This window comes from Hyla sarda, chromosome 7, assembly GCF_029499605.1.
Source record: "Hyla sarda isolate aHylSar1 chromosome 7, aHylSar1.hap1, whole genome shotgun sequence".
NCBI lineage: Eukaryota > Metazoa > Chordata > Amphibia > Anura > Hylidae > Hyla > Hyla sarda.
In genome coordinates, this window is record NC_079195.1 from 141,008,886 (window position 1) to 141,080,974 (window position 72,089).

The window sequence follows — 72,089 nt, forward strand, 5'->3', positions numbered from 1 at the left end:
CTCTCTTGGGTTGCTGACACTTGACGAGGTGGGAGCTCCACAACTTTCAAGTACGTTTACTAGGCGAAAACCTTGCGGCCTCGGCCTATACCAAAGTGGTTATAGATCTACAATTCCCCGCTACTCTCCGCAAGATCACTGGACCTAAACGCACCCCTAAATCCAGCGGATCTATGTTACAGAATCTTCTAAAAGCTAAACTGAGCTTATCTGATCCCAACCAACTGTAAATCACTGCTCAACTACAAAATGACTTTGATATCTGGACTGTTATTGATATTGCCTGCTACAGAAAATCTTCAGTAAATGTTCTTGCAAGTTTTCAGTTAAACAGTGGTTGTGGACAATCCATTTATTACGCACTCACTTATCCCTCTTGGGAAGGGTGGCGATAGGCCCAGCACCATTACATTGACAAGGGTTAACAGCGCCCTTTATTATCCAGAACAGCAACACCCCCACTACCCTACATACCCCCAAGGCGTACCACAAAGCCTTTTTGGCGTCTCACGAACAGGATTCAGGTGTGTGCCTGCTGCTGTTGCCACTAGTGAAAGTGTACTCCCCTTCAATATAACAGACTTTATTCATGTGCTGCAAACGGCATTACAGTGTACAAGAGCGGTGCGTGTGGTGTGCATTACAAGGGGGCCACGCGAAAAGTAAGGGGGGAGGCGAAGATTTATTTGCTGCAAGTATGTGTAAACTGCAAAATGAATACATGCTACGATCCTCTGGTCCGGTCAGCACAGGAAGAGTTAACCTGCTGCCGGAGATGCGGGCAAAAAAAGTCCCACGCTGCGCCACGTCCCGCCCTTGGGCGTGGCTGCCAAGTTGCTGTATCGCAGCCTAATGGGAACTTTGAGAAAGAGGAGTTGTTTCTGGGAGGACCGGAAGTCGGGGCTGCACCGATGACGTTCTTCCTGACGGCAGCCATTTTGGGGAAGCCCGTTATAAAGTACACCCTGCACAGCGACCTCTTCAGTCTGCACAGAGAGCCGGAGAGTACAGACATGGAGCAGAGCAACGTTCCACGTGGTGAGAGCACCAAGATGGCGCCGGCACAATGGAAAGTTGTGGCAATCGCAGCCCAACTGTTCCACGAACTTGCCGACCGTCTGCAGTGGTTGTCGTTGGATGAAGAGGGGGCCTGCAATCTTCCCCCACTGCCCGACGATGATGATGACTGGCCGGATACACCTCCAGGAGACTGCGCTGGGACACCTGGAGTAGCATCGCCAGTGAGATTGTCCCCTCACCACAGGACTTGGGGCTCATGGGCCGAGATCCCGTCGGAGGAGTCATCAGTGAGTACCCCGCCAGAGGCGGCCTTCTCTTCCTCCTCCAGCCCTGAGCCTGAAATACCCCTGTCCAGCTTGCCGAGTGCACAACCGCGCTCACCAGATTTTCCCAGTGGATTTTTGGGGACGAGCCGGGATTTATTGAATATATGTGTTTTTAGCGTTAGGGGGTAAAGCCTTGTGGGGTGTAGGGTAGTTAGGGTGTTGCTGTTCAGAATAGTAAAGAGCGCTGTTAACCCTTGTCACTCATGACGCCAGGGTGAGGGTTAAATTCTGTAATCTCGATTGGCCTATTGCCACCCTTCCCAAGAGCAATAGGTGATGCAGAAATAAAGGATTGTCCACAACCACTGTTAACTGAAAACTTGCATGAACTTTTACTGAAGAATTTCTGTACATGCAGCAATAGTAACAGTCCAAATAACAGAGTCTCTATAGATATAGCTGAGCAGCGATTGACAGTTGGTTGGGATCAGATAAGCTCAATTTAGCTTCTTAGGGATTTTGTAGCATAGATGCGCTGGATTTAAGGGTGCGTTTAGGTCCAGTGATCTTGCGGTGAGTAGCAGGGAATTGCTTAGTATATCCGCTATGTTAGAGGCCAAGGCCGCAAGGCTTTGGCCTAGTAAATCGTCTTGTAAGCTGCGGAGGTCCTACCTCTTCCAGAATCAGCAACCCAAGAGAGCGATCAAAATGACGCAGCACCCTTATATGGGCAGGGGCTGGCCGTTTTGGATTGGTCCATAACAACTGTCACTCACCGTTACATTGCATTGTGGGTGAACATGTCATGGGAACCTCCAAAAGTTCTGTAGCAAAACCATAGACTTCTAACCTAATCATGTGACCCGCAGGTTCTGCTACACTAAACAGGTAGGCAATTAAATATGAACACATTTATACTTATATTTATAAGAACTTCTATACAGTCATAGACTAACTGAGGGGTGACAAGGGGATAACTATAGGAGAGGGACCCCGACGTTCCTAGGAACTCTGACTATGGGGACCTCTACAAAGGTAACGTATGAAATACGGTAGCGGGACACCACATATGCACACCGTTTTGCAGCCTACACCTGGGAAGCCCCTCCCACCAATCCCAACTGCACAAAGAGAAAGGGCCCGTCAGGAAGCCGAGCTGGCTGAGTTGATGGACAAGGCCTGACACAGAGAACTGTACACCCCTAAGCATGTGCATTTGCCTCCTGAGGAGAGAATTCATTATCAGGAGAACACTTAAGAGATGGAAGCACTGTTCATCCGCAAGTGGGATCATCCCCGAGAAGGGGTGGAGCCTTTAGAACGACGAAGAGCAATTGTGGCCAAGTTCGACTAGGTCAGAGGGTATGGGACACTCCTAGATTGCCACACAGGGCAAACCATCCTCTTAAACTGGCGAGCAGTACAGAGGCCATATCTTCACAAAAAGTTCTACTCCCTAGAGGTGGGTAAAATTGTGGAATACACCCCTGTCCAGGGTCTGCGAGGAGAATGGGCTGCTGCGGTCACCAGACCAACAGCCCCAACACAGCTTCCATTTAAATATTTTCCCTCAACTGATTGGGAGTCCGATCCCTTCAACCTGAGGTCGAAATGGCCTGTTCCTGATGCCTCCACCAACGTACTCAAGGAGGAGGAGCCTCTACAACATCAGTCATTTTCTTCAGAATGCGGCAAAGTGCCAAGGCCTGCTCATGACCAGGAAAGTAGGCCTAATCTTCGGGCACCAACGACTGTACCTAGGCCCTCTCGGAGCAATGAGAGTTTGTCTGCTGCAAGGGTACCAACGAAAGTGATGTGGCCCGCTCATGACATGGAGATGGGGCTAAAACCTTGGGCACCAACCTTGATCCCAGTAACCAGGATGACAAGCAAACCCCTGGTCAGTTTGAATCCCACTGTGACCCACTCAACTCTCACCAATGTGGTGTGGGAGAGTTATATTAACTCCCAGCCAGACCCCGATGTGGGAAGAGCTAGGGGGTCTAGAAGAGGCACAGGAAAAGTTTGGAGAAATGTCTTTTGAAGGACTGTCATGTGATGACTGTTATGTTTCTTCTTGCTAACCACTTTTATTTTTCAGCAACAGAAAAGTTCAAGAAATATGTGCCTAGCAGGACTATGCTAAGATTGTTCCAGTTCCAAGTTCAGCAATGTAACCATTAAGCTTGTGCCTGACCATTAGGTCAAGATACTCCTAGCCAGTAGGAGATTCGTAAGTTTTGTGCCCGGCTGATTGTGGTAAGGCCGTGTTTACCAATGGACTCCTAGTGTAGGTGGACTGCAGATCCTTACACGCCAGCTTTGTGTATATACCCCTATATTCATAAGACATGTAAGGATCCGGACTGGTAGCAGGAAGCAGGTACAGGATTTGGATCCTCTGTGCCAGAGAGGCGATGGCACAGAGGAGGATTGGTTCTAAGGCGTTACTGGTTTTCACCAGAGTCCGCCGCAAAGCGGGATGGACTTGCTGCGGCGGTAACTCGCAGGCCGTATCCTCCGGTAGCGACTCAACCTCTCTGGAAGCTGAGTCTGGCGTGATACAGAAGGGTCAGGCAGAGGCGTAGTCAGATGTAGCAAAAGGTCAGGGCAGGCAGCAAAGGTTCTCAGGCGGTAGTCGTTAGCAAGGGGTACGGCAACTGGCAGGGATTACACAATAAACGCTTTCTTTAGGGCACTAGGGCAACAAAGATCAACAAAGATCCGGCAAGGGCAGGAAGGGGCAGAGTACATTTATAGGAACTGCTAAATAATTGGATTGGGCCAGGCACCAATCAATGGTGCACTGGCCCTTTAAATTTTACACAGCCTGCGCGCGCCTATAGTGCAGGGACGCGCGCGCCGGGGACCACATGTCAGAGGAGAAGTGGAGACAGCCGGAGCAGGCGCAGGTAAGTGAAGATGGGATGCGGGACGCGCACGGGGACATCCCGCAACGCGGACCCCATCCCCGCTGGAGACAGAACCGGAGTGTCCCCGGTCAGTGCATCTGACCGAGGCACTCTGCGGGGGCAAACGCAGTGAGTGCTCCGGTCCAGGAGTAGGAACCGGGGCGCTCAGCGTTACAAGACAGTCTTGCTAATAATTGCACTTATCAGGTTTATAACACGCACTTTTAAAACTTAAATTTAAGGCAAAAAGTCTGCCTGCGTGTTATATGCCGATAAGTCTTCTGGTCACTGATTTAAAGCGGCCGCAGCAGCGTCTGCTTGTTAAGTATTAACAGCACGGCCGCGGCCACTTTAAATCAGTGACCAGCGGCGTCTCCTCCCCGCACTGTCACTTGTTTTCTCCCGCACTATCCACACGTACTGGTGTGGTGGATAGTGATTAAAATGAGCCCTACCTTGCCCGGATCTGCGCTACCTTTTAATCAGCGTCTCCCGCACAATCCACCAGTTCCTGTGGATCGTGCGGAAGAGTGAGTTTTACTTTTCATTTTCCCTCCCTCCCCCCTCCCTCATCATTCCCCCTTTCCCTGCTTTTTATAGTTTTGTTTATTTTCCTTACCTGTTTGCGCTTCGGCAGGTCAGGTCAGGCGGAGGGTCTTACGAGGTCAGTGAAGCAGATGAGTTACGTCCTCTGCCGGCTTCTCTGTGCGGCATCACTTCATTTCCTGTAGTCACCGCCGAAAAGTGACATTCGTGATCAGAGAAGCCGGGAGAGGACGTAACTCATCTGCTTCACTGACCCCGCAAGACAGCTGACGCACAGACAAGTTAGGAAAGGGGAAGAGTGGTCTTCAACCTGCGGACCTCCAGATGTTGCAAAACTACAACTCCCAGCATGCCCGGACAGCAGTTAGCTGTCCGGGCATGCTGGGAGTTGTAGTTTTGCAATATCTGGAGGTCCGCAGGTTGAAGACCACTGGATGCCATAGGAGAAACATGATGGGGGATGATGAGACAGGGGGAAATTATGACGGGGGGGGGAATGATGGGGGGATGAGACAGGGGGAAGTGATGAGGGGGGATAAGACAGGGGGAAATGATGAGACATGGGGGATGATGAGACAGGGGGAAATGATGAGACATGGGGGGTGGCGATGAGAGGGGTAAATGTGGCACAGGGACTGATAAAAGTGAAGGAATAATGTTGCACTGGAGTTGACAGGACCAAACTGAGGTGCAGAAGAAAATGAAGTTGGGGGGATGATGTGCCATTTAGTCCAAGTCATTTATTTTACTTTTTTTTTTTTTACTTAAATTTCCCTGTTAAAATGGGGGTGCGTGTTATACGCCAGTGCGGTACATATTATTTTTATTTTTTTATTATTTATTATTTTTTAATATTTTTATTTTTTTATATCCTCTTAGTTCTCTCAGTTACCATTATTCTATATGTCACATTATGATTTTTTCTATGATCCCCCCCTTTTTTGCCTACTTATAATAATTTCACTATCACCTATGTACTTAGTATTTCTAACCTCCATTGACACATTCACTCATCTATACCACACTCACACTTTCATCACTCATCATTATCACTCACTCAATACTACTATCTCCTTTTCACGTTTGCAGTGGTTTTTCTGTGTGCACACGTCACTAATCTATGTAATTGAATGTTTGTTTGTCTATGTTTGTCTGGGCCGGCTGGGGTTATACATCCTCCATCCACCAGAGGTCAGTCACCTCTGATGCATGGGAGTTATACATCTGCAGCGACGGGATCGGGCTATTCTCTATTGCTTTCCAGTCATGTGACGCGGACTTGCGGTCACATGACGAGCGCATCATTAGTATGCGCTCGTGGCCTTACACTGCAGTCACGTGACTGTGAGGGGCGGATCCCGCCCACCACCCCTGGCTGTACGTTTTATCTCAGCGTACACACACACTATATGTTGGCACGGCCAACAGTTATGACGTCAGACGCCAGGAGCATATGTATTTCATCCTAACACAATACTGGGCGATCATTGGATAGGATAATAGCTACTCTTAATTGGTTAGAGATGGGATACTTACCTTTGAGTGGACGATATAGATGCCACTCATTTGCTAACATTTTCCTATTGCCCAAAGGATCATATATATACCCACCTGTCTTGGGGCTCTAGACACACCCCCTGATGAAGCTTAAGCGAAACGTACGTTGGGGTAGGAGGTGGTAGGTAGGCAGTGCATGGCAGGATGTTACTGATTTGTTTCTTTATGCTGTTTTCTTGTAGTATTCATTATTTCTGATATTTATTTCTCCCATTATTACTCTAGTATTGATTGAGTTTATGCATACTCAAATTTCATGTTTGCTTATTCTTTGTCAAGCCATTACTACTCATTTCCCTGTATTCCATGTATACAGACCTACCATACCCCCTCCACTTTTCTGCGGTTGCTCCTGTTGTGCCCTGTTTTAAACACTTCTCTTGATTTTAAATGTATGTCGAATTGCATATCTGTTTAATAAATTTATACTTTTCATTACTGGTTTCTTTTTTTGGTGTTTATATGCTTCTCGCAAACCAGTGGTGACTTTCTCCTTCTAGGGGCTTGGTCCCCCTATTTTTGTTGGTGAATAGCATTCTGGAAGTTGTAGTAATGCAACAGCTGGAGGCACACGGGTTGGAATCACTGAGTTAGGAAACAGACTCTGTTCAGTGTTTTCCAACCAGTGTGCCTTCTGCTGTTGCAAAACGACAACTCCCAGCATGCACTGACCGCCGAAAGGCATGCTAGGAGTTGTAGTTTTGCAACATCTGGAAGGCTACAGTTTGGAGACCACTGCATAGTCGACCACGGTTTTAGGTCCAGTTGGAAAGGCGCATATAAAATGAGCCGACCGGAGCGAACATTTCACTCCGGTCGGCTAATTGAAATGAATTACCATATGGCTGCGCTCCCGTATTAGTAGAAACGTGGTGTAAACCAGGGACGTGCACAGACATTTTAGAGGGCAGGGGCTCAAGTAAAAAAAGAGGGCACTTCTCATCATTTAAAAAAAGTCTGCCAGACTTAATGGGCTGCAGCCCAGGGACACAGTGGACTCCCGGCCAGGCCCCCTTGACATTCCTAGTCCCCTAAAAGTGGTGCTTTTGTAAAATAAAGTCAAGAACAGTTTCTCTGAGGTCTGCCATGTGTATATACACTTTGGCTGTGCTGTCAGTCCTATTTACAGAAAACATGTGACAGCTGCCCTATAATATACTGTATTATAGAGGAGATTTATCAAAACCTGTGCAGAGAAAGAGCGGTGCAGTCGCCCATAGCAACCAATCAGATCGCTGCTTTCATTTTGCAGAAGGCTTTTCCTCTGCAAAGGTTTTAATAAATCTCCCCCTATATGCCCGATCTGAGCTCTATATGACAGAACGTGCACTGTACCCAGCCTCACCCAGCACCCATCCCCAATCACCCAGCACCCATCACCAATCACCCATCACCAATCACCCAGCACCCACCTTATGCAGGAATCTCCACACAGCTCTGGTTCTTACACTGAAGAGATGGACACCACACTAATATATGCTTACATGCTGCAATATACAAGTTGGCAAAAAAAGAATTATAAATATACAAAGACGGCCAGGCATAGCACACCATACAGGATGGAGGCAGGGAAGCTCCGCCTCCATTGCGCACAAGACTGAATTTGCATATTAGCAATGTGGGGCAATACCTAGAAAATGGCTGGTCCACATTTAGTAAGTATAACATTATCTTTCTCCTGTTCTCCTGCACTGTAACCTAGTGTATTGGGTTTAGTGCGAGTAAACAGCCTGTCAGTTTCCCTTTAATTTTATTGCAGACAGGAGGCTCATATCAGAATGCATTATCCTTCTTTATTTTGCCCATTAGCAGAAAGAATGACAGTATTAAACATGAAAAGAAAAAACACAGGTGTCCAAGCACCTAGTAACCATAGCAACTCCCTCTTCCATCCCACCAATCCAAGCATAGACTGCCCTATATAACCAAGCTGCAGCCCCTCCTCCTCCTCTTTCTTTCTGCTCGTTAGCAGCATCAGTGTCTAACAGATAAGTGCATTAATAATTTCTCATTCCTGTCCCTACTTTCCTGTCACATACATTGTGATTTCTACCTTGACCCTGTACTCCCAGGGTTGGGGGACATCTGCCTTCTGTGGCCAGCTTCTGAGGGAGCGAGGGTCCCTCTCCCTCTCTCTCTATCTTTATCTTTCTCTCCCCCCCCCCCCCATCTCCCCGTGTTTTTCTACCTATATACATCTATATATCTATATCCGTTCCCTCCTTTTTGTCCTCTGGGTCGGTAGTTCAGACCCAGAGACCTGTACCGTTGTTCTGTCTCACTTACTTTTTCCCCCTTTTGGCGCTCTGCCATTTTTTCTGACTCCGTCCCCCTTCTTCTCCGGCTTCAGTCTGAGATCTCCTGAGCGCTTCGCTCGCCGCAGGGGGGCGTGTCCGCACATTCACTTCGCGAGCGTTTTGGCCTGTTACCTCGCCTGCGTGCGGGGCCTTCTGTGTGGTGCCCCGGCGAGTCCCTCGGTTGCGCGTCCCGGCCGTTTCGTCGGTCGCCGACTCAGGGATTCCCCGCGGCCCCTCCGCTCATCATTCGGCGCTGGCACATTAATATCGCCTTACCCAGTTCGCAACTGAGTGGGGTTTTTTCGCTGCGCCTTATTGCGAACATTTTCTCTCTCTCTCTCTTATTGTATACTCTTGTATATTTACATGTTATTTATTTACTGCAGTTAATGCTAGTCCCTCTGTCTGTTCTCTCCTTACAGCTGGGACTGCACGCTTATATTGTACATCCATACATATTTTAACTACATCATGTCTGATGATCAGCTGTCTCCACCTAATGGTGGGCTGACTCATTCATCTCAGGACCATACCCTAGCCCCTTCTGAATTATTGCAACAGATGGTGTCTACATCGGTCCAATCCGCCCTGGCCTCCGCCATGTCATCTGTCAATGACAGCATATCAAAGTCTGTTTCCATGGTGTTGTCACGGCAATACCGGGAAGGGCCGGCCTCTTCAGATACCCCCTTGGTCGCCTCCCACATACAATCCCAGGCTTCCAGCCTACTAAGACCCGGCAAGTCGGACCGGAAGAGACGCTATTGCTCCGACTTAGATACCCACCTTACCAATACACCTACTATTGGAGGTGGTTCTAAACTAACTAAGACCTCAGTGCCTCCTGAGGATACCACTGTGAGTGCTCAGAACCCCACGGATTGGTATGACATGCCCTGTGGAACCTCTCGGTCTTCCAGGCGTAATAAGCCCGACTCTTTTGTTGAAGATTCAGATGGCACCTCAGACTCTGGGGATGATGATTTGTATGAGTTTGAGGACGAGGATCTGGAAGGGAACGCGAGTCGTTCTCCTCCACATAGCTCCGCTGACACAAACGCCCCGGGGCGATCTTGGATTCCATGGGAATTCCATTCTTCAGCCCAGAGAATATCAAACACCCCCATGTGGACGCCCATGTCACAGGTGGCTGATTATGTTTCGGCTTGGCTGCGCAAATCTTTAGATAGTCGCAACCGCAATAAATTGAGGGCGGAGTGTCCGCGACCGCCACTGTCCAGTAATGTCGCCATGACGCCAGAGTTGAACCCCATTCTGGTGCGCTATCTGGTTAAGACCGGTAAAAACCCTAAAAAGGGTATTGACAAATCTTTCAAAGCTGTTCAGGACAAATTGTTGGATGTTCTTGGGCCTATGACTAAGATTTTACAATTGGCCGAACATGCTGTCGCTTCAGGTGAAGTAATTGATGCAGACATTTTACGGGCTGGGCATTACGAGCAGTATGCTTGCTCGGCAATGCAAACTCTGCGGCGTGTACGGAACGCCGGAGGTCCATCCTTATGCGGCTGGACCCCCAACTTACTCACCTGGCTACCGACGAACCTGGTCCATCAGCGGACGGTTTACTGTTCGGGGAGGCCTTTTTAAAAAAAATAAATACGTATGTTGGCCTTTTCTCGGGCCTTGACAAAGCCCAATCCTCTTTAAAAAAGGTGGGCGCTAACAAGGCTTTCCCCAGGGCTGGAAGGGGTAGGGGTCGCCCTTCCGGCCGTGCCACCAACTATAGACCCTATAACAGGGGCCACTACATGCCTGACAGACAATATTACGCACCAGTTCCCCCACCACCACAGCCCTCAACTCCATTCTTTCTGCCTAGAGGACGTCCGTGGAGAGCGAGGGGTGCCAGCCGCGGATACCCAAGATCCAGGGGCACAGGTGAGACTACCTATTCTGTCGTTAGCATGGATTCCTGTGGGGGGCAGGCTAGGGTATTTTTCCCGGACCTGGTCCCGGATCACATCCGATCCGTGGGTCTTGCAAACTGTAACCGGCTATCAAAAAGAATTTCTCTCTCCTCCGATACAGACTTGTTGGCCGCCAGCGATACACTTCGCGGACGCCGACAAGGCCCTGATCCGCTCAGAATTGATGGATCTGCAGTTGAAGCACGCCATCCAGGAGGTGTCTTGGGACGCTCCGGGTTATGTGAGCAATATTTTCTTGGTCAAAAAGAAGGACGGAGGTCACCGCCCGGTCATAAACTTGAAACATTTAAACGAGTACGTTTTGTATCGCCACTTCAAGATGGAGGGGATACATCTTCTCAGAGATCTTTTGCTACCAGGAGACTGGTTGGCAAAGATAGATCTGAAAGACGCGTATCTGACCGTGCCGATACACCTTTCTTCCCGTCCATATCTTCAGTTCTGTTGGGAAGGTGGCAAATGGGAATTTGCGTGCCTCCCGTTCGGCCTCTCTTCAGCACCATGGTGCTTCACCAAACTGCTGAGACCGGTCATGGCTTTGCTCAGAAGCCGGGGGGTACGCCTGATTGTCTATCTCGACGATATTCTGATCATGGCGTCCACGTACGCGTTGGCCATGCAGCATGTCCAATGGACGGCCGCTCTGCTCTTGGAGTTGGGCTTTCTGCTCAACGAAGAGAAGTCGGTACTCACGCCGTCTCGACGGACGGAGTTCCTGGGGTTCGAGGTGGATACCCACTTGGCCACCCTGAGTCTGCCCACGAGGAAACTGACTACAATCCGCAAGGAGATCCTGAAGCTTCTCCGTGCAGAGGTGGTCTCGTTGCGGGCGCTCGCTCGGGTGGTCGGTCTGCTGACAGCCTCCATCCAGGCGATCTTCCCTGCCCCCTTACACTACAGGGCGCTGCAGAGGCTGAAGATCCGGCACTTGAGGGAGGGTTTGCCCTACTCAACCGAAGTGCCGCTATCCGCAGAAGCCAAGGGAGAACTCCTGTGGTGGCTGCGTCATGTTCAGGTTTGGAATGGGAAGACAATTTTCAATTCCAAACCGGACTTGGTGATAGAATCAGACGCCAGCTTGCAGGGTTGGGGTGCCCGCTGTGGGGCATCGACGTCCAGAGGCAAGTGGTCACCATCGGAAATGTGTTTGCACATCAATTGCCTGGAACTTCTCGCGGGCACCTTTGCCCTGAGGAGTTTCGCTTTCCACAGGTCGGATTGTTGTATCCTGCTGCGCATGGACAATGTAGCAGCCGTTCAATACATCAACCGCCTGGGAGGCACGAAATCCAAGATCCTCGCAGATCTCGCGACGGTCCTTTGGCAATTCTGCCTTCAGCGGAATATATTGTTGACCGCGGAGTATCTTCCTGGAATTTACAACGCCATTGCGGACTGGAACTCCAGGTACCTCACGGACTCCAGCGATTGGATGTTGGAGCCAACGGTGTTCCGGGCGATCCGTGCCCTGTGGGGGCCATTGAGTATCGACTTATTCGCATCTCGTCTCAATCGACAGCTGCCACTATTTTTCAGTTGGCGACCGGATCCGGACTCCATGGCGACGGACGCGTTTCTTCAAGTGTGGCCACAGGGCACTCTGTACGCCTTCCCGCCATTTGCCATGATTTCCAGAGTATTATGGCAGACGGTGTCCCAGAAAGCGACGCTGGTGTTGATCACCCCCTGGTGGCCGACTCAGTCGTGGTTTCCCCAGGTCCTGGGGGTGGCCATAGATGTGCCGAGGTTGTGTCCGCCTCTACTCACGTTGCTTCGAGACCCCTCAGGGAATCTTCATCCCTTGATATCGGACGATCAACTGCCGCTGTTGGCATGGTTGATTTCGGGACACCTTCGCTTGGGGGCCGCATTTCGCAATCGGCTTCTGACCTCATCAATGACGCTTGGGCTCCAGGTACCAGATCGGCTTATCGATCAGCCTGGGGACTTTGGCTTCGTTGGTGCTCACGACGGGATTTGGATCCCGTACGTGCCCCTGTAGCGGAGGTCATTAATTACCTCTTGGAGTCTTTTGAGGCGGGGAAAGCTTATCGCACGATTAACGTTTATCGCTCGGCTATTTCCGCCTCCCATGGGTTGGTGGATGGCTTATTGGTTGGACAACAACCTATTGTCTGCCGTCTTATGAGGGGGATGCGGTTTAAGAGACCGCCTTCTTCGCGATATCTCACCACGTGGGATGTTAGCAGTGTATTACACATGTTTGAGACATGGGAAGACAATGACGACTTGTCTCTTAAACTCCTGTCGTTTAAATTGACAATGTTGTTATGCCTGGTCTCCATCAAGCGTGTGTCAGACGTGCGGGCCCTGGATATTTCCAGGAAACAATTTGTTCCCGATGGGGTTCGTTTTTCCATTTGTCGTAGGACCAAAACTGATCTACGTTCGGTTTTCTTCCCATCTTTTCCGACGCGTCCAAAATTGTGTGTCGTACGATGTCTTCGGTCTTATGAGTTGAAGACAGCTAAGCGTCGTCCGACAGGTTCGGCGCAGCTCCTCATCTCCTATTGTCCGCCATATTTACCAGTTTCCTCCCCGACATTGGCTCGGTGGGTGAAGTTGACAATGTCCTTGGCGGGTATTGATGTGTCACTATTCACGGCTCACTCCACTAGGAGTGCGATGTCGACCAAAGTCTTTCAGACGGGTGGCTCGCTTTCGGAACTCTCGAGGGCGGCCGACTGGTTGTCGGAGGATACATTCCGAACGTTCTATTTTAAACCTACTGAACATGTGTCTATGTCTGTATTGTGATGTACTTATGATGCTTCTCTATGTACTGTGCTTTGAACATGCATTCTGATATTAGCCTCCTGTCTGCAATAAAATTGAGGATTTTCCTAGTACAGTGACGGAAAATATTGATTTTATTAAGACAGGAGGCGAATATCATGCCACACGTTTCCCCTACCCGTTATTATTTATAACCTTTGTTGTTTTCAGGATATTGAAGAATGGTTCTGCCTTGCCACGGTTCATTGTTGGGGTCAGCTGCGTGACCTATCCGGTTGATCGTTCCTGTTTGAAGATTGACGTTCTGCGTTATTGGTTCAAGATCCTCCGTGTGGACGCCGTCGCGCGAGTTCTGCGGTTTCGATGCTGGACGAAGTCACGGCATAAAGAAAGAGGAGGATGAGGGGCTGCAGCTTGGTTATATAGGGCAGTCTATGCTTGGATTGGTGGGATGGAAAAGGGAGTTGCTATGGTTACTAGGTGCTTGGACACCTGTGTTTTTTCTTTTCATGTTTAATACTGTCATTCTTTCTGCTAATGGGCAAAATAAAGAAGGATAATGCATTCTGATATTCGCCTCCTGTCTTAATAAAATCAATATTTTCCGTCACTGTACTAGGAAAATCCTCAATTATATACCGTACCCCCCCTTAATGATCTATATACTGTGCCACCATTCATCTATTAATTCATTATATACTGTGCCACCATTAATGAACTATATACTGTGCCACTATTATTTAACTATACTGTGCCACCAGTAACCCTTTAACCTCTTAAGGACCCAGCCATTTTACACCTTAGAACCCGGCCATTTTTTGCACATCTGACCACTGTCACTTTAAACATTAATAACTCTGGAATGCTTTTAGTTATCAATCTGATTCCGAGATTTTTTTTTGTCGTGACATATTCTACTTTAACATAGTGGTAAAAAAAATTGTAACTTGCATCCTTTCTTGGTGAAAAATTTGAAAATGTTATGAAAAATTTGAAAATTTTGCATTTTTCTAACTTTGAAGCTCTCTGTTTGTAAGGAAAATGGATATTCAAAATATTTTAATTTTTTTTTCACATATACAATATGTCCACTTTATGTTTGCATCATAAAATTGACAAGTTTTTACTTTTGGAAGACACCAGAGGGCTTCAAAGTTCAGCAGCAATTTTCCAATTTTTCACAAAATTTCCAAACTCACTATTTTTCAGGGACCAGTTCAGGTTTGAAGTGGATTTGAAGGGTCTTCATCTTAGAAATACCCCATAAATGACCCCATTATAAAAACTGCACCCCCAAAGTATACAAAATGATATTCGGTCAGCCTTTTAACCCTTTAGGTGTTTCACAGGAATAGCAGGAAAGTGAAGGAGAAAATTCACAATCTTCATTTTTTACACTCGCATGTTCTTGTAGACCCAATTTTTGAATTTTTACGAGGGGTAAAAGGAGAAAATGTATACTTATATTTGTAGCCCAATTTCTCTCGAGTAAGCACATACCTCATATGTCTATGTAAAGTGTTTGGCGGGCGCAGTAGAGGGCTCAGAACCGAAGGAGTGACAAGGGGATTTTGGAGAGTACGTTTTTCTGAAATGGTTTTTGGGGGGCATGTTGCATTTAGGAAGCCCCTATGGTGCCAGAACAGCAAAAAAAAAAACACATGCCATACCATTTTGGAAACAAGACCCCTTGAGGAACGTAACAAGGAATAAAGTGAGCCTTAATACCCCACAGGTGTTTCACGACTTTTGCATATGTAAAAAAATAAAATAAAATTTCACTAAAATGTGTGATTCCCCCCAAATTTCACATTTTTGCAAGGGTTAATAGCAGAAAATACCCCCCAAAATTTGTAACCCCATCTCATCTGAGTATGGAGGTACCCCATAAATTGACCTGAAGTGCACTACGAGCGAACTACAATGCTCAGAAGAGAAGGAGTAATATTTGGCTTTTTGAGAGCAAATTTTGCTAGGGGGCATGTCCCATATAGGAAGCCCCTATGGTGCCAGGACAGCAAAAAATACCCACATGGCATATCATTTTTGAAACTAGACCCCTTGAGGAACGTAACAAGGAATAAAGTGAGCCTTAATACCCCACACGGGTTTCACGACTTTTGCATACGTAAAAAAAAAAAAAAAAAAATTCATTAAAATGGGTGTTTCCCCCCAAATTTCACATTTTTGCAAGGGTTAAGAGCAAAAAATACCCCCCAAAATTTGAAACCAAATCTCTTCTGAGTATGGAGGTACCCCATAAGTTGACCTGAAGTGCACTACGAGCGAACTACAATGCTCAGAAGAGAAGGAGTCATATTTGGCATTTTGAGAGCAAATTTTGCTCGGGGGGCACTTCGCATTTAGGAAGCCCCAATGGTGCCAGAACAGCAAAATAACCCCCACATGGCATACCATTTTGGAAACTAGAGCCCTTGAGGAACGTAACAAGGGGTACAGTGAGCATTTACCCCCACTGGTGTCTGTCAGATCTTTGGAACAGTGGTCTGTACAACATTTTTAATTTGCACAGCCCACTGTTCCAAAGATCTGTCAGACACCAGTGGGGTGTAAATTATCACTGCACCCCTCATTACATTCCGTGAGGGGTGTAGTTTCCGAAATGGGGTCACATGTGGGGTTTCGTTTTTTTTGCGTTTGTCAAAACCGCTGTAACAATCAGCCACCCCTGTGCAAATCACCTCAAATGTACATGGCGCACTCTCCCTTCTGGGCCTTGTTGTGCGCCCCCAGAACACTTTGCGCCCACATATGGGGTATCTCCGTAGTCGGGAGAAATTGCACTATAAATTTTGGGGGCTTTTTTCCCTTTTACCTCTTGTCAAAATGAAAAGTATAGGGCAACACCAGCATGTTAGTGTAAAAAATTTATTTTTTTACACTAACATGCTGGTGTAGACCCCAACTTCACATTTTCATAAGGGGTGAAAGGAGAAAAAGCCCCCCAAAATTTGTTAGGCAATTTCTCCCGAGTACGGCGATACCCCATATGTGACCCTATTCTGTTGCCTTGAAATACGACAGGGCTCCAAAGTGAGAGCGCCATGCGCATTTGAGGCCTGAATTAGGGATTTGCATAGGGGTGGACATAGGGGTATTCTACGCCAATGATTCCCAAACAGGGTGCCTCCAGCTGTTGCAAAACTCCCAGCATGCCTGGACAGTCAACGGCTGTCCAGCAATACTGGGAGTTGTTGTTTTGCAACAGCTGGAGGCTCCATTTTGGAAACAGTAGCGTACCAGACGTTTTTCATTTTTATTGGGGAGGGGGGCTGTGTAGGGGAATGTGTATATGTAGTGTTTTTTACTTTTTATTTTATTTTGTGTTAGTGTAGTGTAGTGTTTTTAGGGTACAGTCACATGGGCGGGGGATTACAGCGAGTTTGAGCTGCCGCGCAAAATTTGCTGCATCGCAAACTTGCAGCCTGATACTCACTGTAAGCCCCTGACCATGTGAAAGTACCCTGTATATTCACAGGGGGGACTTTCAGCTGTTGCAAAACTACAACTCCCAGCATGCACAGTCTATCAGTGCATGCTGGTAGTTATAGTTTTGCAACAGCTGGAGGAACAAGGGTTGGGAAACACTGAGTTAGGAAACAGACAATGTTTCCCAACCAGTGTGCCACCAGATGTTGCAAAACCACAACTCTCAGCATTCTCAAACATGCTGGGAGTAGTAGTTCGGCAACATCTTTAGAGCCAGATGTTGCCGAACTACAACTCCCAGCATGCTTGGAGTTGTAGTTTTGCAACATCTGGAGGACTACAGTTTGCAGACCACTGGTTCTCAGTGGTTCTCAATCTGTGCCCTTCCAGATGTTGCAAAACTACAGCTCCCAGTATGCCCTTACTGTCCAGGCATGCTGGGAGTTGTAGTTCTGCAACATCTGAAGGGCCAGATGTTACAGAACTACAACTCCCAGCATGCCTGGACAGTAAGGGCATGCTGAGGATGTGTAGTTTTGCAACATCTGGAAGGGCACAGTGGTCTCCAAACTGTGGACCTCCAGATGTTGCAAAACTGCAGCTCCCAGCATGCCCAGACGCCAAGGGCTGTCTGGGCATGCTGGGAGTTGTAGTTTACAGGGTCCCAATACAGCAATGCATATCGCTTTACGGCGACGTGCATTGCTGTAAAGGGCCCGACCGCGGCTGAAGATCTACTCACCTGTCGCCGCCGCCGTCTTCATCGCAGGGATCCGGGTCTTCAGGTAAGTACCGGGGCCGGTCCCCAGCACTCCCCTGTCCCCCGGTCTTCCTCCCGTCCTCTCCGGACTTCAAGGGGCCGGGCAGGGCAGGAGGAAGTAACCGCCCCCCCTCCTGCGATTGGTCGGTTAACTAACCGACAGATCGCAGGGTATAGGAGGAGGTGGCCGGCTTGCCACCTCACTCCTAGTCTTCAGCATGGTCCTGGCTGTCTGTGACAGCCGGGATCATGCAAAATTACCGGGCGGTCGCGTCCCAGAGACCCGATCAGCCCGGTATCGCCGCAGATCGCAAGGGCGATTTGGTAAGAAGACCTCCTCCAGTGCTACAGCTGTTCGGGATGCCGCGACAATCCCGAACAGCTCCCTGAGCTAACCGGGCACTTTTACTTTCGTTTTTAGCCGTGCGACTCAGCTTTGAGCGCGCGGCTAAAGGGTTAATAGCGCAAGGCACTGCGATCAGTGCCGCGCGCTATTAGCGGCGGGTCCCGGCTTCACTATGATGCCGGGCCCGCCACGATATGATGCAGGGTCACCGTGTGACCCCGCGTTATATCGCAGGACCGGGTCTCAGGACGTAAGTTTACGCCCTGGGTCCTTAACAGGTTAAGGATCGATACACAGTGCCAGAATACATAAAAATATAATGTTCCAATTTAAATAAAATATATTCTGTGCTTCCATAAATTCCCTATATAATGTGCTTACATTCCTCTATTAATTCCCTAATAATGTGCTTCATACAATACATACAAGCACATAACATTAAGGCACATACAGTACATAAGAAATATACACACATACATAGAGACACTTTGACACATACATACAACATGGAATATATACTAAAAGATATAACCAACAGGCACATCATACATACAGGTACACACATACATTCACTCACAGATATATACACACACATATACATACATTCACTTGCTCACATTATATATATATATATATATATATGTGTGTGTGTGTGTGTGTGTGTGAGCAAGTGAATCTATGTGTGTGTGTGTGTATGTCAGTGTGTCTGTATGATGTGTATATATATATATATATATACACACACACACACACACACACATCATACAGACACACTGACATACAATCACTCATATATACACACTCACACTAAGGCCCCAGCCATCCCTCTCTGCACAGGCACATACATAAAGATATACATACACACACACACACACACACACACATACAATCACTCACTTATATTTTCAGTTACTCTGCTTCTCTCCTCCATGTGGAGAGAAGCAGAGAAATGGCAGATAATGACAGGGTGAGTGGCGCCCCCTTCCTGCAGGGAGGGCACAGCACCCTCCATTAAACCACATACAAATCTCCCCAGCAATGGATCCTTTTTACTTCACCTGTCACCCTGAGTCTGTAGCTCCTTTTGTGAGGGCACTAGAGGGGCAGGTGAGGAAAAGGGCAGGGGCCCCAGCCCCCTTTTACCCCTATGTGTGCACGTCCCTGGTGTGAACCCACCCATAGCGAAGGGGTGGGATACTTTCCTATTGATTGCTGGGTATGTTGCTATACTCCGACAACTGTATTTGAATCATTCTCATTGGCCAACAAGCTAAAAGAAAGGAGGGATCAATATTCACGTGCCAGTCTCCCACAGTAGTATTAGAGCCTTCTTTACACCACTCAAGCTGGAAGCAGAGAGGTATGATCTCTGTGATGTGTATTGTGAAAAAAAAAGCGAATATTCGTAATTGCGAATATATAGTGCTATAGTGCAAATAAAATTTGCATTGCGAACATTCGCGAGCACCACTACACAACACAGGAGCAAGTTCAAACCGCATGTAAGAAGGTGCCCCTCTCTCTTCCACACCTAAAGCAGATATACGACCCCAAGACCCCCATCCTATGTAATCGAACAAGAGTATAATAAAAACGAAGGACAAACCTAGATTGAATGAGCATATCCCGAGCACTAAGATGGGGGGATGTGAACATGTAGACAGTTAACCTCTTAAGGACCCAGCCATTTTACACCTTAGGACCCGGCCATTTTTTGAACATCTGACCACTGTCACTTTAAACATTAATAACTCTGGAATGCTTTTAGTTATCATTCTGATTCCGAGATTGTTTTTTCGTGACATATTCTATTTTAACATAGTGGTAAAAAAAATTGTAACTTGCATCCTTTCTTGGTGAAAAATGTGAAAATGTTATGAAAAATGTGAAAATTTAGCATTTTTCTAACTTTGAAGCTCTCTGCTTGTAAGGAAAATGGATATTCAAATATATATTTTTTTTCACATATACAATATGTCTACTTTATGTTTGCATCATAAAATTGACAAGTTTTTACTTTTGGAAGACACCAGAGGGCTTCAAAGTTCAGCAGCAATTTTCCAATTTTTCACAAAATTTCCAAACTCACTATTTTTCAGGGACCAGTTCAGGTTTGAAGTGGATTTGAAGGGTCTTCATCTTAGAAATACCCCACAAATGACCCCATTATAAAAACTGCACTCCCCAAAGTATTCAAAATGATATTCGGTCAGCCTTTTAACCCTTTTGTTTCACAGGAATAGCAGGAAAGTGAAGGAGAAAATTCACAATCTTCATTTTTTACAATCGCATGTTCTTATAGACCCAATTTTTTTATTTTAACGAGGGGTAAAAGGACAAAATGTATACTTATAGCCCAATTTCTCTCGAGTAAGCAGATACCTCATATGTCTATGTAAAGTGTTCGGCGGGCGCAGTAGAGGGCTCAGAAACGAAGGAGCGACAAGGGGATTTTGGAGAGTACGTTTTTCTGAAATGGTTTTTGGGGGGATATGTTGCATTTAGGAAGCCCCTATGGTGCCAGAACAGCAAAAAAAAAAAAACACATGCCATACCATTTTGGAAACAAGACCCCTTGAGGAACGTAACAAGGAATTAAGTGAGCCTTAATACCCCACATGTGTGTCACGACTTTTGCATATGTAAAAAAATAAAATAAAATTTCACTAAAATGTGTGTTTCCTCCCAAATTTCACATTTTTGCAAGGGTTAATAGTAGAAAATACCCCCCAAAATTTGTAACCCCATCTCTTCTGAGTATGAAGGTACCCCATAAGTTGGCCTGTAGTGCACTACGGGCGAACTACAATGCTCAGAAGAGAAGGAGTCATATTTGGCTTTTTGAGAGCAAATTTTGCTCGGGGGCATGTCGCATTTAGGAAACCCCTATGGGGCCAGAACAGCAAAAAAAAAACCACATGGCATACCATTTTGGAAACTAGACCCCTTGAGGAACGTAACAAGGGGTACAGTGAGCATTTACCCCCACTGGTGTCTTTCAGATCTTTGGAACAGTGGGCTGTACGAAATTTTTAATTTGCACAGCCCACTGTTCCAAAGATCTGTCAGACACCAGTGGGGTGTAAATTCTCACTGCACCCCTCATTACATCCCATGAGGGGTGTAGTTTGCGAAATGGGGTCACATGTGGGGTTTTGTTTTTTTTGCGTTTGACAAAACCGCTGTAACAATCAGCCACCCCTGTGCAAATCACCTCAAATGTACATGGCGCACTCTCCCTTCTGGGCCTTGTTGTGCGCCCCCAGAGCACTTTGCGCCCACATATGGGGTATCTCCGTAGTCAGGAGAAATTGCATTACAAATTTTGGGGGGCTTTTTTCCCTTTTACCTCTTGTCAAAATGAAAAGTATAGGGCAACACCAGCATGTTAGTGTAAACAATTTATTTTTTTACACTAACATGCTGGTGTAGACCCCAACTTCACATTTTCATAAGGGGTGAAAGGAGAAAAAGCCCCCCAAAATTTGTTAGGCAATTTCTCCCGAGTACAGCGATACCCCATATGTGACCCTAAACTGTTGCCTTGAAATACGACAGGGCTCCAAAGTGAGAGCGCCATGCGCATTTGAAGCCTGAATTAGGGATTTGCTTAGCGGTGGACATAGGGGTATTCTACGCCAGTGACTCCCAAACAGGGTGCCTCCAGCTGTTGCAAAACTCCCAGCATGCTTGGACAGTCAACGGCTGTCCAGCAATACTGGGAGTTGTTGTTTTGCAACAGCTGGAGGCTCCATTTTGGAAACAGTGGCGTACCAGACGTTTTTCATTTTTATTGGGGAGGGGGGCTGTGTAGGGGTATGTGTATATGTAGTGTTTTTTACTTTTTATTTTATTTTGTGTTAGTGTAGTGTAGTGTTTTTAGGGTACAGTCACACAGGCGGGGGTAACAGCGAGTTTCCCGCTGCGAGTTTGAGCTGCCGCGCAAAATTTGCTGCATCGCAAACTTGCAGCCTGATACTCACTGTAAGCCCCTGCCAATGTTAATGTACCCTGTATGTTCACAGGGGGGGGGGGGTGACCTCCAGCTGTTGCAAAACTACAACTCCCAGCATGCACAGTCTATCAGTGCATGCTGGTAGTTATAGTTTTGCAACAGCTGGAGGCACACGGGTTGGGAAACACTGAGTTAGGAAACAGACAATGTTTCCCAACCAGTGTGCCTCCAGTTGTTGCAAAACCACTACTCCCAAACATTCTCAGGCATGCTGGAAGTAGTAGTTCAGCAACATCTTTAGAGCCAGATGTTGCCGAACTACAACTCCCAGCATGCTTGGAGTTGTAGTTTTGCAACACCTGGAGTACTACAGTTTGCAGACCACTAATACAGTGGTTCCCAATCTGTGCCCTTCCAGATGTTGCAAAACTACAACTCCCAGTATGCCCTTACTGTCCAGGCATGCTGGGAGTTGTAGTTCTCTAACATCTGAAGGGCCAGATGTTACAGAACTACAACTTCCAGCATGCCTGGACAGTAAGGGCATGCTGAGGATGTGTAGTTTTGCAACATCTGGAAGGGCACAGTGGTCCCAAAACTGTGGACCTCCAGATGTTGCAAAACTGCAACTCCCAGCATGCCCAGACGCCAAGGGCTGTCTGGGCATGCTGGAAGTTGTAGTTTACAGGGTCCCATTACAGCAATGCATGTCGCTTTACGGCGACGTGCATTGCTGTAAAGGGCCCGACCGCGGCTGAAGATCCACTCACCTGTCGCCGCCGCCGCCGTCTTCATCGCCAGGATCCGGGTCTTCAGGGACGAGGTAAGTACCGGGGCCGGTCCCCAGCACTCCCCTGTCCCCCCCCCCCCCTGCGATTGGTCGGTTTACTAACCGACAGATAGCAGGGTATAGGAGGAGGTGGCCGGCTTGCCACCTCGCTCCTATACTTTAGCATGGTCCTGGCTGTCTGTGACAGCCAGGATAATGCGAAATTACCGGGCGGTCGGGTCCCAGAGACCCAATCAGCCCGGTATGGCCGCAGATCGCAAGGGTGATTTCCTACATGGCCCCCCTCGGCGTTTGCCCTGGATGCCTGCTGAAGCATTTCAGCATGCATCTGGTTCCGATCTCTGCCCAGCGTGCGGCAGAGACCGGAAAACGCCAGGGCGTATGGATACGCCCTGGGTCCTTAAGGCCCAGGGTGTGAGGGCATATCCATATGCCCTGGGTCCTTAAGAGGTTAAAACCCATAAAAACTGCTAAAAATGAGGTCCCTATGGTCCACGACATGACCACAGGAGCCTCCTGGAAGACACTAGACTAAGTGATCATAAACCCACAGATTGGAAAAGGTGGAATCTAGATAAACAGGGCAAAACTGATGTGGTCATTTAACCCATGGGGATGTAGGGTTTGTAATCGATGTATCCAACGACTTTCTAATTGTGCAAGCTGGATTTTACAGTTTCCCAGCCTCTGCCCAACAAATCTATGGTCAATGTTTCACAAACACACATATGTTTTTAAAATATATTTTGTGTGTGGGGGGCCGGAGGCTCATGATGTCACGGCTACACCACCTCAAAGCAAGTCTAAGGGAGGGTGTGTGACTGCGGTCACGCCCCTTCCCATAGACTTGTATTGAGGGGGCGTGGCTGTGATGTCACAAGCGGCCATGACCGTGACATTACAATCCTCCGCCCTGCATCACCAGTCATCCGGCACGGAGCAAAGTTTGCTCTGTGCACCGGATGTCTAGGGTGCCGCAGCCGAGATCGTGAGGGTCCCCAGTGGCAGGACCCCGCAATCAGACATGTTATCCCCTATCCTTTAGATAGGGTATAAGATATCTAGGGGCGGAGTACCCCTTTAAGTACAAGACAATATTTTCCTTCCTTCTATAAGTGGTGTAAGAACATAAAGTGCAAATTGTAAGCAACTAATAAAGTGTAACATTGGTAAATAGTGATCTACAATGAATGACATAAACAAGCAGAACAATATAACCCAAATTAGTCTGGAGAATAAACATGGTCAGATCCTCAGTAATCCCTGGGCCCACATCTTATTGTTTTGCAGATTTTCATTGTGATTTTACTATAGTCAATGACGTTTTATTGTACTGTACTTGTAAAGGAGCGGCTGCAGCCATCTTGGATGTGATCTCCACCCATCTGTCCAGGGCTCATATTAATAATAGCAGAGTAAAGCTGGATCCTCCATGAGAATATTTTGTAGCCTACACCCAAGTGGGGTGACTCTGTTAAGTGTAGGTTTCCATCATATACTAGATCTGATCGGCATTACACTGCAAGTGCATATATGACATATTTGAAGATCGGGGATGGGAATTATTGGATCAGAATATCTGCTGTGGACTTAAAGTCTATTACTATAGTATATAGAGCAGTAACACAGTTCAAAATAATTCATATATCCAATATTCACATATGTCTTAGAGTTTACAAAGTGCTATCGCATTCTCTATGCATTCTCTATGCTGTCTAGAGGAAAAGTTGCTAAGTTGCCAATAGCAACCAATCAGATTGCTTCTTTCATTATTCGGAGGCCTTTTAAAAAATGAAAGAAGCGATCTGATTGGTTGCTATGGGCAACTCAGCAACTTTTCCTCTGGACAGGTTTTGATAAATCTCCCCCTATATGTTTACACAAAAAAATATAAACCATCCTACAGAAAAAAGTTCCATGGAGTTAAAAATGCAAACAAATGTAATACTTTTATTGTTAAAATAAATTAAAAAAAATAAATACATTTGGTGCCAACCTAATCATACCGACCCAGAGAATAAAGTCATGTTATTTAAATCGCCAGTTGAGACTTCAAAATTTCCTAAATTTTAAGACGGAAAAGAAGAAAATGCAAAATCTTTTTTTATTCCAAAAAATGTATTAAAAGTGAATTAATAAATGATAATTACCTAAAATAACAACTTAATATATGTATAACCTTGTATGGAAAAAGGGGAATATGTTACACTGCCACTTGGTGATGTCTCAGGCAGGTGACAGTGTCTATTATGACATCACTGAGTTCCATACAAGGAATCAGTGGTCAGGAGCTCGTGAGTAAGTATCCTCCTCTATGTGTATAGTAGGAAATAAGATAAATACCTGTTTTAATAACATGATTTTGTGTTTTTTAGGAATCCGGAGATCAATATCTTCACAGATTCAAGACCTAAGCGATCGCTTCCAGTATATCCCACGAAGCGTTATTATCGGCACTCCGTTCTTGATGCTGTTCCTGGCCCTGCTTTGCTGCTATAGGTATGTAATATTTCACATGAAATAAATACAGTTCACTCCCTCTCTCTATATCTAGTATAATAATAACATTGTGTTTTTTACAGCATCTGCCTGGATCCACCAGAGACCTGAGGAACATCCACCTCCTGAATGATCCCCCGGACATGACCTCGGCTAAGTTTTATGGACCATGATTCCCACCCGACCATGATTTGGCTACATTCTGACTGATCTCCCGGTGACGACCCCTGGCTACGATGCTGAATTCTTTTAAAAAAGAATTTTTTAGACCAATCAAATGGTTGTATTGATGTTTCTGCCTATTATGGCCTTCCTCAAAAAGTTCTATAACATATGTAGTAAAAACAAATAGTGATGAGCGGCATAGGCCATATTCGAATTTGCGATATTTCGCGTATATATGCACGAATATTAGTCATATATTCGCTAAATTTGCATATTCGTTATATTCACGACTATTATTTAGTGTATAGGAAAATTCACGTGAAAATATTATTCACATATGTGAACTCATATTATTATTCATATAAACATGAATATATTTTCTTTATAGTCTAAACATATATTCGCGCATGAGAAAAACTTGCAAAACTACAACTCCCAGCATGCCCAGACAGCAAACAGCTGTCTGGGCATGCTGGGAGTTGTAGTTTTGCAACATCTGGAGGGCCACAGTTTGGAGACCACTGTGCAGTGGTCTCTAAACTGTAGCCCTCCAGCTGTTGCAGAACTGCAAATCCCAGCATGCCCAAACAGCAGACAGCTGTCTTGGCATGCTGGGAGTTGTAGTTGCGCACCTCCAGCTGTTGCATAACTACATCTCCCAGTAAATGCTGGGAGTTGTAGTTTTGCAACAGCTGGAGGCACACTGGTTGGAAAATACTGAGTTAGGTAACAGAACCTAACTGAAGGTTCTCCAACCAGTGTGCCTCCAGCTGTTGCAAAACTACAACTCCTAGCATGTATGGTCAATCAGTGCATGCTGGGAGTTTGCATGTGTCAGTGCATGCTGGAGGTTTGCACCCCCCCACCCCCCTATGTAAACGTACAGGGTACATTTACACAGTCGGTTTTACAGTGAGTTTCCTGTTTCAAGTTTGAGCTGCGGCAAATTTCCCGCCACAGCATAAACTTCTAGCGGGAAACTCACCGTAAACCCTCCTGTGCAAATATACCCTAAAAACACTACACTACACTACACATAATAAAGTGTAAAACACTACATATACACTCCTTACACTGCCCCCCCCCCCCCCCCACAATAAAAATGAAAAACATATCATGTTTCCAAAACGGAGCCTTCAGCTTTTGCAAAACATCCACACCCAGCATTTCCGGTCAGCCACTGACTGTCCAGGCATGCTGGGAGTTTAGCAACAGCTGGAGGCACCCTGTTTTTGAATCACTGGCGTAGAATACCTATATGTCCGCTCCTATGCAATCCCTAATTTAGTCCTCAAATGCGCATGGTGCTCTCTCACTTCGGAGCCCTGTCGTATTTCAAGGAAACAGTTAAGGGCCACATATGGGGTATTTCTGTACTCGGGAGAAATTGTGTTACAAATTTTGGGGGGCTTTTTCTCCTTTTACCCCTTATGAAAAGGAAAAGTTGGGGTCTACACCAGCCTGTTAGTGTAAAAAAAAATACAAATTTTTACACTAACATGCAATTTCTCCTGAGTACGGAAATACCCCATATTTCGGAACAGTTGTCCGTAAAAATGAAAAATTTAATTTTTCATTTGCACAGCCCACTGTTCCAAAGATCTGTCAAACGCCAGTGGGATGTAAATGCTCACTGCACCCATTATTAAATTCTGTGAGATGTGTAGTTTCCAATATGGGGTCACATGTGGGGGGGGGGGGTCCACTGTTCTGGCACTACAGGGGCTTTGTAAACGCACAAGGCCCCCGACTTCCATTCCAAACAAATTCTCTCTTCAAAAGCTCAATGGCGCTCCTCCTCTCCTGAGACCTGTAGTGCGCCAGCAGAGCACTTTACATCCACATATGGGGTATTACCATACTCAGAATAAATGGGGTTACAAAGTCTCCTATTACCCCTTGTGAAAATGCTAAGCATGTTAGTGTAATTTTTTTTCGTTTTTGTTTTACACTAACATGCTGGTGTAGACCCCATCTTTTCCTTTTCATAAGGGGTAAAAGCAGAAAAATCCCCCTCAAATTTGGAATGCAATTATTCCTGACTACGGAAATACCCCATATGTGGCCCTAAACTGTTGCCTTGAAATATAACAGGGCTCTGAGAGCGCAATTCACATTTGAGGCCTAAATTTGGAATTTACAATAGGGGCAAACCCTGATACAAGGATGGCGCTTGTCTCCACCAAAACCCTATGCCAGAGTTTCCCAAACAGAGTGCCTCCAGCTGTTTTAAAACTCCCAGCCTGCCAGGACAGTCAATGGCTGTCCGGCAATACTGGGAGTTGTTGTTTAGCAACAGCTGGAGGCTCCGTTTAGGAAACACTGCCGTATGAAATGTTTTTCATTTTTATTGGGGGTGGGGGGATGTATGTAGCGTTTTACTTTTTATTTTGTTTTAGTGTAGTATAGTGTTTTTAGGGTACATTCACACTGGTGAGGGTCCACAGTGAGTTTTCCGCTGGGAGTTTGAGCAGCGGCGGAGAATTTGTCGCAGATCACACTGTTAGAAGGAAACCCACTGAAAACCCGCCCGTGTGAATGTACCCTCTACATGGGGCGGGGGGGGGGGGGAAACCTTAAGTTGTTGCAAAACTACAACTCCAAGAATGCACTGACAGACCACACATGCTGGGAGTTGTAGTTTTGCAACAGCTGTAGGCACACTGGTGGGGAACCATTGAGTTAGGAAACAGACTCTAGCTCAATGATTCCAACCTTTGTGCCTCCAGCTGTTGCAAAACTACAACTCCCAGCATGTACGGTCAGAAAAGCCCTGGAATGGAGAAAATCGGAGTGGAGGGGCACATGACAGGGGAATACGTGCAAGCAAATGGGTCAAGTGTAGGTCAGGGAGGGAAAAATAAGGGGAGGGGTCAGGAGGGCATAAAAGGGGGAAGTGAAGGGACAGCAGGTGTCAGTTGGCACGTAGCCGGAGAAGAAGTGTGTGGCTCACCTGATGATGGATCGTCTGAATGAACTTCTTGCCCTGGTGAGGTAATTAGGCCCTCAAGCAGGGTCCTGGCTGGCTGGAGGGACGCTTCCCTGCTCTGGTTCCGGCTGCGGCACGGACGGGGCCGGGGTCGGGGACTCGCTCCAGTGGCCGGCACTCTCACCCGCCGGCCCGTCTCTCCCCGGATTCGCCTCGCCGCCAACGCCCGTTGGCGCGATCCCAAGCCTCCCCTGCGCGTTGCTCCAGGAGGGACGTGTGGGCCTCCGGTGGTGCTACGGCGGCGGTGGTATCCCGGGCCCGGGGTCCTGCGGCCTCGGCGTCTGGGCGGCGAGTGGAGCCTGGTACCCATGCGGCCCGCCCCTCTGCTACTGTCCCGGATCGGGGGCGGGCTCGGCAGTCTGCTGCATGTGCCACTGATGTCCCTGTCTGCCAGCCGGGAGGACAGATGCCTGCGGCCCCGGCTGTTACCCAGGACACTGATCGGGAGGACACTGCGGCCCCTGGAGCTGTGAGGGGTAGGTGGCAGAGCAGTGGCTCAGAACGCAGGGAGGAGGAGGTCGGGAGGCGGGGCCAGCCCTGCTCCTAGCTGCTGCAGTGAGTCTGATGGTGGGGAGGAAGTGTCCCCTCTGCAATCTACTGCTCCTATGTCTGTGCCCACAGTGTCTCTTCATCCTGCTGCCAATGGACCCCCTACGGTTCGTTCACAAGGGGTGGGGCCTGTTGCTAGGGGCGACGGGAGAGATGAAAGACGGCCTCGGGTTGCTGCCGCTGGGTCTGCTGCTGGTGTTGATGATGTGACAGGCGGGGGTCGCCCGGTCCTTTCTGCGTCTGCCGTGGATGATGGAGCAGGAGTGAGGTGTTGTCCATCGCCAGGAGTTACGGCCGCTGGTTCCCAGCCGGTGAGGTTGGGTGAGTGCACCACTATCTTCTGTTCGGGGGAGGGGGTGGCAGGGGGGAATTTAGCAGGATTGCAGTTTTTTCTTAGTGGTATGCTGGCGTTATTGAGTTGGGGGGTTTTGAGTGTGGGGGTGTCACCGGTGCAAGTGGGGAGCGCAGGGGGGGGGTGCGCCTAGTGGAGTTGGGCTGGTGGCTGGAGGTAAGGAAGGTCTGGGGGGGGGGTGGTGCTGGGGACAGGGCGTAGTAGTGCCGGTGGTGGCGCCGGCGGTAATGGGGTCAGTGATGTTAGGCTAACGGACGCGGCGTGTGGCGAGGTTTATGTCTGTCTTGAAGGTCCGCTGGGGGCGCATTTGAAGGCGGAGGTGAGGGAAAAAATTTGGAAGGGGGAGTATGTGGAAATTTTTTCCCTGCTCCCTCTGGAAAAATTTAATTTGGATAGGGTTAAGCCCTAGAATAGCAAGAAGAAGGAGGAGGAGGAGGAAAAGAGGCGGTATCGGCTGATTCCGCGTACTTTTTCAAATTGGTTGCAGGCGTTTGCAATCTTGGTCAGTGTAGTGGGGGAGAAAGCGCCGGAGCATTGCTGCGGACTTTTCTGTTACTTGGATTCCATAGGGGAGGCCTATGGGGTTTATGGGGGGACTGCCTGGCTCCGATATGATGAACAGTTTAGGCAGAGGATGGCCGTCACTCCGGTGGGATCATAAGGACATTAGTCTGTGGATGCGGCTGATGGCCGCTCCGCGGGGTGGTGGGTAGCAGTCCTTTCGGGACGGGGACGGCAGTTCTGGGTCCAGTTCAGGGCGGCCGGCAGGAGCAGGGCGTGGAGTTGGCTGGCAGTTTAATGAGGGGAACTGCAAGTTTGGCGCCGACTGCAAATTTAAACAAGAATGCTCCGGATGTGGGGGGGGGGGGCCCAGGGCCTGTCCCGCTGTTTTAAGAAGGGGAAGGGGCGAGGTGGTGACGCTCACCAGAAAGGGGGCGACGCCGGTGAGAGTGGAAAGGTTGGGGCCTTTTCTAGATTGCTACCCAAATAGGGAGGCGGCACGTTTGTTGTGGGACGGTTTTGCGGAAGGTTTTAGGATTCCGAGTACGGCGGCGGGGTCAGGGGGTGGGGTTGTGCGCAATTTAGTGTCGGCATTAGCGCAGACGGATCTGGTGGAGGAAAAGCTGTTGTCGGAAGTGGCTCTAGGTAGGATGGCGGGGCCATTTGATTTTCCGCCGTTGGAGGGATTGCGCGTATCTCCCTTGGGGTTGGTGCCTAAGAAGGAGCCCAACAAGTTCTGTCTGATTCACCATCTCTCTCATCCTGAGGGGGATTCGGTGAATGACGGTACTGACCCGTCGCTGTGCGTGGTGTCATACACGTCTTTTGACACGGCGCTGGAGTGGGTTCGGAAGTATAGGCCCGGGGCGTTACTGGCGAAAACAGACATTGAGGCGGCGTTTTGTTTACTGCCCGTCCATCCTGATAGTTTTCGCTTGTAGGGGTGTTGTATTGGGGGAAGTTTTTTGTTGACCTCTGCTTACCGATGGGTTGTTCCATCAGCTGCGCTTATTTTGAACGTTTCAGTACGTTTTTGGAGTGGGTGGTGCGGCAGGAATCTCAGGTTGATTCGGTGCTGCATTACCTGGACGATTTTTTGTTTGTGGGCCCGGTGGGGTCTTATGTTTGCGCTATTTTGTTGCAGGTTATGCAGAGGGTGGCGGCGTGGTTCGGGGTTCCGTTGGCGCCGGACAAAACGGAGGGGCCGGCCACATCGGTGAAGTTCTTGGGTATCATCATTGATACTGTGGCGATGGAGTGTCGTCTGCCCGATGACAAACTGGAGGAGTTGCGGGGGGCGGTGGAGCGGGCGTGTAGGTCTGTGAAGATGCGACTACGGGAGGTTCAATCTTTGTTGGGCTGTCTTAATTTTGCATGTCGCATTATGCCTATTGGGCGTGTTTTTTGTCGGTGCCTGGCGGCTGCTACGGCTTGGGCCCGACGGCCTCATCATTTTGTCCGCTTGTCGGCGGATTTGAGGACTGACTTGGGGGTGTGGCGGTCGTTTTTGGGTAGGTACAATGGGCGCTCGCTGGTGCCGGTCTCGCCGGCGTTGAGTGAGGCATTGAATTTGTTCACAGACGCGGCTGGAGGGTGCGGTTTTGGGGCGTATTTCAAGGGGGAGTGGTGTGCAGGGCAATGGCCGGAGGAATGGCGGCAGTTGGGTTTGACCAAAAATTTGGCTTTGTTGGAATTATTTCCGATTGTGGTGGCGGTGGAGGTTTGGGGGGCGGAGTTGGGGGATCGCAGGGTTTGCTTTCACTGCGACAATTTGGAGGTGGTACAGGCCATCAATAACCAGACGGCCCATTCGCCGCCGGTTGTTAAGTTGTTGCGCCATTTAGTTTTGAAGGGGTTGGAGCTTAATGCGCATTTTGTAGCGGCTCAGGTGCCTGGGGTTGAGAATACTGTTGCTGATGCCATTTCTCGTTTTCAGTGGGAGCGATTCCAGAAACTGGCGCCGGAGGCAGTGCACGGGGGATCCCTTGTCTGGTGAGCTTGTTGAGTCTGGTATGAGGGTGGCCCTGGGTTTAATTTGTCGGTCTGTGTGTGCGGCTACGTGGAAGGCCTACAGTCGCTGGTGGGCTGATTGGGAGGTTTTGACTGGCCGTTTGGGGGGTCTTTTCACGGTGGAAGATTGGGAGGCGGCGCTCTTGTATTATGTGGGCAGGGCGTTTGGAGAAGGAGTTTCTGTGTCGGGTATTGGTCGGCATTTGGCGGCTTTGGCATTCTGGTTCAAGGCTAAGGGTTTGGTGGATGTCACTAAATCTTTTTGGTTCGCCAGGCGGTGTGGGGTTTTTGGAAAGGGGTTTAGGTGCGTGATGGTAGGGATATTAAGATTGATTTTTTAAGGTTGCAGTCGTCGTTAACGGGCATTGTGCTGGTTTGGTCAGACATGGTGGCTCGGCGAACTTGTAGGCATGGGAGATCGGTGGCTGGCCTGAACAGGGCACGCGCCAAGGTGAAAAAGGTGGTGGGGCGCTTTGTGGCCCGTATTGGGGGTTTGGCCTTGAGGCATCAGAAGCTGGAGGCTGGGGATCTGGCCTTTATGGCGGCTGATGGGATTCACTTAAATGAGATGGGGATGGACCTTTGGATTGGACACTGACCGCCGAAAGGCATGATAGGAGTTGTAGTTATGCAACAACTGGGGAAGAATAGTTTGGAGACCGCTAAGTAGTGGTCTCCAAACTGTGGTTCTCCAGATGTTGCAAAACTACAACTTTCAGCATGCACTGACTGCATGGGCATGCTGGGAATTGTAGCTTTGCAACATCTGGAGGGCTACAGTTTGGAGACCAATGCATAGTCGACCACGGTTTTAGGTCCAGTTGGAAAAGCCCATACGGGGCAAAAATGAGCCGACCGGAGCGAACGTTTCACTCCGGTTGGCTCATTGAATTGAATTACCATGCGGGTGCGCTCCCGTATGGGTAGAAACGTGGTGAACCTACCCATAGCGAAGGGGTGGGATACTGTCCTATTGGTTGCTGGGTATGTTGATAAACTCCGACAACTGTATTTGCATCATTCTCATTGGCCCACAAGCTAAAAGAAAGGAGGGATCAATATTTGCGAATATTCGCATATGCGAATATTCGCGTGCCAGTCTCACATAGTGTTATTAGAGCCTTCTTTACACCACTCAAGCTGGAAGCAGAGAGGGAGGATCTCTGTGACGTGTATTATGGGGAAAAAAAGCGAATATTCGTAATTGCGAATATAAAGTGCTATAGTGCAAATAAAATTAGCATTGTGAATGCACCACTACACAACACAGGAGCAAGTCCAAACCGCATGTAAGAAGGTGCCCCTCTCTGTCCCACACCTAAAGCAGATATCCGACCCCAAGGACAAACCTAGATTGAATGAGCATATCCTGAGCACTAAGATGGGGGGATGTGAACATGTAAACAGTTAAAACCCATAAAAACTACTAAAAATTAGGTCCCTGTGGTCCACAACATGGCCACAGGGGCCTGCTGGAAGCCACTAGACTAAGTGATCATAAACCCACAGATTGGAAAAAGTGGAATCTAGATAAACGGGGCAAAACTGATGTGGCCATTTAACCCATGGGGATGTAGGGTTTGTAATAGATGGATCCAACGACTTTCTAATTGTGAAAGCTGGATTTTCCAGTTTCCCAGCCTCTGACCAACAAATCTATGGTCAATGTTTCACACACACATATGTTTTTAAAATATATTTTGTGTGTGGGAGGCTTGTGATGTCACAGCTATGCCACCTCAATGCAAGTCTATGGGAGGGTGACTGCTATGCATCACCAGTCATCCGGCACAAAGCCAAGTATGCTCCGTGCACCGGATCTCTAGGGTGCCGCAGCCGAGATCGTGAGGGTCCCCAGTGGCAGGACCCCGCAATCAGACATCTTATCCCCTATCCTTTAGATAGGGTATAAGATGTCTAGGGGCGGAGTACCCCTTTAAGTACAAGTGGTGTAAGAACATGAAGTGAAAATTGTAAGCAACTAATAAAGTGTAACATTAGTAAATAGTGATCTACAATGAGTGACATAAACAAGCAGAACAATATAACCCAAATTAGTCTGGAGAATAAACATGGTCAGAACCTCAGTAATCCTTGGGCCCTTATCTTATTGTTTTGCCGATTTTCACTGTGGATGTCCGCCATTAACCCCTCAGATGCCTTGATCAATACAGATCACGGCATTTGCAGCATCGCGGTCACTTAATTGGATGAGCGGATCGCCCACAGCGCTGCTGTGGTGATCCGATCATCCAGCACGGCAGCTGGAGGTCCCCTCACCTGCCTACGCTGTCTTCCGGGAGTCTTCTGCTCTGATCTGCCTTCCCGCAGACCAGAGCAGAAGATGACCGATAATGCTGATCAGTGCTGTGTCCTATACATAGCACTGAACAGGATTAGCAATCGAGTGATTGCTTTAAATAGTCCCCTATGGGGACTATTAAAGTGTAAAAATAAAAGTAAGAAAAGTAAAAAAAATTGAAAAACCCCCTCCCCCAGTAAAAACGTAAATTGCTCCATTTTCCGTATTTCACCCACAAAAAGTGTTAAAAAAATATTTTATATGCATATTTGGTATCGCCGTGTGCATAAATATCTGAACTATTAAAATAAAATGTTAATGATACCATACGGTGAACGGTGTGAACATAAAAAAAAAAAAAGTAGTTGCTTTTTTATAACATTTTATTCCAAACAAAATTAATAAAAAATGTATTAAAAGTTTTATATTAGCAAATATGGTATCAATAAAAAGCGCAAAAAATTAGCCCTCATACCTCCGCTTACACGGAAAAATGAAAAAGTTATAGGTCTTCAAAATAGGGGGATCTTAAACATACTATTCTGGTTAAAAAGTTTGTGATTTTTTTTAAGCGCAACAGTAATAGAAAAGTATTTTATCACGGGTATCATTTTAATTGTATTGACCCAAAGAATAAAGAACACATGTCCCTTTTACGATAAATTGTACGGCATGAAAACGAAACCTTCCAAAATGAGCAAAATTGCGGTTTTCTTTTTAATTTCCCCAAACAAATAGTATTTTTTTGGTTGCGCCATACATTTTATGGTAAAGTGAGTGATGGCATTACAAGGGATAACTGGTCGCGCAAAAAACAAGCCCTCATACTAGTCTGTGGATGAAAATATAAAAGAGTTATGATTTTTTGAAGGGGAGGAGGAAAAAATGAAAACGTAAAAATAACATTTTCTGCGTCCTTAAGGCCCAAATGGGCTGCGTCCTTAAGGGGTTAAATCGCCAGTTGAGACTTCAAAAATTCCTAAATTTTAAGACCGAAAAGAAGAAAGTGTTAAATTGCTATCTTTTTTTTCTTCAAAAAAATGTATTAAAAGTGAATTAATAAATGATAATGACCTAAAATAACAACTTAATATATGTATAACCTTGTATGGAAAAAGGGGAATATGTTACACTGCCACTTGGTGATGTCTCAGGCAGGTGACAGTGTCTATTATGACATCACCGAGTTCCATACAAGGAATCAGTGGTCAGGAGCTGTAGATCTCTTTGTGAGAGAAGTGATAGGAGAGAGAGCATTGCTCAATTATTTATCGTGTGTTTTGTGCATTTAGGAAATGATTTTCCAAGTATTTTTCTTTGTGTGTTGGATGTGTGCTGTCAGCAGCCGTCCTCTGCCTCCAGTTGAGGAAAATACCATCATCCCTCATTCTGGATATGATGTGCCCACAGACAGTGCCAAGGACCAGGGACTCGTGAGTAAGTATCCTCCTCTATGTGTATAGTAGGAAATAAGATAAATACCTGTTTTAATAACATGATTTTGTGTTTTTTAGGAATCCGGAGGTCAATATCTTCACAGATTCAAGACCTAAGCGATCGCTTCCAGTATATACCACGAAGCGTTATTATCGGCACTCCGTTCTTGATGCTGTTCCTGGCCCTGCTTTGCTGCTATAGGTATGTAATATTTCACATGAAATAAATACAGTTCCTTCCCTCTCTCTATATCTAGTATAATAATAACATTGTGTTTTTTACAGCATCTGCCTGGATCCACCAGAGACCTGAGGAACATCCACCTCCTGAATGATCCCCCGGACATGACCTCGGCTAAGTTTTATGGACCATGATTCCCACCCGACCATGATGTGGCTTCATTCTGACTGATCTCCCGGTGACGACCCCTGGCTACGATGCTGAATTCTTTTAATAAAGAATTTTTTAGACCAATCAAATGGTTGTATTGATGTTTCTGCCTATTATGGCCTTCCTCAAAAAGTTCTTTAAAATATGTAGTAAAAACAATTAGTGATGAATGGCATAGGCCATATTCGAATTAGCGATATTTCGCAAATATATGCATGAATATTCGTCATATATGCGCTAAATTTGCATATTTGTTATATTCACGACTTTTATTTCGCGTATACGAAATTTCACGTAAAAATATTATTCACATATGTGAAAACATATTATTATTCATATATGCGCAAATATATTTTCTTTAAAGTCTAAACATATATTCGAGCATGAGAAAAACTTGCAAAACTACAACTCCCAGCATGCCCAGACAGCAAACAGCTGTCTGGGCATGCTGGGAGTTGTAATTTTGCAACATCTGGAGGGCCATAGTTTGGAGACCACTGTGCAGTGGTCTCTAAACTGTAGCTCTCCAGCTGTTGCAGAACTGCACATACCAGCATGCCCAAAAAGCAAACAGCTGTCTAAGCATGCTGGGAGTTGTAGTTGTGCACCTCCAGCTGTTACATAACTACGTCTCCCAGTACATGCTGGGAGTTGTAGTTTTGCAACAGCTGGAGGCACACTGGTTGGAAAATACTGAGTTAGGTAACAGAACCTAACTGAAGGTTTTCCAACCAGTGTGCCTCCAGCTGTTGCAAAACTACAACTCCTAGCATGTATGGTCTGTCAGTGCATGCTGGGAGTTGTTTTGCAACAGCTGGAGGTTTGCCCCCCCCCCCCATGTGAACGTACAGGGTACACTTACACAGGTGGTTTTACAGTGAGTTTCCTGTTTTAAGTTTGAGCTGCGGCACAAATTTCTAGTGGGAAACTCACCGTAAACCCTCCTGTGCAAATATACCCTAAAAACACTACACTTCACTACACTACACATAATAAAGTGTAAAACACTACATATACACCCCTTACTCTGCCCCCCCCCCCCCAAATAAAAATGAAAAACATATCATACGGCAGTGTTTCCAAAACAGACCCTTCAGCTGTTGCAAAACATCAACTCCCAGCATTTCCGGACAGCCACTGACTTTCCAGGCATGCTGGGAGTTTAGCAACAGCTGGAGGCACCCTTTTTTTGAATCACAGGCATAGAATACCCCTATATCTGCCCCTATGCAATCCCTAATTTAGTCCTCAAATGTGCATGGTGCTCTCTCACTTCAGAGCCCTGTCATATTTCAAGGAAACAGTTTAGGGCCATATATGGGGTATTTCTGTACTCGGGAGAAATTGCATTACACATTTTGGGGGCCTTTTTCTCCTTTTACCCCTTATGAAAAGGAAAAGTTGGGGTCTACACCAGCCTGTTAGTGTAAAAAAAATACAAATTTTTACACTAACATGCTGGTGTTGGCCCATACTTTTTATTTTCACAAGCGGTAAAAGGAAAAAAGTCCCCCAAAATTTGTAACGTAATTTCTCCTGAGCACGGAAATACCCCATATGTGGACGTATAAGGCACTGCAGGTGCACAACAAGGCTCAGGAGTGAGAGCTCACTATGTACATTTGAGGCCGAAATTGGTGATTTGCACAGGGGTGGCTAATTTTACAGCAGTTCTGACATAAATGCAAAAAAATAAATAGCCACATGTGACCCCATTTTGGAAACTACACCCCTCACGGAACGGAACACGGGGTATAGCGCTCCTTAACACCCCACAGGTGTTTGAAGATATTTCGTTAAAATTGGATGGGAAACTGAGAACAATTTTTTTTTCACTAAAATGCTGGTGTTACCCTAAATTTTTCATTTTCACAAGGTAAAATAGGAAATAAAGCTCCCCACTATTTGTAACCCCATTTCTTCTGAGTATATAAATACCCCATATGTGGATGCAAAATGCTCTGCGGGCGAACTACAATGCTCAGAAGTGAAGGAGCGCCATTGGGATTTTGGAGAGAGAATGTGTCTGGAATTGAAGGCCACGCGTGTTTACAAAGCCCCCATAGTGCCAGAACAGTGGACCCCCCACATGTGACCCCATTTTGGAAACTACACCCCTCTCATAATGTAATAAGGGGTGCAGTGAGCATTTACACCCCACAGGTGTCTGACAGATTTTTTGAATCACCACGGGTTGGAATCACTGAGTTAGGAAACAGACTCTAGTTCCGTGTTTCCCAACCAGTGTGCCTTCTGCTGTTGCAAAACTGCAACTCCCAGCATGCACTGACCGCCAAAAGGCATGCTTGGAGTTCTAGTTATGCAACAACTGGGGAAGAACAGTTTGGAGACCGCTAAGTAGAGGTCTCCAAACTGTGGTCCTCCAGATGTTGCAAAACTACAACTTTCAGCATGCACTGACTGCCTGGGCATGCTGGGAATTGAAGTTTTGCAACATCTGGAGGGCTACAGTTTGGAGACCACTGCATAGTCGACCACGGTTTTAGGTCCAGTTGGAAAAGCGCATACAGGGCAAAAATGAGCCGACCGGAGCGAACGTTTCACTCCAGTTGGCTCATTGAATAGAATTACCATACGGGTGCGCTCCCGTATGGGTAGAAACGTGGTGTGAACCCACCCATAACGAAGGGGTGGGATACTTTTCTATTGGTTGCTGGGTATGTTGCTAAACTCCAACAACTGTATTTGCATCATTCTCATTAGCCCACAAGCTAAAAGAAAGGAGGTATCAATATTCACGTGCCAGTCTCACACAGTAGTATTAGAGCCTTCTTTACACCACTCAAGCTGGAAGCAGAGAGGGATGATCTCTGTGATGTGTATTGTGAAAAAATTGTGAATATGTTGTGCTATAGTGCGAATAAAATTAGCATTGCGAATATTCGCGAGCACCACTACACAACACAGGAGCAAGTCCAAACCACATGTAAGATGGTGCCCCTCTCTCTTCCACACCTAAAGCAGATATCGGACCCCAAGACCCCCATCCTATGTAATCGGACAAGAGTATAATAAAAACAAAGGACAAACCTAGATTGAATGAGCATATCCCGAGCACTAAGATGGGGGGATGTGAACATATAAACAGTTAAAACCCATAAAAACTGCTAAAAATAAGGTCCCTGTGGTCCACGACATGACCACAGGAGCCTTCTGGAAGACACTAGACTAAGTGATCATAAACCCACAGATTGGAAAAGGTGGAATCTAGATAAACGGGACAAACTGATGTGGTCATTTAACCCATGGAGATGTAGGGTTTGTAATCGATGGATCCAACGACTTTCTAATTGTACAAGCTGGATTTTCATGATGTCACGGCTACACCACCTCAATGCAAGTCTATGAGAGGGGGCGTGACGCCCCTCCCATAGACTTGCATTGAGGGGGCGTGGCTGTGACGTGACAAGCAGCCATGACCGTGACATCAAAATCCTCCGCCCTGCATCACCAGTCATCCGGCACAGAGCGAAGTTCGCTCCGTGGACCGGATGTCTAGGGTGCCGCAGCCGAGATCGTGAGGGTTCCCAGTGGCAGGACCCCGCAATCAGACATCTTATCCCCTATCCTTTAGATAGGGTATAAGATATCTAGGGGCAGAGTACCCCTTTAAGTACAAGACAATATTTTTCTTCCTTCTATAAGTGGTGTAAGAACATAAAGTGCAAATTGTAAGCAACTAATAAAGTGTAACATTAGTAAATAGTGATCTACAATGAGTGACATAAACAAGCAGAACAATATAACCCAAATTAGTCTGGAGAATAAACATGGTCAGATCCTCAGTAATCCCTGGGCCCACATCTTATTGTTTTGCCGATTTTCACTGTGATTTTACTATAGTCAATGACGTTTTATTGTATTGTACTTGTAAAGGAGTGGCTGCAGCCATCTTGGTTGTGATCTCCACCCATCTGTCCAGGGCTCATATTAATAATAGTAGAGTAAAGCTGGATCCTCCATGAGAATATTTTGTAGCCTACACCCAAGTGGGGTGACTCTGTTTAGTGTAGGTTCCCATCATATACTAGATCTGATCGGCATTACACTGCAATTGCATATGTGGTCTCCCGACACCGTATTTCATACTGCGCCTTGGTGGGGGGGTGTCCCCAAAGTCAGAGTCCCTAGGACTGAGGGGGACCGCTTCCCTAGTTAGCCCCTAGTCACCCCTTAGTAAGTTAATGTTTATAAATGTTATCACTGTAAATATGTACATTGCATTACTCACTTGTTTGGCGTTGCAGGACCTTAGGTCATGTGATCCGCTGCTCAGAACTCTATGGTATGTTGAAGGCCCTTTGGTGGTTCTTATGTCACGTGTTCACCCACAATGCCGTGTAACGGTGAGTGACAGTTGTTCTGGACCAATCCAAAATGGCCAGCCCCTGCCCATATAAGGGAGCTGTGGCCATTATTCGCTCTCTTGAGTTGCTGACACTTAACGAGGTAGGAGCTCCGCAACTTTCAAGTAGGTTTACTAGGCCAAAACCTTGCGGCCTCGGCCTATACCAAAGTGGTTATAGATTTACAATTCCCTGCTACTCTCCGCAAGATCACTGGACCTAAACGCACCCCTAAATCCAGCGGATCTATGTTACAGAATCTTCTAAAAGCTAAACTGAGCTTATCTGATCCCAACCAACTGTCAATCGCTGCTCAACTACAAATTGACTTTGCTATCTGGACTGTTATTGATATTGCATAGTTACATAGTTAGTACGGTCGAAAAAAGACATATGTCCATCAAGTTCAACCAGGGAATTAAGGGGTAGGGGTGTGGCGCGATATTGGGGAAGGGATGGGATTTTATATTTCTTCATAAGCATTAATGTTATTTTGTTCCAGGAATGTATCTAATCCTGTTTTAAAGCTGTTAATTGTTCCTGCTGTGACCAGTACCTGAGGTAGACCGTTCCATAAATTCACAGTCCTCGCGGTAAAGAAGGTGTGTCGCCCCTTGAGACTAAACTTTTTCTTCTCCAGACGGAGGGAGTGCCCCCTCGTCCTTTGGGGGGGTTTAACCTGGAACAGTTTTTCTCCATATTTTTTGTATGGGCCATTAATATACTTATATACGTTTATCATATCCCCCCTTAAACGTCTCTTCTCAAGACTACACAATTGTAACTCCTTTAATCTCTCCTCATAGCTAAGATGTTCCATGCCCCATATTAGTTTAGTCGCACGTCTCTGCACCCTTTCCAACTCCGCAGTGTCCCTTTTATGGACAGGTGCCCAAAACTGAATGTTACGCCGAGCGCTCCGGGTCCCCGCTCCTCCCCGGAGCGCTCGCTACACTCTCGCTACTGCAGCACTCCGGTCAGATCCACTGACCCGGTGCGCTGCGATTCCGCCTCCAGCCGGGATGCGATTCGCGATGCGGGTGGCGCCCGCTCGCGATGCGCACCCCGGCTCCCGTACCTGACTCGCTCTCCGTCGGTCCTGTCCCGGCGCGCGCGGCCCCGCTCCCTAGGGCGCGCGCGCGCCGGGTCTCTGCGATTTAAAGGGCCACTGCGCCGCTGATTGGCGCAAGTGGTTCTAATTAGTGTGTTCACCTGTGCACTCCCTATGTATACCTCACTTCCCCTGCACTCCCTCGCCGGATCTTGTTGCCATTGTGCCAGTGAAAGCGTTTCCTTGTGTGTTCCTAGCCTGTGTTCCAGACCTCCTGCCGTTGCCCCTGACTACGATCCTTGCTGCCTGCCCCGACCTTCTGCTACGTCCGACCTTGCTTCTGTCTACTCCCTTGTACCGCGCCTATCTTCAGCAGTCAGAGAGGTTGAGCCGTTGCTAGTGGATACGACCTGGTCACTACCGCCGCAGCAATACCATCCCGCTTTGCGACGGGCTCTGGTGAAAACCAGTAGTGACTTAGAACCGGTCCACTAGCACGGTCCACGCCAATCCCTCTCTGGCACAGAGGATCCACCTCCTGCCAGCCGGCATCGTGACAGTAGATCCGGCCATGGATCCCGCTGAAGTTCCTCTGCCAGTTGTCGCCGACCTCACCACGGTGGTCGCCCAGCAGTCACAACAGATAGCGCAACAAGGCCACCAGCTGTCTCAACTGACCGTGATGCTACAGCAGCTACTACCACAGCTTCAGCAATCATCTCCTCCGCCAGCTCCTGCACCTCCTCCGCAGCGAGTGGCCGCTTCAGGCCTACGACTATCCTTGCTGGATAAATTTGATGGGGACTCTAAATTTTGCCGTGGCTTTCTTTCTCAATGTTCCCTGCACTTGGAGATGATGTCGGACCAGTTTCCTACTGAAAGGTCTAAGGTGGCTTTCGTAGTCAGCCTTCTGTCTGGAAAAGCTCTGTCATGGGCCACACCGCTCTGGGACCGCAATGACCCCGTCACTGCCTCTGTACACTCCTTCTTCTCGGAAATTCGAAGTGTCTTTGAGGAACCTGCCCGAGCCTCTTCTGCTGAGACTGCCCTGTTGAACCTGGTCCAGGGTAATTCTTCCGTTGGCGAGTACGCCGTACAATTCCGTACTCTTGCTTCAGAACTATCCTGGAATAATGAGGCCCTCTGCGTGACCTTTAAAAAAGGCCTATCCAGCAACATTAAAGATGTTCTGGCCGCACGAGAAATCCCTGCTAACCTACATGAACTCATTCATCTAGCCACTCGCATTGACATGCGTTTTTCCAAAAGGCGTCAGGAGCTCCGCCAGGATATGGACTTTGTTCGCACGAGGCGTTTTTTCTCCCCGGCTCCTCTCTCCTCTGGTCCCCTGCAATTCGTTCCTGTGCCTTCCGCCGTGGAGGCTATGCAGGTCGACCGGTCTCGCCTGACACCTCAAGAGAGGACACGACGCCGCATGGAGAATCTCTGCCTGTACTGTGCCGGTACCGAACACTTCCTGAAGGATTGTCCTATCCGTCCTCCCCGCCTGGAAAGACGTACGCTGACTCCGCACAAAGGTGAGACAGTCCTTGATGTCAACTCTGCTTCTCCACGTCTTACTGTGCCTGTGCGGATATCTGCCTCTACCTTCTCCTTCTCTACTATGGCCTTCTTGGATTCCGGATCTGCAGGAAATTTTATTTTGGCCTCTCTCATCAACAGGTTCAACATCCCGGTGACCAGTCTCGCCAGACCCCTCTACATCAATTGTGTTAACAATGAAAGATTGGACTGTATCATACGTTTCCGCACGGAGCCCCTCCTAATGTGCATCGGACATCATCACGAAAAAATTGAGTTTTTGGTCCTCCCCAATTGTACTTCCGAAATTCTCCTTGGACTACCCTGGCTTCAACATCATTCCCCAACCCTGGATTGGTCCACTGGGGAGATCAAGAGTTGGGGTACCTCTTGTTTCAAGGACTGCCTTAAACCGGTTCCCAGTACTCCTTGCCGTGACCCTGTGGTTTCCCCTGTAACCGGTCTCCCTAAGGCCTATATGGACTTTGCGGATGTATTTTGCAAAAAACAAGCTGAGACTCTACCTCCTCACAGGCCTTATGACTGTCCTATTGACCTCCTCCCGGGCACTACTCCACCCCGGGGCAGAATTTATCCTCTCTCCGCCCCAGAGACTCTTGCTATGTCTGAGTACATCCAGGAAAATTTAAAAAAGGGCTTTATCCGCAAATCCTCCTCTCCTGCCGGAGCCGGATTTTTCTTTGTGTCCAAAAAAGATGGCTCCCTACGTCCTTGCATTGACTACCGCGGTCTTAATAAAATCACGGTAAAGAACCGCTACCCTCTACCTCTTATCTCTGAACTCTTTGATCGCCTCCAAGGTGCCCACATCTTTACCAAACTGGACTTAAGAGGTGCTTATAATCTCATCCGCATCAGAGAGGGGGATGAATGGAAAACGGCATTTAACACTAGAGATGGACACTTTGAGTATCTGGTCATGCCCTTTGGCCTGTGCAACGCCCCTGCCGTCTTCCAAGACTTTGTTAATGAAATTTTTCGTGATCTCTTATATTCCTGTGTTGTTGTGTATCTGGACGATATCCTGATTTTTTCTGCCAACCTAGAAGAACACCGCCAGCATGTCCGCATGGTTCTTCAGAGACTTCGTGACAATCAACTTTATGCCAAGATGGAGAAATGTCTATTTGAATGTCAATCTCTTCCTTTCCTAGGATACTTGGTCTCTGGCCAGGGACTACAAATGGATCCAGACAAACTCTCTGCCGTCTTAGATTGGCCACGCCCCTCTGGACTCCATGCTATCCAACGTTTTTTGGGGTTCGCCAATTATTACAGACAATTTATTCCACATTTTTCCACCATTGTGGCTCCTATCATGGCTTTAACCAAAAAGAATGCCAATCCTAAGTCATGGCCTCCTCAAGCGGAAGACGCCTTTAAACAGCTCAAGTCTGCCTTTTCTTCTGCTCCCGTGCTCTCCAGACCTGACCCATCTAAACCCTTCCTATTGGAGGTAGATGCCTCCTCAGTAGGAGCGGGAGCGGTCCTTCTACAAAAAAATTCTTCCGGGCATGCTGTTACTTGTGGTTTTTTTTCTAGGACCTTCTCTCCGGCGGAGAGGAACTACTCCATCGGGGATCGAGAGCTACTAGCCATTAAATTAGCACTTGAGGAATGGAGGCATCTGCTGGAGGGATCAAGATTTCCAGTTATTATTTACACCGATCACAAGAATCTCTCCTATCTCCAGTCTGCCCAACGGCTGAATCCTCGCCAGGCCAGGTGGTCTCTGTTCTTTGCCCGATTTAATTTTGAAATTCACTTTCGGCCTGCCGATAAGAACATTAGGGCCGATGCTCTCTCTCGTTCCTCGGATGCCTCGGAAGTAGAGATCTCTCCGCAACACATCATTCCTCCTGACTGCCTGATCTCCACTTCTCCAGCCTCCATCAGGCAAACTCCTCCAGGGAAGACCTTCGTCACTCCACGCCAACGCCTCGGAATCCTCAAATGGGGTCACTCCTCCCATCTCGCAGGCCATGCGGGCATCAAGAAATCCGTGCAACTCATCTCTCGTTTCTATTGGTGGCCGACTCTGGAGACGGATGTTGTTGATTTTGTGCGGGCCTGCACTGTCTGTGCCCGGGATAAGACTCCTCGCCAGAAGCCCGCTGGTCTTCTTCATCCTCTGCCTGTCCCCGAACAGCCTTGGTCTCTGATTGGTATGGACTTTATTACAGACTTACCCCCATCCCGTGGCAACACTGTTGTTTGGGTGGTCGTTGATCGATTCTCCAAGATGGCACATTTCATCCCTCTTCCTGGTCTTCCTTCTGCGCCTCAGTTGGCAAAACAATTTTTTGTACACATTTTTCGTCTTCACGGGTTGCCCACGCAGATCGTCTCGGATAGAGGCGTCCAATTCGTGTCAAAATTCTGGAGGGCCCTCTGTAAACAACTCAAGATTAAATTAAACTTTTCTTCTGCTTATCATCCTCAATCCAATGGGCAAGTAGAAAGAATTAACCAGGTCCTGGGTGATTATTTACGGCATTTTGTTTCCTCCCGCCAGGATGACTGGGCAGATCTTCTACCATGGGCCGAATTCTCGTATAACTTCAGAGTTTCTGAATCTTCTTCCAAATCCCCATTTTTCGTGGTGTACGGCCGTCACCCTCTTCCCCCCCTCCCTACTCCCCTGCCCTCTGGTTTGCCCGCTGTGGATGAAATAACTCGTGATCTTTCCACCATATGGAAAGAGACCCAAAATTCTCTCTTACAGGCTTCATCACGCATGAAGAAGTTTGCTGATAAGAAAAGAAGAGCTCCCCCCATTTTTTCTCCAGGAGACAAGGTATGGCTCTCCGCTAAATATGTCCGCTTCCGTGTTCCTAGCTACAAATTGGGACCACGCTATCTTGGTCCTTTCAAAATTTTGTGCCAGATTAATCCTGTCTCTTACAAACTTCTTCTTCCTCCTTCTCTTCGTATTCCTAATGCCTTTCACGTTTCTCTTCTTAAACCACTCATCATCAACCGTTTCTCTCCCAAACTTGTTTCTCCCACTCCTGTTTCCGGCTCCTCGGACATCTTCTCAGTAAAGGAGATACTGGCCTCCAAGAAGGTCAGAGGGAAAACCTTTTTTTTGGTCGATTGGGAGGGCTGTGGTCCTGAAGAGAGATCCTGGGAACCTGAGGACAATATCCTAGACAAAAGTCTGCTCCTCAGGTTCTCAGGCTCTAAGAAGAGGGGGAGACCCAAGGGGGGGGGGGTACTGTCACGCCGAGCGCTCCGGGTCCCCGCTCCTCCCCGGAGCGCTCGCTACACTCTCGCTACTGCAGCGCTCCGGTCAGATCCACTGACCCGGTGCGCTGCGATTCCGCCTCCAGCCGGGATGCGATTCGCGATGCGGGTGGCGCCCGCTCGCGATGCGCACCCCGGCTCCCGTACCTGACTCGCTCTCCGTCGGTCCTGTCCCGGCGCGCGCGGCCCCGCTCCCTAGGGCGCGCGCGCGCCGGGTCTCTGCGATTTAAAGGGCCACTGCGCCGCTGATTGGCGCAAGTGGTTCTAATTAGTGTGTTCACCTGTGCACTCCCTATGTATACCTCACTTCCCCTGCACTCCCTCGCCGGATCTTGTTGCCATTGTGCCAGTGAAAGCGTTTCCTTGTGTGTTCCTAGCCTGTGTTCCAGACCTCCTGCCGTTGCCCCTGACTACGATCCTTGCTGCCTGCCCCGACCTTCTGCTACGTCCGACCTTGCTTCTGTCTACTCCCTTGTACCGCGCCTATCTTCAGCAGTCAGAGAGGTTGAGCCATTGCTAGTGGATACGACCTGGTCACTACCGCCGCAGCAAGACCATCCCGCTTTGCGGCGGGCTCTGGTGAATACCAGTAGTGACTTAGAACCGGTCCACTAGCACGGTCCACGCCAATCCCTCTCTGGCACAGAGGATCCACCTCCTGCCAGCCGACATCGTGACACTGAACAGCATATTCCAGGTGAGGCCGTACCAATGCTTTATAAAGGGGGAGTATTATGTCCCTGTCCCTTGAGTCCATGCCTCTTTTGATACATGACAATATCCTGCCGGCTTTGGAAGCAGCAGCCTGACATTGCATGCTATTCTGTAGTCTGTGATCTACAAGTACACCCAGATCCTTCTCTACCAGTGACTCTGACAGTTTAATCCCCCATAAGACATACGATGCATGCAGGTTATTAGTACCCAGATGCATAACTATACATTTATCCACATTGAACCTCATTTGCCAAGTGGATGCCCAGACACTTAGTCTATCCAAGTCATCTTGTAACTTATGCACATCCTCTATAGACTATACCGTGCTACAAAGCTTGGTGTCATCTGCAAAAATAGAAACAGAGCTGTTAATACCATCCTCTATATCATTGATAAATAAATTAAACAACAGCGGGCCCAGTACTGAACCTTGGGGTACACCACTAATAACCGGGGACCAATCAGAGTACGAATCATTGACCACCACTCTCTGGGTACGATCCATGAGCCAGTGTTCAATCCAGTTACAAACTAAAATTTCCAAACCCAAAGACCTTAACTTACCTGTCAGACGTCTGTGAGGGACAGTATCAAACGCTTTAGCAAAATCCAGAAACACTATATCCACAGCCATTCCTCTGTCAAGGCTTCTACTCACCTCTTCATAAAAGCAAACTAGATTGGTTTGACAACTTCTATCCTTAGTAAACCCATGCTGGCTATCACTTATAATACAATTATCCCCTATGTATTCCTGTATGTAATCCCTTATAAGTCCTTCAAACAATTTACCCACAATGCATGTTAAACTTACCGGTCTATAGTTTCCTGGGGAAGACCTAGAGCCCTTTTTGAAGATTGGCACCACATTCGCCTTCCGCCAGTCCCTTGGCACAATACCAGACACCAGAGAATCTCTAAATATCATGAACAGGGGTACAGATATTACTGAACTTACCTCTCAAAGAACTCTTGGGTGTAGTCCACCCGGCCCTGGGGATTTGCTTACATTTATATCACTTAACTTACCTTGTACCATCTCTACATTAAGCCAGTTCAGTACATTACATGATGTGTTACCAGCACTGACCTGGCCAATGTCAGTTCCTTCTTCCATAGTGTATACAGAACTAAAGAACCCATTCAGTAGCTCCGCCTTCTCTTGATCGCCTGTGACAACCTCCCCATTATCATTATTAAGGGGTCCTACATGCTCTGTCCTTGGTTTTTTTGCATTCATATATCTAAAAAAATATTTAGGATTAGTTTTGCTTTCTTTGGCCACCTGTCTCTCATTTTGAATTTTTGCTGTTTTTATTACATTTTTACAGATTTTATTAAGCTCCTTGTACTGTTTAAATGTTATAGCTGACCCATCAGATTTGTATTTTTTGAAGGCTATTTTTTTGTTGTTTATTGCTCTTTTAACATCATGTGTCAGCCATGTAGGATTTAGTTTTAATCGTTTATATTTGTTCCCCTTTGGTATATATTTAGATGTATAGTTATTTAGAGTTGATTTAAAGATGTCCCATTTACCTTCTGTATCAGTATTTGAGAACACCTCCCCCCAGTTTATGTCCTGTAATGCAGCTCTCAGCCAAGGGAAATTTGCCTTTTTAAAGTTATATGTTTTTGCCTTCCCCGCCTGTCTTTGTTTTCTACATTTTAAGTCAAAAGTAACTATATTGTGGTCGCTATTACCAAGGTTTTCCCGCACAGTTACATTACCAACCAGCTCTGCGTTGTTGGAAATGATCAGATCCAACAAGGCATCACTTCTTGTTGGGTCCTCCACAAACTGGCCCATAAAATTATCCTGCAATAAATTTAGGAATTGTCGATCCTTTGTAGTTTTAGCCAACCCCGGACCCCAATCTATATCTGGATAGTTAAAATCTCCCATTATTACCACTGTACCTGCCCGGGCGGCCCTCTACCTACCTGCTACAGAAAATCTTCAGTAAAAGTTCTTGCAAGTTTTCAGTTAAACAGTGGTTGTGGACAATATATTTATTACGAACTCACCTATCTCTCTTGGGAAGGGTGGCGATAGGCCCAGCACCATTACAGTGACAAGGGTTAACAGCGCCCTTTATTATCCAGAAAAGCAACACCCCAACTACCCTACATACCCCCAAGGCGTACCACAAAGCCTTTTTGGCGTCTCACGAACAGGATTCAGGCGTGTGCCTGCTGCTGTTGCCACTAGTGAAAGTGTACTCCCCTTTAATATAACGGACTTTATTCATGTGCTACAAACCGCATTACAGTGTACAAGAGCGGTGTGTGTGGTGTGCATTACAAAAAGGTCCACGTGAAAAGTAAGGGGGGGAGGCAAAGATTTATTTGCTGCAAGAATGTGTAAACTGCAAAATGAATACATGCTACGAACCTCTGGTCCGGTCAGCACAGGAAGAGTTAAGCTGCTGCCGGAGATGCGGTCGAAAAAGTCCCATGCTGCGCCACGTCCCGCCCCTGGGCGTGGCTGGCAAGTTGCTGTATCGCAGTCGAAAGGAAACTTGGAGACAGAGGAGTTGTTTCTGGGAGGACCGGAAGTCGGGGCTGCACCGATGACGTTCTTCCTGCCGGCAGCCTTTTTGGGGAAGCCCAGTATAAAGTACACCCTTTACAGCGACCTCTTCAGTCTGCACAGAGAGCCGGAGAGTACAGGCATGGAGCAGAGCAACGCTCCACGTGGTGAGAGCACCAAGATGGCTCAACTGTTCCATGAACTTTTCGTTGGATGAAGAGGGGGCCTGCCCACTGCCCGACGATGATGATGACTGGCCGGATACACCTCCAGGAGACTGCGCTGGGACACCTGGAGTAGCATCGACGGTGAGATTGTCCACTCACCACAAGACTTGGGCCTTATGGGCCGAGATCCCGTCGGAGGAGTCATCAGTGAGTACCCCGCCAGAGGCGGCCTTCTCTTCCTCCTCCAGCCCTGAGCCTGAAATAACCCTGTCCAGTTCTCCGAGTGCACGACCGCACTCACCAGATTTGCCCCAGTGGTTTTTTGGGGACGGGCCAGGATTTATTGAATATATGTGTTTTTAGGGTTAGGGGATAAAGCCTTGTGGGGTGTAGGGTAGTTAGGGTGTTTCTGTTCAGAATAGTAAAGGGCGCTGTTAACCCTTGTCACTCGTGACTCCAGGGTGAGGGTTAAATTCTGTAATCTCGATTGGCCTATTGCCACCCTTCCCAAGAGCAATAGGTGATGCAGAAATAAAGGATTGTCCACAACCACTGTTAACTGAAAACTTGCAGGAACTTTTACTGAAGAATTTCTGTACATGCAGCAATAGTAACAGTCCAGATAACAGAGTCTCTATAGATATAGCTGAGCAGCGATTGACAGTTGGTTGGGATCAGATAAGCTCAATTTAGCTTCTTAGGGATTTTGTAGCATAGATGCGGTGGATTTAAGGGTGCATTTAGGTCCAGTGATGTTGCGGTGAGTAGCGGGGAATTGCATAGTATATCCGCTATGTTAGAGGCTGAGGCTGCAAGGCTTTGGCCTTATAAATCATCTTGTAAGCTGCGGAGGTCCTACCTCTTCCAGAATCAGCAACCCAAGACAGTGATCAAAATGACGCAGCTCCCTTATATGGGCAGGGGCTGGCCGTTTTGGATTGGTCCATAACAACTGTCACTCACCGTTACATTGCATTGTGGGTGAACACGTCATGGGAACCTCCAAAAGTTCTGTAGCAAAACCATAGACTTCTAACCTAATCATGTGACCCGCAGGTCCTGCTACGCTGAACAGGTAGGCAATCAAATATAAACACATTTATACTTATATTTATAAGAACTTCTATACAGTCATAGACTAACTGAGGGGTGACAAGGTTATAACTATAGGAGAGGGACCCCGATGTTCCTAGGGACTCTGACTATGGGGACCTCTACAAAGGTAACGTATGAAATACGGTACCGGGATACCACATATGCACGCTGTTTTACAGCCTACACCTGGGAAGCCACTCCCATCAATCCCAACTGCACAAAGAGAAAGGGCCCGTCAGGAACCCGAGCTGGCTGAGTTGATGGACAAATTAAAGGCCTGACACAGAGAACTGTACACCCCTAAGCATGTGCATTTGCCTCCTGAGGAGATAATTAGTTATCAGGAGAACACTAAAGAGATGGAAGCACTGTTCATCCACAAGTGGGATCATCCACGAGAAGGGGAGGAGCCTTTAGAACAATGAAGAGCAATTGTGGCCAAGTTCGACAAGGTCAGAGGGTATGGGAAACTCCTAGATTGCCACACAGGGCAAACCATCCTCGTAAACCGGCGAGCAGTACAGAGGCCATATCTTCAGAAAAAGTTCTACTCCCTAGAGGTGGGTAAAATTGTGGAATACACCCCTGTCCAGGGTCTGCGAGGAGAATGGGCTGCTGCGGTCACCAGACCAACAGCCCCAACACAGCTTTCATTTAAATATTTTCCCTCAACTGATTGGGAGTCCGATCCCTTCAACCTGAGGTCGAAATGGCCTGTTCCTGATGCCTCCACCAACGTACTCAAGGAGGAGGAGCCTCTACAACATCAGTCATTTTCTTCAGAATGCGGCAAGGTGCCAAGGCCTGCTCATGACCAGGAAAGTAGGCCTAATCTTCGGGCACCAACGACTGTACCAAGGCCCTCTCGGAGCAATGAGAGTTTGCCTGCTGCAAGGGTACCAACGAAAGTGATGTGGCCCGCTCCTGACATGGAGATGGGGCTAAAACCTTGGGCACCAACCTTGATCCCAGTAACCAGGATGACAAGCAAACCCCTGGTCAGTTTGAATCCCACTGTGACCCACTCAACTCTCACCAATGTGGTGTGGGAGAGTTATATTAACTCCCAGCCAGACCCTGATGTGGGAAGAGCTAGGGGGTCTAGAAGAGGCACAGGAAAAGTTTGGAGAAATGTCTTTTGAAGGACTGTCATGTGATGACTGTTATGTTTCTTCTTGCTAACCACTTTTATTTTTCAGCAACAGAAAAGTTCAAGAAATATGTGCCTAGCAGGACTATGCTAAGATTGTTCCAGTTCCAGGTTCAGCAATGTAACCATTAAGCTTGTGCCTGACCATTAGGTCAAGAGACTCCTAGCCAGTAGGAGATTCGTAAGTTTTGTGCCCGGCTGATTGTGGTAAGGCCGTGTTTACCAATGGACTCCTAGTGTAGGTGGACTGCAGATCCTTACACACCAGCTTTGTGTATATACCCCTATATTCATAAGACATGTAAGGATCCGGACTGGTAGCAGGAAGCAGGTACAGGATTTGGATCCTCTGTGCCAGAGAGGCGATGGCGTGGGCCGTACCGGAGGATTGGTTCTAAGACGTTACTGGTTTTCACCAAAGCCCGCCGCAAAGCAGGATGGACTTGCTGCGGCGGTAATTCGCAGGTCGTATCCTCCGGTAGCGGCTCAACCTCTCTGGAAGCTGAGTCTGGCATGATACAGAAGGGTCAGGCAGAGGCGTAGTCAGACGTAGCAAACGGTCAGGGCAGGCAGCAAAGGTTCTCAGGCGGTAGTCGTTAGCAAGGGGTACAGCAACTGGCAGGGATTACACAATAAACGCTTTCTTTAGGGCACTAGGGCAACAAAGATCCGGCAAGGGCAGGAAGGGGCAGAGTACATTTATAGGAACTGCTAAATAATTGGATTGGGCCAGGCACCAATCAATGGTGCACTGGCCCTTTAAATTTTACACAGCCTGCGCGCGCCTATAGTGCAGGGACGCGCGCGCCGGGGACCACATGTCAGGGGAGAAGTGGAGACAGCCGGAGCAGGCGCAGGTAAGTGAAGATGGGATGCGGGACGCGTGCGGGGACATCCCGCAACGCGGACCCCATCCCCGCTGGAGACAGAACCGGAGTGTCCCCGGTCAGTGCGTCTGAACGAGGCACTCTGCTGGGGCAAACGCAGTGAGCACTCCGGTCCAGGAGTAGGAACCGGGGCGCTCAGCGTTACAAGACAGTCTTGCTAATAATTGCACTTATCAGGTTTATAACACGCACTTTTAAAACTTAAATTTAAGGCAAAAAGTCTGCCTGCGTGTTATACGCCAATAAGTCTTCTGGTCACTGATTTAAAGCGGCCGCAGCAGCGTCTGTTTGTTAAGTATTAACAGCACGGCCGCGGCCACTTTAAATCAGTGACCAGTGGCGTCTCCTCCCCGCACTGTCACTTGTTTTCTCCCGCACTATCCACACGTACTGGTGTGGTGGATAGTGATTAAAATGAGCCCTACCTTGCCCGGATCTGCGCTACCTTTTAATCAGCGTCTCCCGCACAATCCACGAGTTCCTGTGGATCGTGCGGGAGACTAGTGAGTTTTACTTTTCATTTTCCCTCCCTCCCCCCTCCCTCATCATTCCCCCTTTCCCTGCTTTTCCCTGTTTTGTTTATTTTCCTTACCTGTCTGCGCTTCGGCAGGTCAGGTCAGGCGGAGGGTCTTACGGGGTCAGTGAAGCAGATGAGTTACGTCCTCTGCCGGCTTCTCTGTGCGGCATCACTTCATTTCCTGTAGTCACCGCCGAAAAGTGACATTCGTGATCAGAGAAGCCGGGAGAGGACGTAACTCATCTGCTTCACTGACCCCGCAAGACAGCTGACGCACAGACAAGTAAGGAAAGGGGAAGAGTGGTCTTCAACCTGCGGACCTCCAGATGTTGCAAAACTACAACTCCCAGCATGCCCGGACAGCAGTTGGCTGTCCGGGCATGCTGGGAGTTGTAGTTTTGCAATATCTGGAGGTCCGCAGGTTGAAGACCACTGGATGCCATAGGAGAAACATGATGGGGGGATGATGAGACAGGGGGAAATTATGAGGGGGGGGGGGGGAATGATGGGGGGATCAGACAGGGGGAAATGATGAGGGGGGATGAGACAGGGGGAAATGATGAGACATGGGGGATGATGAGACAGGGGGAAATGATGAGACATGGGGGGTGGCGATGAGAGGGGTAAATGTGGCACAGGGACTGATAAAAGTGAAGGAATAATGTTGCACTGGAGTTGCCAGGACCAAACTGAGGTGCAGAAGAAAACGAAGTTGGGGGGATGATGTGCCATTTAGTCCAAGTCATTTATTTTACTTTTTTTTTTTTTTACTTAAATTTCCCTGTTAAAATGGGGGTGCGTGTTATACGCCAGTGCGGTACATATTTTTTATTTATTTATTTCTTTATTATTATTTATTATTATTTAATATTTTTTTTTTTATCCTCTTAGTTCTCTCAGTTACCATTATTCTTTATGTCACATTATGATTTTTTCTATGATCCCCCCTTTTTTGCCTACTTATAATAATTTCACTATCACCTATGTACTTAGTATTTCTAACCTCCATTGACACATTCACTCATATATACCACACTCACACTTTCATCACTCATCATTATCATTCACTCAATACTACTATCTCCTTTTCACGTTTGCAGTGGTTTTTCTGTGTGCACACGTCACTAATCTATGTAATTGAATGTTTGTTTGTCTATGTTTGTCTGGGCCGGCTGGGGTTATACATCCTCCATCCACCAGAGGTCAGTCGACTCTGATGCATGGGAGTTATACATCTGCAGCGACGGGATCGGGCTATTCTCTATTGCTTTCCAGTCATGTGACGCGGACTTGCGGTCACATGACGAGCGCATCATTAGTATGCGCTCGTGGCCTTACACTGCAGTCACGTGACTGTGAGGGGCGGATCCCGCCCCCCACCCCTGGCTGTACGTTTTATCTCAGCGTACACACACACTATATGTTGGCGCGGCCAACAGTTATGACGTCAGACGCCAGGAGCATATGTATTTCATCCTAACACAATACTGGGCGATCATTGGATAGAATAATAGCTACTCTCAATTGGTTAGAGATGGGATACTTACCTTTGAGTGGACGATATAGATGCCACTCATTTGCTAACATTTTCCTATTGCCCAAAGGATCATATCTATACCCACCTGTCTTGGGGCTCTAGACACGCCCCCTGATGAAGCTTAAGCGAAACGTACGTTGGGGTAGGAGGTGGTAGGTAGGCAGTGCATGGCAGGATGTTACTGATTTGTTTCTTTATGCTGTTTTCTTGTAGTATTCATTATTTCTGATATTTATTTCTCCCATTATTACTCTAGTATTGATTGAGTTTATGCATACTCAAATTTCATGTTTGCTTACTCTTTGTCAAGCCATTACTACTCATTTCCCTGTATTCCATGTATACAGACCTACCATACCCCCTTCACTTTTCTGCGGTTGCTCCTGTTGTACCCTGTTTTAAACACTTCTCTTGATTTTAAATGTATGTCGAATTGCATATCTGTTTAATAAATTTATACTTTTCATTACTGGTTTCTTTTTTTGGTGTTTATATGCTTCTCGCAAACCAGTGGTGACTTTCTCCTTCTAGGGGCTTGGTCCCCCTATTTTTGTTGGTGAATAGCATTCTGGAAGTTGTAGTAATGCAACAGCTGGAGGCACACGGGTTGGAATCACTGAGTTAGGAAACAGACTCTGTTCAGTGTTTTCCAACCAGTGTGCCTTCTGCTGTTGCAAAACGACAACTCCCAGCATGCACTGACCGCCGAAAGGCATGCTAGGAGTTGTAGTTATGCAACAACTGGGGAGAAAACAGTTTGGAGACCGCTAAGTAGTGGTCTCATAACTGTGGTTCTCCAGATGTTGCAAAACTACAACTTTCAGTATGCACTGACTGCCTGGGCATGCTGGGAATTGTAGTTTTGCAACATCTGGAAGGCTACAGTTTGGAGACCACTGCATAGTCGACCACAGTTTTAGGTCCAGTTGGAAAGGCGCATATAAAATGAGCCAACCGGAGCGAACATTTCACTCCGGTCGGCTAATTGAAATGAATTACCATACGGGTGCGCTCCCGTATGGGTAAAAACGTGGTGTGAACCAGGGACGTGCACAGACATTTTAGAGGGCAGGGGCTCTAGTAAAAAAAGAGGGCACTTCTCATCATTTAAAAAAAGTCTGCCAGACTGCCCCCTTGACATTCCTAGTCCCCTAAAAGTGGTGCTTTTGTAAAATAAAGTCAAGAACAGTTTCTCTGAGGTCTGCCATGTGTATATACACTTTGGCTGTGCTGTCAGTCCTATTTACAGAAAACATGTGACAGCTGCCCTATAATATACTGTATTATAGAGGAGATTTATCAAAACCTGTGCAGAGAAAGAGCGATTCAGTCACCCATAGCAACCAATCAGATCGCTGCTTTCATTTTGTAGAAGGCTTTTCCTCTGCAAAGGTTTTAATAAATCTCCCCCTATATGCCCGATCTGAGCTCTATATGACAGAACGTGCACTGTACCCAGCCTCACCCAGCACCCATCCCCAATCACCCAGCACCCATCCCCAATCAGCCAGCACCCATCCCCAATCACCCAGCACCCATCCCCAATCACCCAGCACCCATCCCCAATCACACAGCACCCATCCCCAATCACCCAGCACCCATCCCCAATCACACAGCACCCATCCCCAATCACCCAGCACCCATCCCCAATCACCCAGCACCAATCACCAATCACACAGCACCCATCCCCAATCACCCATCACCCATCCCCAATCACCCAGCACCCATCCCCAATCACCCAGCACCCATCCCCAATCACACAGCACCCATCCCCAATCACCCAGCACCCATCCCCAATCACCCAGCACCAATCACCAATCACACAGCACCCATCCCCAATCACCCATCACCCATCCCCAATCACCCAGCACCCATCCCCAATCACACAGCACCCATCCCCAATCACCCAGCACCCATCCCCAATCACACAGCACCCATCCCCAATCACCCAGCACCCATCCCCAATCACCCAGCACCAATCACCAATCACACAGCACCCATCCCCAATCACCCATCACCCATCCCCAATCACCCAGCACCCATCCCCAATCACCCAGCACCCATCCCCAATCACACAGCACCCATCACCAATCACCCAGCACCCATCCCCAATCACACAGCACCCAGCACCCATCACCAATCACCCATCACCAATCACCCAGCACCCACCTTATGCAGGAATCTCCACACAGCTCTGGTTCTTACACTGAAGAGATGGACACCACACTAATATATGCTTACATGCTGCAATATACAAGTTGGCAAAAAAAGAATTATAAATATACAATGACGGCCAGGCATAGCACAGCATACAGGATAGAGGCAGGGAAGCTCCGCCTCCATTGCGCACAAGACTGAATTTGCATATTAGCAATGTGGGGCAATACCTAGAAAACGGCTGGTCCACATTTAGTAAGTATAACATTATCTTTCTCCTGTTCTCCTGCACTGTAACCTAGTGTATTGGGTTTAGTGCGAGTAAACAGCCTGTCAGTTTCCCTTTAATTATATACCGTACCCCCCTTAATGATCTATATACTGTGCCACCATTCATCTATTAATTCATTATATACTGTGCCACCATTAATGAACTATATACTGTGCCACTATTATTTAACTATACTGTGCCACCATTCATCTATTAATTCATTATATACTGTGCCACCATTAATGAACTATATACTGTGCCACCAGTAACCCTTTAAGGACCCGGGCTTTTTCCGTTTTTTCATTTTCAATTTTTCCTCCTTAACTTTAAAAAATCATAGCTCTAAAATTTTCACCTAAAATTCTATGATGGCTTATTTTTTGCATCACTAATTCTAATTTGTAATGACAGTCATTTTACCCAAAAATCTAAGGTGAAACGGGAAAAAAATCAATGTGCGACAAAATTGATGAAAAAACACTATTTTATAAGTTTTGGGTGCTTCCGTTTTTACGCAGTACATTTTTTGGTAAAAATGACACCTTATCTTTATTCTGTAGGTCCATACGGTTAAAATGATATCCTACTTCTATAGGTTTGATTTTGTATCACTTCAGAAAAAAATCCTGAATACATGCAAGAAAATATTTTTCTGTGTTCAGGGCGCTATGAGGGCTAATTTTTTGCGCCGTCATCTGAAGTTTTTAGCAGCACCATTTTTGTTCTGATCAGACTTTGTGGTATAAAAAGTGATCAAAAATGCGCTATTTTGGACTTTGGAATTTTTTTGCGCGTACGCCATTTAATGTGCGGTTTAAAAAGCGATATATTTTTATAATTCGGACATTTCCGCAAGCGGCGATACCACATATGTTTATTTTGATTTACACTGTGTTTTTTTTATTCTTGGAAATGCCGGGTGATTCAAACTTTTATTAGGGGAAGGGATAATTGAAAGGGTTAATGATTTTTTTACACTTTTCTTATGCAATATTATAGCTCCTATAGGGGGGGCTATAACATTGCATGTACTGATCTTTTACACTGATTGATCCATTCCTATGGAGATGCATCAATCAGTGTTTTCAGCGATTGAATGCTCAAGCCTGGATCTCAGGCTTGAAGCATTCCATCGGCGATCGGACAGCGCAGGAGAAGGTAAGAAGACCTCCTCCTGTGCTACAGCTGTTCGGGATGCCGCGACAATCCCGAACAGCTCCCTGAGCTAGCTGGGCACTTTTACTTTCGTTTTTAGCCGTGCGGCTCAGCTTTGAGCGCGCGGCTAAAGGGTTAATAGCGCGAGGCACTGCGATCAGTGCCACGCGCTATTAGCGGCGGGTCCCGGCTTCACTATGACGCCGGGCCCACCACGATATGATGCGGGGTCACCGTGTGACTTCGCGTTATATCGCAGGATCGGGACTCAGGACGTAAGTTTACGCCCTGGGTCCTTAACAGGTTAAGGATCGATACACAGTGCCAGAATACATAAAAATATAATGTTCCAATATAAATAAAATATATTCTGTGCTTCCATAAATTCCCTATATAATGTGCTTACATTCCTCTATTAATTCCCTAATAATGTGCTTCATACAATACATACAAGCACATAACATTAAGGCACAAACAGTACATAAGAAATATACACACATACATAGAGACACTTTGACACATACATACAACATGGAATATATACTAAAAGATATAACCAACAGGCACATCATACATACAGGTACACACATACATTCACTCACAGATATATACACACACATATACATACATTCACTTACTCACATTATATATATATATATATATATATATATATGTGTGTGTGTGTGTGTGTGTGTGTGTGTGTGTGAGCAAGTGAATCTATGTGTGTGTGTGTGTGTGTGTATGTCAGTGTGTCTGTATGATGTGTATATATATATATATATATATATATATATATATATATACACACACACACACACCATACAGACACACTGACATACAATCACTCATATATACACACTCACACTAAGGCCCCAGCCATCCCTCTCTGCACAGGCACATACATAAAGATATACACACACACACACACATACAATCACTCACTTATATTTTCAGTTACTTACAGTAAGTAAGGGCTCCATCCCCCTCTGCACAGGCTGGCGTTTGTGGCCGGGCAGACAGTGGGCGGGGCTTCTCTCTGCCTCCCCTGCTCCTGTCTCCTCTGTGTGGAGAGAAGCAGAGAAATGGCAGATAATGACAGGGTGAGTGGCACCCCCTTCCTGCAGGGAGGGCACAGCACCCTCCATTAAACCACATACAAATCTTCCCAGCAATGGATCCTTTTCACTTCATCTGTCACCCTGAGTCTGTAGCTCCTTTTGTGAGGGCACTAGAGGGGCAGGTGAGGAAAAGGGCAGGGGCTCCAGCCCCCTTTTACCCCTATGTGTGCACGTCCCTGGTGTGAACCCACCCATAGCGAAGGGGTGGGATACTTTCCTATTGATTGCTGGGTATGTTGTTAAACTCCGACAACTGTATTTGAATCATTCTCATTGGCGTACAAGCTAAAAGAAAGGAGGGATCAATATTCACGTGCCAGTCTCCCACAGTAGTATTAGGGCCTTCTTTACACCACTCAAGCTGGAATCAGAGAGGTATGATCTCTGTGATGTGTATTGTGAAAAAAAAACCGAATATTCGTAATTGCGAATATATAGTGCTATAGTGCGAATAAAATTAGCATTGCGAACATTCGCGAGCACCACTACACAACACAGGAGCAAGTCCAAACCGCATGTAAGAAGGTGCCCCTCTCTCTTTCACACCTAAAGCAGATATACGACCCCAAGACCCCCATCCTATGTAATCGAACAAGAGTATAATAAAAACGAAGGACAAACCTACATTGAATGAGCATATCCCGAGCACTAAGATGGGGGGATGTGAACATGTAGACAGTTAACCTCTTAAGGACCCAGCCATTTTACACCTTAGGACCCGGCCATTTTTTGAACATCTGACCACTGTCACTTTAAACATTAATAACTCTGGAATGCTTTTAGTTATCATTCTGATTCCGAGATTGTTTTTCGTGACATATTCTATTTTAACATAGTGGTAAAAAAAAATTGTAACTTGCATCCTTTCTTGGTGAAAAATTTGAAAATTTTATGAAAAATTTGAAAATTTTGAATTTTTCTAACTTTGAAGCTCTCTGCTTGTAAGGAAAATTGATATTCAAAATATATATTTTTTTTCACATATACAACATGTCTACTTTATGTTTGCATCATAAAATTGACAAGTTTTTACTTTTGGAAGACACCAGAGGGCTTCAAAGTTCAGCAGCAATTTTCCAATTTTTCACAAAATTTCCAAACTCACTATTTTTCAGGGACCAGTTCAGGTTCAAGTGGATTTGAAGGGTCTTCATCTTAGAAATACCCCACAAATTACCCCATTATAAAAACTGCACTCCCCAAAGTATTCAAAATGATATTCGGTCAGCCTTTTAACCCTTTGGTTTCACAGGAATAGCAGGAAAGTGAAGGAGAAAATTCACAATCTTCATTTTTTACAATCGCATGTTCTTGTAGACCAATTTTTTTATTTTTACGAGGGGTAAAAGGAGAAAATGTATACTTATAGCCCAATTTCTCTCGAGTAAGCAGATACCTCATATGTCTATGTAAAGTGTTCGGCGGGCGCATTAGAGGGCTCAGAACCGAAGGAGCGACAAGGGGATTTTGGAGAGTACGTTTTTCTGAAATGGTTTTTGGGGGGCATGTTGCATTTAGGAAGCCCCTAGGGTGCCAGAACAGCAAAAAAAAAAACACATGCCATACCATTTTGGAAACAAGACCCCTTGAGGAACGTAACAAGGAATTAAGTGAGCCTTAATACCCCACATGTGTGTCACGACTTTTGCATATGTAAAAAAATAAAATAAAATTTCACTAAAATGTGTGTTTCCCCCCAAATTTCACATTTTTGCAAGGGTTAATAGCAGAAAATACCCCCCAAAATTTGTAACCCCATCTCTTCTGAGTATGAAGGTACCCCATAAGTTGGCCTGTAGTGCACTACGGGCGAACTACAATGCTCAGAAGAGAAGGAGTCATATTTGGCTTTTTGAGAGCAAATTTTGCTCGGGGGCATGTCGCATTTAGGAAACCCTTATGGGGCCAGAACAGCAAAAAAAAAACACATGGCATACCATTTTGGAAACTAGACCCCTTGAGGAATGTAACAAGGGGTACAGTGAGCATTTACCCCCACTGGTGTCTTTCAGATCTTTGGAACAGTGGGCTGTACGAAATTTTTAATTTGCACAGCCCACTGTTCCAAAGATCTGTCAGACACCAGTGGGGTGTAAATTCTCACTGCACCCCTCATTACATTCCATGAGGGGTGTAGTTTGCGAAATGGGGTCACATGTGGGGTTTTGTTTTTTTTGCGTTTGTCAAAACCGCTGTAACAATCAGCCACCCCTGTGCAAATCACCTCAAATGTACATGGCGCACTCTCCCTTCTGGGCCTTGTTGTGCGCCCCCAGAGCACTTTGCGCCCACATATGGGGTATCTCCGTAGTCAGGAGAAATTGCATTACAAATTTTGGGGGGCTTTTTTCCCTTTTACCTCTTGTCAAAATGAAAACTATAGGGCAACACCAGCATGTTAGTGTAAACAATTTATTTTTTTACACTAACATGCTGGTGTAGACCCCAACTTCACATTTTCATAAGGGGTGAAAGGAGAAAAAGCCCCCCAAAATTTGTTAGGCAATTTCTCCCGAGTACAGCGATACCCCATATGTGACCCTAAACTGTTGCCTTGAAATACGACAGGGCTCCAAAGTGAGAGCGCCATGCGCATTTGAAGCCTGAATTAGGGATTTGCTTAGCGGTGGACATAGGGGTATTCTACGCCAATGACTCCCAAACAGGGTGCCTCCAGCTGTTGCAAAACTCCCAGCATGCTTGGACAGTCAACGGCTGTCCAGCAATACTGGAAGTTGTTGTTTTGCAACAGCTGGAGGCTCCATTTTGGAAACAGTGGCGTACCAGACGTTTTTCATTTTTATTGGGGAGGGGGGCTGTGTAGGGGTATGTGTATATGTAGTGTTTTTAACTTTTTATTTTATTTTGTGTCAGTGTAGTGTAGTGTTTTTAGGGTACAGTCACACAGGCGGGGGTAACAGCGAGTTTCCCGCTGCGAGTTTGAGCTGCCGCGCAAAATTTGCTGCATCGCAAACTTGTAGCCTGATACTCACTGTAAGCCCCTGCCAATGTGAATGTACCCTGTACATTCACAGGGGGGGGGGGGGGTGACCTCCAGCTGTTGCAAAACTACAACTCCCAGCATGCACAGTCTATCAGTGCATGCTGGTAGTTATAGTTTTGCAACAGGTGGAGGCACACGGGTTGGGAAACACTGAGTTAGGAAACAGACAATGTTTCCCAACCAGTGTGCCTCCAGTTGTTGCAAAACCAATACTACCATTCTCAGGCATGCTGGAAGTAGTAGTTCGGCAACATCTTTAGAGCCAGATGTTGCCGAACTACAACTCCCAGCATGCTTGGAGTTGTAGTTTTGCAACACCTGGAGGACTACAGTTTGCAGACCACTAATACAGTGGTTCCCAATCTGTGCCCTTCCAGATGTTGCAAAACTACAACTCCCAGTATGCCCTTACTGTCCAGGCATGCTGGGAGTTGTAGTTCTCTAACATCTGAAGGGCCAGATGTTACAGAGCTACAACTTCCAGCATGCCTGGACAGTAAGGGCATGCTGAGGATGTGTAGTTTTGCAACATCTGGAAGGGCACAGTGGTCCTAAAACTGGTGCAAGCTGGATTTTACAGTTTCCCAGCCTCTGCCCAACAAATCTATGGTCAATGTTTCACAAACACACATATGTTTTTAAAATATATTTTGTGTGTGGGGGGCCGGAGGCTCATGATGTCACGGCTACACCACCTCAATGCAAGTCTAAGGGAGGGTGTGTGACTGCGGTCACGCCCCTTCCCATAGACTTGTATTGAGGGGGCGTGGCTGTGATGTCACAAGCGGCCATGACAGTGACATCACAATCCTCTGCCCTGCATCACCAGTCATCCGGCACAGAGCGAAGTTTGCTCTGTGCACCGAATGTCTAGGGTGCCGCAGCCGAGATCGTGAGGGTCCCCAGTGGCAGGACCCCGCAATCAGACATGTTATCCCCTATCCTTTAGATAGGGTATAAGATATCCAGGGGCGAAGTACCCCTTTAAGTACAAGACAATATTTTCCTTCCTTCTATAAGTGGTGTAAGAACATAAAGTGCAAATTGTAAGCAACTAATAAAGTGTAACATTAGTAAATAGTGATCTACAATGAGTGACATAAACAAGCAGAACAATATAACCCAAATTAGTCTGGAGAATAAACATGGTCAGATCCTCAGTAATCCCTGGGCCCACATCTTATTGTTTTGCCGATTTTCATTGTGATTTTACTATAGTCAATGACGTTTTATTGTATTGTACTTGTAAAGGAGCGGCTGCAGCCATCTTGATTGTGACCTCCACCCATCTGTCCAGGGCTCATATTAATAATAGTAGAGTAAAGCTGGATCCTCCATGAGAATATTTTGTAGCCTACAGCCAAGTGGGGTGATTCTGTTTAGTGTAGGTTTCCATCATATACTAGATCTGATCGGCAGCACTGCAAGTGCATATATGGCATATTTGAAGATCGGGGATGGGAATTATTGGATCAGAATATCTGCTGTGGACTTAAAGTCTATTACTATAGTATATAGAGCAGTAACACAGTTCAAAATTATTCATATATCCAATATTCACATATGTCTTAGCGTTTACAAAGTGCTATCGCATTCTCTATGGGGGAGATTTATCAAAACCTGTCTAGAGGAAAAGTTGCTAAGTTGCCAATAGCAACCAATCAGATTGCTTCTTTCATTATTCGGAGGCCTTTTAAAAAATGAAAGAAGCGATCTGATTGGTTGCTATGGGCAACTCAGCAACTTTTCCTCTGGACAGGTTTTGATAAATCTCCCCCTATATGTTTACACAAAAAAATATAAACCATCCTACAGAAAAAAGTTCCATGGAGTTAAAAATGCAAACAAATGTAATACTTTTATTGTTAAAATAAATTAAAAAAAATAAATACATTTGGTGCCAACCTAATCATACCGACCCAGAGAATAAAGTCATGTTATTTAAATCGCCAGTTGAGACTTCAAAATTTCCTAAATTTTAAGACCGAAAAGAAGAAAATGCAAAATTGCTATCTTTTTTTCTTCCAAAAAATGTATTAAAAGTGAATTAATAAATGATAATGACCTAAAATAACAACTTAATATATATATAACCTTGTATGGAAATAGGGGAATATGTTACACTGCCACTTGGTGATGTCTCAGGCAGGTGACAGTGTCTATTATGACATCACCGAGTTCCATACAAGGAATCAGTGGTCAGGAGCTGTAGATCTCTTTGTGAGAGAAGTGATAGGAGAGAGAGCATTGCTCAATTATTTATCGTGTGTTTTGTGCATTTAGGAAATGATTTTCCAAGTATTTTTCTTTGTGTGTTGGATGTGTGCTGTCAGCAGCCGTCCTCTGCCTCCAGTTGAGGAAAATACCATCATCCCTCATTCTGGATATGATGTGCCCACAGACAGTGCCAAGGACCAGGGACTCGTGAGTAAGTATCCTCCTCTATGTGTATAGTAGGAAATAAGATAAATACCTGTTTTAATAACATGATTTTGTGTTTTTTAGGAATCCGGAGGTCAATATCTTCACAGATTCAAGACCTAAGCGATCGCTTCCAGTATATCCCACGAAGCGTTATTATCGGCACTCCGTTCTTGATGCTGTTCCTGGCCCTGCTTTGCTGCTATAGGTATGTAATATTTCACATGAAATAAATACAGTTCACTCCCTCTCTCTATATCTAGTATAATAATAACATTGTGTTTTTTACAGCATCTGCCTGGATCCACCAGAGACCTGAGGAACATCCACCTCCTGAATGATCCCCCGGACATGACCTCGGCTAAGTTTTATGGACCATGATTCCCACCCGACCATGATGTGGCTTCATTCTGACTGATCTCCCGGTGACGACCCCTGGCTACGATGCTGAATTCTTTTAATAAAGAATTTTTTAGACCAATCAAATGGTTGTATTGATGTTTCTGCCTATTATGGCCTTCCTCAAAAAGTTCTATAAAATATGTAGTAAAAACAATTAGTGATGAATGGCATAGGCCATATTCAAATTTGCGATATTTCGCAAATATATGCATGAATATTCGTCATATATGCGCTAAATTTGCATATTCGTTATATTCACGACTTTTATTTCGCGTATACGAAATTTCACGTAAAAATATTATTCACATATGTGAAAACATATTATTATTCATATGCATGAATATATTTTCTTTATAGTCTAAACATATATTCGCGCATGAGAAAAACTTGCAAAACTACAACTCCCAGCATGCCCAGACAGCAAACAGCTGTCTGGGCATGCTGGGAGTTGTAGTTTTGCAACATCTGGAGGGCCACAGTTTGGAGACCACTGTGCAGTGGTCTCTAAACTGTAGCTCTCCAGCTGTTGCAGAACTGCACATACCAGCATGCCCAAAAAACAAACAGCTGTCTAAGCATGCTGGGACTTGTAGTTGCGCACCTCCAGCTGTTACATATCTACGTCTCCCAGTACATGCTGGGAGTTGTAGTTTTGCAACAGCTGGAGGCACACTGGTTGGAAAATACTGAGTTAGGTAACAGAACCTAACTGAAGGTTTTCCAACCAGTGTGCCTCCAGCTGTTGCAAAATTACAACTCCTAGCATGTATCGTCTGTCAGTGCATGCTGGGAGTTGTTTTGCAACAGCTGGAGGTTTGCCCCCCCCCCCCCATGTGAACGTACAGGGTACACTTACACAGGTGGTTTTACAGTGAGTTTCCTGTTTTAAGTTTGAGCTGCGGCACAAATTTCTAGCCGTAAACCCTCCTGTGCAAATATAGCCTAAAAACACTACACTTCACTACACTACACATAATAAAGTGTAAAACAATACATATACACCCCTTACTCTGCCCCCCCTCCCAAATAAAAATGAAAAACATATCATACGGCAGTGTTTCCAAAACGGAGCCTTCAGCTGTTGCAAAACATCAACTCCCAGCATTTCCGGACAGCCACTGACTTTCCAGGCATGCTGGGAGTTTAGCAACAGCTGGAGGCACCCTGTTTTTTAAATCACAGGCATATAATACCCCTATATCTGCCCCTATGCAATCCCTAATTTAGTCTTCAAATGCGCATGGTGCTCTCTCACTTCAGAGCCCTGTCATATTTCAAGGAAACAGTTTAGGGCCACATATGGGGTATTTCTGTACTCGGGAGAAATTGCATTACACATTTTGGGGGCCTTTTTCTCCTTTTACCCCTTATGAAAAGGAAAAGTTGGGGTCTACACCAGCCTGTTAGTGTAAAAAAAATACAAATGTTTAAACTAACATGCTGGTGTTGCCCCATACTTTTTATTTTCACAAGCGGTAAAAGGAAAAAAGCCCCCCAAAATTTGTAACGCAATTTCTCCTGAGCAAGGAAATATCCCATATGTGGACGTATAAGGCTCTGCAGGTGCACAACAAGGCTCAGGAGTGAGAGCTCACTATGTACATTTGAGGCCGAAATTGGTGATTTGCACAGGGGTGGCTAATTTTACAGCGGTTCTGACATAAATGCAAAAAAATAAATAGCCACATGTGACCCCATTTTGGAAACTACACCCCTCACGGAACGGAACACGGGGTATAGCGCTCCTTAACACCCCACAGGTGTTTGAAGATATTTCGTTAAAATTGGATGGGAAACTGAGAACAATTTTTTTTTCACTAAAATGCTGGTGTTACCCTAAATTTTTCATTTTCACAAGGTAAAATAGGAAATAAAGCTCCCCAAAATTTGTAACCCCATTTCTTCTGAGTATATAAATACCCCATATGTGGATGCAAAATGCTCTGCGGACGAACTACAATGCTCAGAAGTGAAGGAGCGCAATTGGGATTTTGGAGAGAGAATGTGTCTGGAATTGAAGGCCACGCGTGTTTACAAAGCCCCCATAGTGCCAGAACAGTGGACCCCCCCCCCACATGTGACCCCATTTTGGAAACTACACCCCTCTCATAATGTAATAAGGGGTGCAGTGAGCATTTACACCCCACAGGTGTCTGACAGATTTTTGGAATCACCACGGGTTGGAATCACTGAGTTAGGAAACAGACTCTAGTTCCGTGTTTCCCAACCAGTGTGCCTTCTGCTGCTGCAAAACTGCAACTCCCAGCATGCACTGACCGCCAAAAGGCATACTATGAGTTCTAGTTATGCAACAACTGGGGAAGAACAGTTTGGAGACCGCTAAGTAGAGGTCTCCAAACTGTGGTCCTCCAGATGTTGCAAAACTACAACTTTCAGCATGCACTGACTGCCTGGGCATGCTGGGAATTGAAGTTTTGCAACATCTGGAGGGCTACAGTTTGGAGACCACTGCATAGTCGACCACGGTTTTAGGTCCAGTTGGAAAAGCGCATACGGGGCAAAAATGAGCCGGCCGGAGCGAACATTTCACTCCAGTTGGCTCATTGAAATGAATTACCATACGGGTGCGCTCCCGTATGGGTAGAAACGTGGTGTGAACCCACCCATAGCGAAGGGGTGGGATACTTTCCTATTGGTTGCTGGGTATGTTGCTAAACTCCAACAACTGTATTTGAATCATTCTCATTGGCCCACAAGCTAAAAGAAAGGAGGAATCAATATTCACGTGCCAGTCTCACACAGTAGTATTAGAGCCTTCTTTACACCACTCAAGCTGGAAGCAGAGAGGGATGATCTCTGTGATGTGTATTGTGAAAAAATTGCGAATATGTTGTGCTATAGTGCGAATAAAATTAGCATTGCGAATATTTGCGAGCACCACTACACAACACAGGAGCAAGTCCAAACCACATGTAAGATGGTGCCCCTCTCTCTTCCACACCTAAAGCAGATATCGGACCCCAAGACCCCCATCCTATGTAATCGGACAAGAGTATAATAAAAACAAAGGACAAACCTAGATTGAATGAGCATATCCCGAGCACTAACATGGGGGGGTGTGAACATATAAACAGTTAAAACCCATAAAAACTGCTAAAAATAAGGTCCCTGTGGTCCACGACATGACCACAGGAGCCTTCTGGAAGACACTAGACTAAGTGATCATAAACCCACAGATTGGAAAAGGTGGAATCTAGATAAACGGGACAAACTGATGTGGTCATTTAACCCATGGGGATGTAGGGTTTGTAATCAATGGATCCAACGACTTTCTAATTGTACAAGCTGGATTTTCATGATGTCACGGCTACACCACCTCAATGCAAGTCTATGGGAGGGGGCGTGACGCCCCTCCCATAGACTTGCATTGAGGGGGCGTGGCTGTGACGTCACAAGCGGCCATGACCGTGACATTACAATCCTCCGCCCTGCATCACCAGTCATCCGGCACAGAGCGAAGTTTGCTCTGTGCACCGGATGTCTAGGGTGCCGCAGCCGAGATCGTGAGGGTTCCCAGTGGCAGGACCCCGCAATCAGACATCTTATCCCCTATCCTTTAGATAGGGTATAAGATATCTAGGGGCAGAGTACCCCTTTAAGTACAAGACAATATTTTTCTTCCTTCTATGAGTGGTGTAAGAACATAAAGTGCAAATTGTAAGCAACTAATAAAGTGTAACATTAGTAAATAGTGATCTACAATGAGTGACATAAACAAGCAGAACAATATAACCCAAATTAGTCTGGAGAATAAACATGGTCAGATCCTCAGTAATCCCTGGGCCCACATCTTATTGTTTTGCCGATTTTCACTGTGATTTTACTATAGTCAATGACGTTTTATTGTATTGTACTTGTAAAGGAGTGGCTGCAGCCATCTTGGTTGTGATCTCCACCCATCTGTCCAGGGCTCATATTAATAATAGTAGAGTAAAGCTGGACCCTCCATGAGAATATTTTGTAGCCTACACCCAAGTGGGGTGACCCTGTTTAGTGTAGGTTCCCATCATATACTAGATCTGATCGGCATTACACTGCAATTGCATATGTGGTCTCCCGGCACCGTATTTCATACTGTGCCTTGGTGGGGGGTCCCCACAGTCAGAGTCCCTAGGACTGTGGGAGACCGCTTCCCTAGTTAGCCCCTAGTCAACCCCTTGTTAAGTTAATGTTTATAAATGTTATCACTGTAAATATGTATATTGCATTACTCACTTGTTTGGCGTTGCAGGACCTTAGGTCATGTGATCCGCTGCTCAGAACTCTATGGTATGTTGAACGCCCTTTGGTGGTTCTTATGTCACGTGTTCACCCACAATGCCGTGTAACGTGAGTGACAGTTGTTCTGGACCAATCCAAAATGGCCAGCCCCTGCCCATATAAGGGAGCTGTGGCCATTACTCGCTCTCTTGGGTTGCTGACACTTAACGAGGTAGGAGCTCCACAACTTTCAAGTAGGTTTACTAGGCCAAAACCTTGCGGCCTCGGCCTATACCAAAGCGGTTATAGATCTACAATTCCCTGCTACTCTCCGCAAGATCACTGGACCTAAACGCACCCCTAAATCCAGCGGATCTATGTTACAGAATCTTCTAAAAGCTAAACTGAGCTTATCTGATCCCAACCAACTGTCAATCGATGCTCAATTACAAATTGACTTTGTTATCTATACTGTTATTGATATTACCTGCTACAGAAAATCTTCAGTAAATGTTCTTGCAAGTTTTCAGTTAATCAGTGGTTGTGGACAATATATTTATTACGAACTCACCTATCTCTCTTGGGAAGGGTGGCGATAGGCCCAGCACCATTACAGTGACAAGGGTTAACAGCGCCCTTTATTATCCAGAAAAGCAACACCCCAACTACCCTACATACCCCCAAGGCGTACCACAAAGCCTTTTTGGCGTCTCACGAACAGGATTCAGGTGTGTGCCTGCTGCTGTTGCCACTAGTGAAAGTGTACTCCCCTTCAATATAACTTTATTCATGTGCTGCAAACCGGATTGCAGTGTACAAGAGCGGTGCGTGTGGTGTGCATTACAAAAAGGGTCACGTGAAAAGTAAGGGGGGGAGGCAAAGATTTATTTGCTGCAAGAATATGTAAACTGCAAAATGAATACATGCTGCGAACCTCTGGTCCGGTCAGCACAGGAAGAGTTAAGCTGCTGCCGGAGATGCGGTCGAAAAAGTCCCATGCTGCGCCACGTCCCGCCCCTGGGCGTGGCTGCCAAGTTGCTGTATCGCAGCCGAAAGGAAACTTGGAGACAGAGGAGTTGTTTCTGGGAGGACCGGAAGTCGGGGCTGCACCGATGACGTTCTTCCTGCCGGCAGCCATTTTGGGGAAGCCCAGTATAAAGTACACCCTGTACAGCGACCTCTTCAGTCTGCACAGAGAGCCGGAGAGTACAGACATGGAGCAGAGCAACGTTCCACGTGGTGAGAGCACCAAGATGGTCAACTGTTCCATGAACTTTTCGTTGGATGAAGAGGGGGCCTGCCCACTGCCCGACGATGATGATGACTGGCCGGATACACCTCCAGGAGACTGCGCTGGGACACCTGGAGTAGCATCGACGCTGAGATTGTCCCCTCACCACAAGACTTGGGGCTCATGGGCCGAGATCCTGTCGGAGGAGTCATCAGTGAGTACCCCGCCAGAGGCGGCCTTCTCTTCCTCCTCCAGCCCTGAGCCTGAAATAACCCTGTTCAGCTTGCCGAGTGCACGACCCCACTCACCAGATTTGCCCCAGTGGTTTTTTGGGGACGGGCCAGGATTTATTGAATATTTGTGTTTTTAGCGTTAGGGGATAAAGCCTTGTGGGGTGTAGGGTAGTTAGGGTGTTTCTGTTCAGAATAGTAAAGGGCGCTGTTAATCCTTGTCACTCGTGACTCCAGGGTGAGGGTTAAATTCTGTAATCTCGATTGGCCTATTGCCACCCTTCCCAAGAGCAATAGGTGATGCAGAAATAAAGGATTGTCCACAACCACTGTTAACTGAAAACTTGCAGGAACTTTTACTGAAGAATTTCTGTACATGCAGCAATAGTAACAGTCCAGATAACAGAGTCTCTATAGATATAGCTGAGCAGCGATTGACAGTTGGTTGGGATCAGATAAGCTCAATTTAGCTTCTTAGGGATTTTGTAGCATAAATGCGCTGGATTTAAGGGTGCATTTAGGTCCAGTGATGTTGCGGTGAGTAGCGGGGAATTGCTTAGTATATCCGCTATGTTAGAGGCCGAGGCTGCAAGGCTTTGGCCTTATAAATCATCTTGTAAGCTGCAGAGGTCCTACCTCTTCCAGAATCAGCAACCCAAAAGAGCGATCAAGATGACGCAGCTCCCTTATATGGGCAGGGGCTGGCCGTTTTGGATTGGTCCATAACAACTGTCACTCACCGTTACATTGCATTGTGGGTGAACACGTCATGGGAACCTCCAAAAGTTCTGTAGCAAAACCATAGACTTCTAACCTAATCATGTGACCCGCAGGTCCTGCTACGCTGAACAGGTAGGCAATCAAATATAAACACATTTATACTTATATTTATAAGAACTTCTATACAGTCATAGACTAACTGAGGGGTGACAAGGGGATAACTATAGGAGAGGGACCCCGACGTTCCTAGGGACTCTGACTATGGGGACCTCTACAAAGGTAACGTATGAAATACGGTACCGAAATACCACATATGCACGCTGTTTTACAGCCAACACCTGGGAAGCCACTCCCATCAATCCCAACTGCACAAAGAGAAAGGGCCCGTCAGGAACCCGAGCTGGCTGAGTTGATGGACAAGGCCTGACACATAGAACTGTACACCCCTAAGCATGTGCATTTGCCTCCTGAGGAGATAATTAGTTATCAGGAGAACACTAAAGAGATGGAAGCACTGTTCATCCACA